We start from the raw sequence: 72,089 nt of genomic DNA, 5'->3' as shown, positions 1-72,089 counted from the left end.
GCTATTTGAACACCGTTTGACCAACAAACTCCAAACTTGGTAGTTATTGTCCCAGTAACAATGGAATATAAATATGTGAAAATGGTTGTGTTTTATCAAATAATATGGCCACCAGGTGTACGTTTACATATGAAATTTAAAACTGCCTCAGTTGACAAACAGTTTACTTGACTAACTTGAAACTTCACAAGCATCATCTTTGACACTGCAGTGGCAGATTGCTTTTATTTGAAAACCTTCTGACCAACAGACTCCAAACTTGGCAGGCATTGTTCCAGTGACATATATGTCTAAATGGTTATGCTTCATGAAACAATATGGCTGACACTCCTACATTTTCTTCTTACATTTAAAACAGCTTCAGTTTAAAAACAGTTCACTTGATTAACTCCAAACTTGAAAACCATCGTGCCTGTGTCTGTAAATTTACATTTTCAAAAATGGCATTTGTGCGTTAAACAAGATGGCCACCTGGCGCAAAAAAAAAAAAAAAAAACTTTCAAAATCTTCTTCTGTGGAACTGTTGAAGTTGCTGATTTTAAACTTTGCACATTGAGAACTAAACACGCTTAGACGGGTACTGATACTGTGGCTTGGGAGCTGTAAAACTGCCTGGCAGTTCTAGTTATTGTTATTATTATTATTAATTTCTTTCTTAGCAGATGTCCTTACCCAGGGCAACTTACAGTTTATACAAAAAATACATAAAGAATTACAGTACATTTAATAGCAAGATTCAAAATACAATGACTTCAGTCCTAATAAGAGCAAATACAAAACAATACAATTTGATATTGGGGCAGTTCAAGCTGCAGGTAACAGTGTTAATAGTTACATCAGGGTTAGATACGAGTGCAAGTGAAATACCAAATACTACAGATTGGGTCAAGTGCAGGATTAACTACAATAAAACAGGGAGCAGATAAGGTAAGTAAAAGTACATTAAGTGCAGAGTACTATATTGTCCAAAAGGGAAGAGAGTTTTGCAGATGTTGTGTCTTGAGGATGTGTCGGAATGTGGGCAGGGACTGGGCAGACAATACATTCATAGGAAGGTCATTCCACCACTGGGGGCCAGATTCTTCATATGTTGCACAAGAAGAATAGGTAGGTGCGTGCTAGAGTGGAGATGTGCTGGGAGTAGGAGAGGCAGCTGTCCAGAAGTACTGCAAGGTTCTTGTCTGAGGAGAAGGGAAAGAGTGTGGTAAATTCCAGAGGAATGATGTTAGAGAGATCAGAGGAGGGAAAAATGAGGAGGGGGGAAGGAGAAGATCTGAGCATTTGAAATGTGGTAGAAATTGTATGAGAAGCAATATGGAGGCCAGCGTTTACCACTGTTCATTGCCTCTTGCGTATGAGCTACTCTCTCAATGCTGAGCCCTTTTATTTATTTATTCATTTATAAAATTATGAACAGAATCCCCCCCCCCCGCAAGCCTAATGGAGGCACATTTACTGTATTGATTTTCATCGGATTTTAGCTTAAGTCTGAGTTGTTAATATAAAACGCTTAGAAGAATTATTATGCAATACAAAACTCACCCTCCTTACCTAATGTAAATGATCACATGGGAACCCATTTCCAGAATCCAGCTGTTTGTTTGCTTTGGTGGGGGGTGTCTATTGTCCCTGCACTGTTGACTTCCTCTAAAATTCTGTAACCTAAAAAAATACTTTGAGCTATTGTATGTCCAAATAAAGGAAACAATTTGTCACATGTAATCAGATATTTATACCTCTACTGTAATATCTTTAACCATTTCCAGCTGTTGTCATCATCATGTTTTTTGTGTTTTTTTTTTTTTTTTACATTTACATTTTGTTGCTTGCTTAACATTTACTAGATGAACTTACCATTTAATGTACATGGTGAGATTATATATATATATATATATAATATATATATATATAATATATATATATTATATATATATATATATATAATCATAATGTCGATGATTGTAATTAAGTCATAAGTTTCTCCAGATGCCCAGAATGTCGGGAAACTTTTAAGGCTGTTACAATTTTAGTTGATGGTAACTAGATGATGACCAGCAGTGTGTTTCCCAATTTAGTACATGTCGTGAAAAAGTAAAGCTTAAAGTTTGGGCCCACCTATAAAATTCTGTATTATGACTTTTTCTTATTTTAAAATAATTTGTACTTCCAATTAAAGTAAAACGGCAGTGCAAAAAAGATGTAAATACCGTAATGGCAGACAGACTGCAAGAACATTTAATATTTCACCAAGTGGTGTCAGCTGGTTCTGAGCAGAACAAGAAGGCTGTGTACAACAGCACACACTTTTTAGGACTGAAGTCATGTACCTGCCAGCAATTATTGCCATCAGAATTGGATCTTTCGTCTGAGTGCCTTCTGTTTTGCGTGCCTTCAATTCATGATTCTAATTACCTACAGGCAGCTAACATCAGTCCTGAAAAGTGTCTGTTGTCACCTCTTCTTTCTTTGTTTACTAATTTATATTAAAATTAGAAATGGGAGGAAGAGCATAATGTAAACTATTCCATTGAAATACTAAAAGTAGGTCTTTTGTGTGAAGGTTTTGAGAACAGGGATGACTTGCAGACATAAACTGTGCCATACAGTGTAGTGTTTTATTTTTTAAATATTTTTACATAGTAGCAGGCTGTAATATCAGCTGTAATAACGTCTTCTTGAAATATTATTACATATCTGAAGATAGGAGACAGGGCAATATCAAAGTACCATTATAGTCAAGTTTCATTAAAAAAGTTAACTAAAACAGTAAAAACAACTACTGTTTTCCAGAGTGTTCTGAAATGTAAAATACGTTGGGGAAATGTTGCATATACATTTATAGGGGACAAATATTGAGGTAAAGCAGCCACCTGAAATTTTTTTGCGTCAGTTTGTATTAGATGGCTTGTATCAGATGGAAATGATGTGACATAATAATTAAATAGCATAGCTTATTTTAATGATAGATAGATAGATAGATAGATAGATAGATAGATAGATAGATAGATAGATAGATAGATAATGTTGTGTATGATACACGCTGATTTTCATCTACTCAAACTCACAGTAGCAAAGGCACTTGCAGGTAGCCACTATTACCTCTTGTGGAGTAGATATCTATTAATCTGTTCTCATTGTTTAAAAAAAAAACAAAACAAAAGTAGTGCTTAAAGGTTCTAAGCGTTGTGAGAACCGATCAACACATTTTAAAATTATAATCTGCAAAACAGATCTGCAAAAATAGCTTCTTTTTTTTTTTTTTTTTAAGTTAATGTTGCAGAACTAGAAATCCAGAGCGCCCGTTGTATTGCAGAATTTAACGAAAACCTGAACCTATATTGTAATTTAAATTTATATTAAAGCCTCTGCACTAATTGAACTTTTGTTTTATTATCTGTTTTAAGGTTTCTACCATTAATATTTAATTAACTAGTTTCTAAGTTCAATGTATGGTTAAAAAAAAAAAAAAAAAAAAAAAAAAAAAAAAAAAAAAAACTTTTAAAACTTACGGAAGGACTATTGTTCTACATCAGTGGTTATCAAACTTTTTAGTCCCTGTACCCCCTTCCAAATAATCTAGTCTACCGCGTACCCCCATCTGATTTTAGGGTCATAATTAGGGGTCTACCTAATTCGGGATTTCGCAGCAATCCACAAATTGAGAGGTCACCGCGAAATTCGTCACTTTTAGGGATCAATGCACACCGGACTAGTATGGAGAGAAAGAAAAAAAAGAAACAAACGCACTGACTGTTCACTAAAATAACATTGTAAATTCACAACCAACACTACAGAACTCAGTGTGAGAGGGTACCGTGTTTGGGTATTTGCATTGGGATTATTGTTCTTGTTTCTAGTTCTAGATTACTGAACTGCACCTGCACGTACCACTTTGCCACAGTCTCCTATAAGTATGCTGAAACAAGTTCAAATTAAGAGTCCAAAAACAGGTTATGCTTCTGAAAAACAAAACGAAGGTTCCAAACAAAATCAAAAAGCAATTGTCAACAAAAGTCATGCATTTCTTCTAACAAAGGCGTAGGGTAATGCACTCACATGACAAAGGAGTTCTTCAATGAATTAAACATTAATGAAAAAAACACATAAAAGCATTGCAAGTAAAGATAAGTCGTGTTACTCCAGCGCAGAACGAGTGAGTGATTTCACTGTTTAAGTGCATTAAATAATTACGCCATTATCAATTAAGTGGAGGGCTATAAAAAGGCAGCTCCTTAGTACAACTCAAAGAGCCAGAGAGGAGGATCCCAGAAGCAGGAAGCAGCCTGGATTGAGGCAAGAGAAGACTGCCGGCAGCAGCAGGATGGGAGATGCAGGCAATTAGCTGCAGGGAGACAATAACATGCTACACACCAAGGACAAGAGAAGAGAACACACAACCAGAAAAATGTGTGGTGTGTGCCGCTGACGACCAGGAGGGAAAGACCAGCCTGAGGGAGATCAGAGCGGTTTGTTACACCTCAACGCTGGGCTATTAGCCCCATAAGTTAAGTACTCATTGTGGCTGGAAAAGCAACATTGTGTTTAACTGGGGCTATAGCCTAAAGGAGGTGTAACTATTATTATATAGATCAGTGTTGACCGCTGGGGAGGAACTGCATTAAGGTCTGTGTATTTCAGGATAAGTGGTGTCGTGAGGAGGACCAGGAGCAGCCAGGCCAGACTGCAACACGGGGAACCAGAGCCTGGCAATTGTGGGAGAACAGGAGTAGAGACAAGCCAGCCACGGAGGGCTGTGAAGGCAGAGCAACACATTGTGGAAGAGCTGGTGCTGGGATGGAGCCAGGAAAGGACAATCACTGATGGGAGCGGAGGGGGGGGGGGGAGGGTATATTTGTTTTTGTTGTTTTTAACTGATCACTGTTTTGTGATTGGTTTTAAGATATTCGGTGATACTTTTGCACTGCAATATTGAATTCTGTACATAATAAAATATTTTGAATTTGATGTAATGTGTGGTGTGTGACATACTGTACCTTCTTCTTAAGTTACTTTGGAATCCAAATGGCAGCGGAGTAACTGTCAACAATTGTCAACAAAAGTCATGCATTTCTTCAAACAAAGGTGTAGGGTAATGCACTCACATGACAAAGGAGTTCTTCAACAGGAGTAACATGTAGAAAACAGAAAGTACTAATTAGAGGAAAAACCTCAGAATGGAGTGTGGTAACCAGCGGTGTACCACAGGGATCAGTATTAGGTCCTCTGCTATTCCTAATCTACATTAATGGTTTTGATTCTGGTATAGTAAGCAAACTTGTTAAATTTGCAGACGACACAAAAGTAGCAGGAGTGGCAAACACTGTTGTAGCAGCAAAGGTCATTCAAAATGATCTAGACAAGATTCAGAACTGGGCAGACACATAGCAAATTACATTTAATAGAGAAAAGTGTAAGGTACTGCAAGCAGGAAATAAAAATGTACATTATAAATATCATATGGGAGATACTGAAATTGGAGAAGTAATCTATGAAAAAGACCTAGGAGTTTTTGTTGACTCAGAAATGTCTTCATCTAGACAATGTGGGGAAGCTATAAAAAAGGCTAGCAAGATGCTCGGATACATTGTGAAAAGTGTTGAATTTAAATCAAGGGAAGTAATGTTAAAACTGTACAATGCACTAGTAAGACCTCATCTTGAATATTGTGTGCAGTTCTGGTCACCTCGCTATAAAAAAGATATTGCTGCTCTAGAAAGAGTGCAAAGAAGAGCGACCAGAATTATTCCGGGCTTAAAAGGCATGTCATTTGCAGACAGGCTAAAAGAATTGAATCTGTTCAGTCTTGAACAAAGAAGACTACGTGGCAACCTAATTCAAGCATTCAAAATTCTAAAAGGTATTGACAGTGTCGACCCAAGGGACTTTTTCAGCCTGAAAAAAGAAACAAGGACCAGGGGTCACAGATGGAGTTTAGACAAAGGGGCATTCAGAACAGAAAATAGGAGGTACTTTTTTACACAGAGAATTATGAGGGTCTGGAATCAACTCCCCAGTAATGTTGTTGAAGCTGACACCCTAGGATCCTTCAAGAAGCTGCTTGATGAGATTCTGGGATCAATAAGCTACTAACAACCAAACGAGCAAGATGGGCCGAATGGCCTCCTCTCGTTTGTAAACTTTCTTATGTTCTTATGTTCTTAACTGCTGACCAGAGAGTATTACAATAACCTGTTACAGTTACTTAAAAAACACTAAACTGATTAAAACTACTAACACTGAACATTAAACTCCAGAAAGTAAACTTCCCTAGTAAATACTACACATTTTTAAAAGAAGCAACATCATACAATGACAATCTTTGAGTTTCTTTTTTGTTTTTTTAGCCCATAGATTGCAGTCACCACCGCTCTGCTATTTTAAATATGTAAGTTAGCCTTGTGTGCGTTCAACGTTCACTCACTTTCAGCAGCCAACTTGACAGAGTTAACATGGAGAAATCCTTTAACTCTGCATGTGAAACCCATAAACAGTTATGTGGATCAGTTATTGTAGTTCTTGTGGTCTACAGTATGTACAGTATACTGTAGCATCTACGGGTGTGTACCTATGGTATCATATGGATGCAGTGATTGTAGAAAGTGGGAGTAACAACCCGTGTTTATTTAGAATAGAGAGGGGAAAGAGCACAAGGTAGGCAGAAGGTTGGGGGAAGAATCAAGACACACACACATACACTCAGTCGCTCCCTTAGCTCCTAGCCTTTGTCTTCTGCCCAATCAGTACTCTGGCCACCTGTCCATCACAGAGGTCCTTGAATAATCTTAAAGGGGACCCGCCCCCTCTAAACAGTAAACTGTCACGGTCACTATCACACCTTACTCTCGGAACCTCCAAGGGGACTGGCACTCCTTCTTACCCCTCCGGGCCTCCTTCTCTGTATCTGCTGTGAACGGCAGCTGCCCAGGCGGCGGACTGCCTACTCTGCCTCGACCGTCCTTCCTGCCAGCCCCCTCAGCTCCTTTTAACACGGGGTCCTCCTACGGCAGGACCCAACTGACGTGGTGGGGCCCTGTGTGTCTGCTCACCGCACCTAGGTGGCCCAGTGCATTCACCCAACTCTCCTTCACAGGGCTCCCCTGACCCGGCCTCATCCTCCTCTGGGACCCTGGTTACCCCTAGTCGGTAGGGCGTCAACCGCTTCCAATGTAGGGCAACCCTTGGCCCCCTGTGTCGCATCTGGACCTGGTACACCACCATGCCAACATGTTACATGGCTCCTCCCAGTGTCGATCCACTTTGGGGCTCCTCTCCCTTTCTTTCTCTTAGGGCAGTGCACCCACACAAGCTCCCCTGCTCAAAGTCCCATCCCCGGCGCTGAATGTTGTACGTCTGCTTCTACCATGTGCCAGTCCCATCGAGGTGGTCCCTCATGAATCGGTGAACCCCGATGTACCTGCTGACCGTACTGTGGCCCTGCTGCTGATCACATTTCCTCTCTTGGGGGTCGTCCGAAGACGAGGTCCACAACTCCATTCCAAACGTGACCAAAGCTGGACACCTGCATCGCTGATCAGTATGGCAGGAGGGCCAAGGGTAGGTGCTGATCCCAGTCCTGCTGATCCCGACTGGTCTATAACACGAGCTGGACGGCTAGAGTCTGGTTGAACTGCTCAGCCATATCTTCATTCTATGGATGAAGGGGGGTGATGCAGGTCTTACAGATCCCCAGCCTTTTGCACAACTCCCTGAACACTTGTGACTCAAAATTGTGGCCTTGATCGCTATGCAGCTTTTCAGGCATCCCGAACCAGCAGAACATGCCCTCTAGCAAGGCAGTAGCAATGGTGGTTGCACACTGGTCTGACAAGGTATTAGCCTCAAGCCACTTGGAGAAGTAGTGCATGTCAACCAGAACAAACTTGTTTCCCGCTGTGGACTTGGGAAAAGGGCACAACACATCGATGACCATCCGTTCCAGTGGTGCACCCACTTGATAGCGCTGAAGGGGGGTGTTACTGTCCGGATGGGCCCTTCTGAGCAGTGCAGGCATCACACCTCCAGAAGTGTGTCTCTATGTCCCTCCGGCAGTGGACCCAGTAGTAGAAGGCCCTCAGCCACTGTAAGATCTTGGCCACCCCAAAGTGCCCAGCTGCTGGAGTCCCATGCACGGCCTGCAACACCCGCTCCCTCATTATGGTAGGAACTGCCACCTGCAAGCAGTCTAAAGCTGATGATGGGTGGTGCCACAGACGGCAGAGGGTCCTGTCATGCAGGCTCAGCTTGTCCCACAAGGCCCTTTACCTCTCATTCTCACTTCCCAGGAGGATAATCGCACCACGTGGATAAGGGCCTGTGTTGTGGTTGATAGTCGTAATGGCGGATGTTGGGTGGTCCTTCCTCCGAGTTGATCTTTAGTTCTCAATTCGCCGGACTATGCCACAACATAATTAAACCTGTACAAATTATTCTCTGACCAAAATAACCAATTTCTTAAGTGCACACATTTGAGTCTCATCTAGAAGGGAGCCAACACCACCGACCAACAACACACCCAGGAAAAGACAACACAAACAGAATTTTAGCAAATAATAGATATACTAAAAATAGGGTAATGCTCAAAATATTTACCAACATTTAAAATTAATGGACTGAGAATTACCGTGTGGATGACATAGGCAATTCAATGACAGTACACCCCGTTCCCACAATTTAAAACAAACAAAACTGGTTAATTTCAATCCTCCCCTCAGGGGACATCACTGGGCAAACCCCTGAGCCACCCAGCTCTAAATACTGCAAAGAATTAGCGAATAAATCAAATAAGCCTATGCTAGAGTGACCAATAGTTTCAACCTTTCACTGATTGAGAATTTTTTCCCCCTGGTGCCTGGATTCATCAGGTAACAAATAGTTGTGCTTGTGCTATTAGTTTGACATTATGAAATAAACAAGCAAATAACATTACATACCTGTTTTTTTTGTAGCATATGTAGCATTTATTAAACCTTAAATGTAAATACTGTTTTTTGGCTGTTTTAAAAAACACAATTTGGCTACTTTTTGGCAGGTTAAGTCCTAAATTTGGTCGGTATGGGGGGTTTAGATCGGTGAGAAGAAGGGGGGGTTAAACCCAATATCTCCTCAAATGACATTGAAATGCCAACTAAATCCTATATCTGTACTACAGTGTTGATTTTGATATCCCAGCTGCCTTAGCGGTCTGGTGGTTGCGCAGTAAGAAAAAGAGAAATATGTTCGTTGCTGCTTTGCATGCTTGCGCGAAAAAAATCGATCTTCTCGCATAAATATTTTTGTGTTGGTCAGAACAATTTCTTGTGAGGGTTTGGGCAATTTATTTTGGGGAGGCTTTGCTTCCCCAAGTCTCTTATATGCACTGTCTATGGTGGTAATAATAAATAAATAAATAAATAAATATATAATACTAAAAAAATGTGCTTAAGCTCTGGTTTTTCACACTAAAATAAACTCAAATATAAAAACATACATGCCATATTACAAGCTTTGGCAGAAACTGGGCTGTTAATGGTCTAATTAACCTGATTATATTTACTATTGTATGTGGTTCCTCTCCAACAGGACTGCCTTTTACCTAATTCCAGCTACATTCTCATAACTGAATTACCTTGTCCAGTTCCTAGTAGAGGATTGGTTCCAGAACTCCATTCAGATGGGTCTAAGAATCCCAATGAATCTGAGGCAATAAGATGACTTGCCAACCCATTCAATATACCCACCACTCTCTGTGAAAAAGTGCATTCTATCTGTCTTTGCTTTATTGCCAGTTTCTTTTATCTTCCTCTTAACCTAAGTTCAAAGCAGTGGTGGTTGTTGAATATGTTATAGCTTGCAACAAAGGCAAGACAGAATTGTTCTAATTTAGAGGAAATGGCTGGAGGTGGGATTTATCAGAAAGTTCAGTTTATTTATTTTTTTAACAGGAAAACAAATATTTTCCTTGGCATATAAATGAGACAGTTATTTTGGTTAAATTGTATGAGAACCCACATAACTGAAAAGGTCTTCCTTTGTAATAAATATAATTTATACATTCGGATGAGAAATAAACCTCTACTGGTGGGACTGATTTGTTTTATAGGAATATAAATGCTTTTTAAGAACAAGTTTGGAATGTCACTTGTCAAGGCTGGAACACTGGTTGTCATAAGAGAATGTCTTTCTTGTTACTCTAGTTTCATATGCTGAATGTATTTACACAGGGCCCTGATATCAAGGTTGATCTTCAATTTTTACTGGGTAATGTTAACTTCAAAAATAAACTGTAGAAAATCCAGAATTTAAAAACGCTCCAAACTTTCAAAACAACCCCCTCAAGTCGTAAAGATACAACTATAATATTCAAGTGGACAAACATTTTCTCTTGGCCTTCATCTGTGTTAATTACTGAAATGTTATCCTGTGCTTTGTGTTAACAGTCTTTATTTTAATTTCACAAAAACATGACATTAATTAAAATTTACTTTCATATTGTACCTTTAATTAATGTGTCTCATACTACTGCCTGTTTTTATACTTTGCTTAATTAAAACGTTGGTGTTTTAGTTTTCATAATTTGGGCACTAGTGGCAAAATAGCATTGAAGAAAATATAGCTGATCCATATCAATTTAGCACTGCTGCCTATTATGGTGCTAAAAGTTAACAAAAGCTCATTCCTTTCTTGCAGTGGTAGAAAGCAATCTCTCAATGAACTGTGCAGTGAAAGGAAATCTCTTTTAACTGCATGGAACACTAGATCAGTCAAAGTTCACACCAGAAATGATGTTCCAGAAAACATATAAACATATTTTAAGCTATTTTTAACTCAGTAATAGTAATAGCCTACCCCTGTAACTATTAAAAAATTTTTTTTTTAATTTTTTTTTTTTTTAATAATTTTTTTTTATTCAAAACCCTGACTTATTGTTTCTGGCAATTTCCAGGTAGATACAATTACATTGTAACACTCTGTGCATATTTTCTGATGCAGATCGATAACAAAAAGCCTTGTATGTAGTATTTACAATTAACAGTTGCATTTTTATAAATTAGATTTTACATCTCTACAGTGGAGTTAACAGTCCTGCTGAACAAAAAGATTACCTGTAGGTTTGTCTGGTGAGAAGTGGGGATAGACTGCAGGAACAGAGGTTTCCTATTGATCTTCAGTCTCTTTGTAGGCTGAAGCAATGAGGTAACATTACAATTGAGCATTTTAAAATGGTTGTTAGAAAAACACAATCAGGTACATTTAAAGTTTTTTTTTTGTTACTAGCAGTATACCATAAAATTCACCTGTGACTTTCCAATGGCATCAATAGGTGACAAAGAGAAAATCATCAGCCTAAACCTTTCTGGTACAGCTAAAACAGTACTACCTGTTACAAAACCACGTTATGTTATTTGTGGGGGATCTGATCTTTCAACGATGGTGTCCTTTACACTGTTCTGCTTTGCTAGTTGAGGAGGTCCCAGTCTCCTATATGAAACTGAATAAGCAGCACTGAATGGATCCTACTTCTTTGATGTTATCTTGCTCTTTTGGGATTACAGTCAAGACACTGAATTGCTTTCCTGTACAAAAGGATAGGCATCACTGCTCTGATTATGAAAGCAGATTGGATTTCCATTCATCATGAAAGGTAAATTCAGAGATATCGTAATTGCTTTATTCCACCCGAGTTCTTTAGAACATTTCCATCTAACCATTACCGTGGCAGTTCAAAGAAGCTTGACAGAGAGCAGAATAGTTAATCAAGCTTTGAACAATATAGCAATTTATATATATATATATATAGATATATATATATATATATATATATATATATATATATAGTGAACAAGCTAGCTGTTATTTGGTTCCATGCCCCTTTAAAAATGTGATCCAGAAATAAAAACTTAGATTTTAAAGTGCTTTCACGCACTTTTATTCAAATATAAATCAAACAAACAAAAACAAACAAACATTTATCTCCCTCAGAGCACTAACTAAACATACGCAGGTCCCTGACTAACACGCAGGACAGCTAAGCTGTTTACCTGACATATAACACAACAACAAAACTCTAACACTGATTTTAAAAAAAAAAAAAAAAAAACGTAGGTTTTAAACAGACTACATTCCACAGCAGCAACACCCTCACACAGACTGACTGCTTCCCTTTTATATCCTGCACCTGGCTCTAATTTTTAATAATTGCCAGGTGCAGGTGATAATTAAACAATTAACAAATACAATTAAACAAAAGCAATTAAATCAAACAAAACTTGCATTCTCACATGTTTTTAGGCAGGGAGGAATCTGACCCTCCCCCTGCCACCTTTCTTTCTTTCTATCTATCTATCTATCTCTATATCTATATATGTATTTTTTTTTCACACATTACTTAACAGGATATTAGCTAACAAAATGTGCACCGCCAGGCACATCCATTAAGTACTATGACTCATCTGTGCAGTTTTGAAATATATATTTTTTAATTTAAAGGCATTCTATCTGGTTAAATAAATCTAGGTTAAATAAAGATTTTCATGTTTTTATTCAAAAGTGCACATTTGAGACCTAAATGAAAGTGCATGACAGCTAGGATCAATGCAAATATTTTGTTAGCCACAACTTTTTAAGAGTAACTTGGATCGGGTATGAAATATTTCGGTTATATCTTTTCTCCATATCGTGTTGCCTAGATACATTTTGTTTCTATCTTTCTGTCATCAGTCCTGGTGATTTGTAAATCACATAAATTATCCTGTAATGAGCCGTTACTAATTAGTGATTGTACCATTAAGTAACATCTACAGGCTGTACCTTGTGAATTATCTTAGTTGCAAGGAGGGCTGAGAGCTGTGTAGATGGTGACTGAAAAGTATGTTAAAGAAGGAAACTGTTGAAGTAGGCTATGTGTGGTCTGTATTTGACTACTTAAAATAAATGTGCTCTGCTTGCACCCACAATCCATGTCTGGACTCTATACTGCCTTCTGCCTTGGATTAACAAACCAAATCTGCATTATACACCTCTTTGATATTTCTTACATCCACGAAGGGAAGAGTGTTGCAGGGAGCATGATAATGGTCACGTTCTGTTATACCAGATGCACATAGGGAGAAGGCATGATTTAGAGCTCTACTGTGAACAGAGGGTTGGTTTTAACAAGATGTGAAGACTGAAACACAAAACGATTTACAAAGTGATTCTAAAAAAGAAGACGTTGAGTAAATTATATTACTCAACGTGAACTGGATGTATGCGCTCCACAAAACATTATGGGGTTGAACCCTTAAACACAATTATCAGTATACACATCTTAAAACTTGAACACTGAACTTGTCAGTGCTCTCTATGTCATTGATCTTAAACCCAAGGCCATTACATGGCAAGTCTGCTGGTTATTGGCATTTTTTATGAATGAATTACTAAAACTATAAAGCAATTCACAGCATATTTATATACAGTATTTACTAAAATGGAACACAGCTAGACCTGCAGTAATATAATTGACTAACATTTTATTGGCTAGTGACGTGTTTTAATTTGTTTGACACAAACAGCCAAGAAACCAATAATAACTGGGGAAAAAAGTAACAAATAGAGAATTACATCAACACATAAAAAGCGACAAAACCAAAAAGAAAACATGTATAGAAAAATAATATTCAGTTTCAACTTTTATAAAGGTTGAGTAAAAGCCATTCAAAGTTAACAAAGCTAATAAAATCATTTTATACTGTACATTGCCATAGTCTCTGATTGCTATGTTACATCTTACAAATACTTTGTAAATTATGGAATGCTCTGCCTTTGTTTGTCAGGGAAGCTGGGACTGTTACAGTTTTCAAGTCAATTCTAAAAATGCACTTTTATAAAAATTATTTCTTATCTTAGTGGGTTTTAATGTTACTTAAAAATTTGATAATGTGTATACTTATTATAATATGTTATTTAAATGGTCTGATTATGGCAGTTGTACGTGTGACATACTATTCAGATGTATTGTGGTTTGTTCCTTTTTTCTGATATTTACTGTCCAATGCTTCGCGATACTTATGACAAATTACAAATAAATTGAACACGACACACCTGACAGGCTCTGAATAAATGGACTGCTAAGGGTAAAAGCCAGCACCAACCCCGACAACATTTCACAACTGTACACAAATAAATTGTATTTCACCACTTGCACATTAGCACTCACTTTGTGTGTATATGTGTGTTCTACTGTGTTTATTATTTCGAGACTTTAATCCATTATTTGCTGTGTACTGCCTGGGATTATTCTTTGCGGTCGCCAGACTGGGATTACAAAATAAACCATTGTTTGGATCGTGAACTTTGTTGTCTGTCTTCTGTTTCGTAATCACATCAACTGCGCAACCTGCGCACTGCAGGCCGCTTGTTTATGATGACTAACATGTTGCATGCTAAAAAAAAACAAAACAAGAAACACATTATCAGCTGGCATTACCTCCTGAAATACTGTACCAGTTTAGACTACAATGGAAATTATTTTCAAAAGGACAAAAAGCACAATGGTCAAGACAAAATGTGAACATTTTAAAATCAGAACAGAGTGGTTAATCACCACTTAAAATATGTTCAATCTCTTCCAGTCTCTTCAAGGCAGCAGCCCCTTTCTTCTCAATCTTCATTTCCTTGGTAGATTTGATTTTAGTCCTCTTATCAAGCTGACTTTCCTCTAGCAGTTTTTTTTATTGTTCTTTGCTCTCACTGGGATTTTTGGCAAGGAAGGTTTTTTGTGTATTCTTGTCATTCTTTACCTTTTCCAATTGAGTTTTTTTTCCCTCCACTGCTGGGCTTGAAGCACCATCTCCTGGAGATACAGACTGGCCTGCAGCACTCAGAGCTGCAATTTTCCCCCGGACTATACTCAAGTGCTTGCGGATGTACTCTTCATGGGGTGCCAGGGCCAGGGTCTCTACCAGGCACCTCTCTGCCTTCAGAAGGTCACGCTCTTCGAAATAAACCATACAGAGGTTGTTGAACGTTGTTAGGGTCCATTTGCAGAATCCTCTCAAAACATTCCTTGGCCCCCTTGGTGTCCTTTCTGTGATTCATCAGGATGTCACCTTTGAGGATCAGGCCTTTAACATGTTCAGGATAGTGTATTAACAACTCATTCAGAACAGGTAAGGCATCCAGCTCCCTACCGGTCTGAGAATAGAGAAGGGCCAGATTAAACAGTGCACTCCTAAAGCCCAGTTGCATCTTTATCATCCACCATTCTGCCTCTTCATTCTTATTGTCATCCATGGCAAGCATGCCAAGGTTAAGTACCCATTTGCGTCGTCGGGGTCTTGCTCGACATAGATTAGAAATCTTTGTTTGGCCTCTGGTCTGAGTCTAGCATCATCTACCAAAGAAACAAATAAGCAAACAAATCAATCCCTGTAAATTATCAATAATAGTTCATGCTACATCTGTAGGATTGGACTTTAAAAGACCCTCCTCCCAACAAGGTTATATTTAACATCAAGTTACTATAGTAATTTGTTATTTAGCAAATAGACTACACACACACAAACAGGACTTCTTAACTTTTTTCATTAACCACACATTACTGATGTTCTCTGTAAACACAGCTGTCTTTAAAGCAATTACAACACTAACCATGAAATGTTCATCTACATTTGCCAAACACAACAGCCAATATCTATCTGGGGGACGATAATTACAAATCCTGGCTGCGTACAAACACAACACTGGTTGTCTTCAATTGCTATTTATTCTATGATTTAAGACTAAGCTAATTAAATTAATCTCATTCTTTCTCCAATTGCGACAGAACTTTGTTGGTTGGTCCGAAAACGTATACCATGTGTTCAATATGTAGCACACATCTGTATAAATGAGCTTTACATGACAACTTAAAAATTGGCAAGGTGACTTCTACAACATTTTTTTTGCAGTATATGGGATGTTCTATGATACTATAGAATGTTAGTACTGACTTACCAGACTCCTGCATCAACAGAGCAGAATTGAAGAGTGCCAGTTTATGCTTGGTGTTCAGTTCTAAGGCCTGGTTAAAATTTTTCAGAGCTTCCGAGGGCTCCTTCATTTCAATGTTAACAATGGCCAGGTTATACCACAGGTCTGCGTTGGTTCTGTCCAACTCCAGTGCTCTCAGATAGGTATCTCTTGCTTCCAATGGCTTTTTCATCTTAAGTAGCAGTTCTCCTCTGATGACAAATGCAGATTTAATAGGGAAACACAGACAGCCACAAAATACTGAATTTAAAAACTGTGAAACGACCTAAAGATAGAATTAAAGACCATAAACCCACTAAGAATCTAGAGCCCATTCCACACTGGCATGCTCTACCCGGATCAGAACCTACCGGGTGAGGACACTGTGCCATGCGGGTCGGGTATGCGATTTTACACTGCTTTTGATAAAGCAGGTTTGACCTGGGTGACAAGTTCACAATACGAGTATCAATCCTCCGGAAACAGCTCATTACCGAAGCCTCCATCTATGCTTCTCTGGACTAAACCGTCAGCCCGGATGTGAAGTCTGGGTCATGCTGTGTCTCAATCAACAAAAATATGGCTAAACAGAAATGTACTCTGCGGAAGTGAAACTTTCATGCAGGTGTGGCTGTTTGTTATTGAGTCAGCTCACGAACAGCTGTCAAACATTTTATCTCACACAGCCCGGGTCAGAGTGTCAACCTACATCCTGAAGTAGGTCACTGGGACCCGGGTTAATCCAGGTACGTGGTTTCATACTATGCCGGATTGTGATCCAGTTAACCAGGACCCGGGTCCGGACCCATGTAGGAGTGTCAGTATGAAAGGGGCTTAGACAAATGCTCAGTCAGTCGTGCTAAAACTAGCCCAGGCATTATGTATCATTAGTTCCTGTTTTTTATATATAATAATGATATATATATATATTATCTAATATATATTATAATATATATATATATATATATATATATATATATTGCTGAGCATGATGGTCAAATTCTACCCAGCATAAAAATAAAACAAATAAACTCAACGTGAGCTCATTCACTTATTTGCCCGCTACTGACATTTCTATGTTGTTTCTCGAAAAAAACACTAAACATTGGGAGTTGATAAATCCTATTTTTGACTAATGGATACTACCTTGAAAAGTTTACCAAAAATATGTAGTCATTTTTATTAACACGAATTTGAAGGTACCAGCAAAAATTTTATATATATATATATATATATATATATATATATATATATATATATATATATATATATATATACGACCGTAAACCATGGTGCTTTCTGGTAATATGGTGTGTATTAATCAGGTGATAGCTAGGGTGCACATTGAGTGGAAGGCCCTGTCCACACTACATAACCAATCTTGAGAACGGTACTCAAAAATGTTTTAATTAATCCAGCTCAAAGCGTCCACACTAAAGTACTGTTTCATGTTTAGTCAGGTTTGGTGCGTACGCACACTATTAAATAGTTGTTTCAGTTCCTAGCAATGCAATGGAGTGTGAGTCTTAATATCACATTATCCCACCATGCACGGCATTTTAGGTTTACAACCACAAATATGCAACCTGTGTCTACGGAAGACATAGCTCTTCTTAGCATGAACATTATGGCTTTGTTTCTTAAACACAAAGTACATTTTATTGTAATGTGTGCCTTTCGGTTTGAACTCTGAAGGTCTTCTTCACTGATTTCATTGCTCCAGATGTACCTTGATTTCGGCATCTGAATACATCATTCCATGATGCGCCATTTTATACCAAGCCTCAGAAATTGCATATGGTACAGCAGTATTGATGGTCATTCTCAACTCCTTCAGGCGTCTGTTCCAAGTACTGTATTTGTACTGTCCATGTGCCAAAACATATCAGAAAGCTTTTTGGTATATTGGAGGATACACACAAAAATTTGTTTGGTATTACAGCGTCCACAATTGTGACAAAACACACTACCTGAAGTGATATCATTAAGAACCGGAGTCAGGAATACCCTGAGATGGTTTCGAGTGCGGTATTAAATACTGTGTAGTGTAGATGCTAAGTGTATTTAGCATTTTTAAGCCGGTTTAAAGGAAACTAATACGTTTTAAAGGCATAGTTTGGACAGGCCCTTAGATAACAGTCTTACAAGTGGATACATCCTGTGTTTGCCAGCTGCTATGACAATGTGATTTGGAATCTGAAAGAATGACACAGAAAATTCCACTTTTCCATAATAATAGGTGATTAACCAGGTAACAAACCACAATTAAAAAAAAAAAAAAAAAAATCCAGTGGCGTCAAAGATGCATTTTTATACTGAAGACTATATCTAATTATACACGATGAATGTTAAAAGAGGAAGCGGTTGCTGTTGTAGTCTATACAGGGAGCAGGTTTACCCCTATTTAATTGTCTGCTTACCTGCTGATGTAAGCCTGTTTGAAGTCTGGTCTCATACTGATAGCTTGTCGGTACAGCTGGTCAGCTTCTTCTAGGCATGATTCATTTGCATGAATTAAGTTTGCAAGGTTTATGTAGACATTTAGATGGTTGGGGGCAACACGGGTTGCATATTTCTTGCCTGGGATGATCTACAAAATACAACAGAATCTTACCATGGAGCTTGCAACTTACCAGAAACTGTTTTGTTTAAAGTCAACTAACTTAAGTGTTACTGCAGACCTTTACACAGATCAATAACTGATGTCCAAAATTAAAGAAATGCATGGGTCTATGAAACAAATCTGTCACTGCATCCTTTAAAACAAACTCCACCCGGTGATTTTTTTTAAACAAATGCTTAACGGGTTAAATTAATAAATGCATACCTGAACTGGAGCTTTCACTTAAAACTTCAGAATGATATTTTACCTTGAATCTACATTCTTTAAATTGTTCCGAAACTAATCTGTACATGCTGAAATAATTTTAAAAGGCATAAAATATTTGTTTTATAATGCTTGGAAGATAACATGTAAAATTGGGAGCACCTTTCAGCAGAACAACTAGAAAGCATACCTAAGAGTATAATGTAATCTGTAAACAAATGGTTTGTAAAAATGAAGTAAAAGCAGTATGTGTAGAAGCGTGTGATATGTATGATTAATGTGACCAGAGGGTAAAACAATGTGGCAGTAAAAAGGTTAGCTGCTACTTTGGACAACGTGTCAATCATAGGATTAGAGATGTGTAGTCACTGTTTAGATGCTGTAAAAACAACTCTCAAAGCATATGGTCTGTAGGATACAGACAAATATGAAAATAATCTGTTAGTGAAAAGTAGGGTTTAATGACATGTATTACACTTGATGGTCCTGATCAAATGCTAATTTAATGAAGAACTACTTTGTTAAGACAAAAATTAATGTAGTTAGGAAGAGTATCTATTCATACCAATTACAAAACACACTTCATTCAATGAACTGTGTGCTTTTGGTGTTGTATCACAATATGATACGATATACAGTGGTAGTCAAAACAAGTTAGTCATCTGTCGTGATACAGCCACCGTGTGATAACGTAAAAATATCACTGCTTTGCAATCGTGTTTTTTTTCTGACTACCATTGAATCAGCTACACTTCATTAGCCATTACACCAGATGGCAAGAGAGCAGAGCGGGCCAAGGACTTAAGACTAAGCTTTAAAGGCAATTGTGCATTTTGTCAGAGGGTTCCTTAACTGCACCTGGTTTGAAATTATGCTGTTATGTCAATTGATTGTTCATGCTCATTCAAATGGGAAAGTTAATTTAATTAAAATCGGGAACAGGCTGTATAAAAACTGCTTACAAGTATAAATACCCCACAAAACACTCACCATTTTTATGAGTAGAGGAGAAGATCAGTCTAGCAAGAATCTCAAATGAACTGCAGCATCCTTTTTATAATATGAATGTAAATATTATATTACCTGTACAGTACTTGTACACTTTCAACTATAATGATTCACAACTCTGTGAAGTTAGGCAAGAAATCAAAAGTCCTGAAGTGCGGCAAAGCCTCAGTTGTCGACATGATTCATGCAGATATGCTTAAAACTGACATTGACACAGCTACACAAGTACTGACAGATCTTTTCACCAACAACATAAAGACTGAACACAAGGTCTTATTGTTAGACTACTGAAAAAGGAGGACCTGGGAAAATGTGACAATTGTAGAGGTCTCACACTCCAGTCTGTTCCCAGCAAAGCATTCTGCAGCATCCTTCTAAACTGAACCGACAAAGCAATTGATTAAAAGCTTTGGCAAGAGCAAGCTGAATTCCATAAAGGCAAAGGATGCATTGGCCAGATTTTTGTCTTAAACATCATAGAACACTGCCTAGAATGGAATGCACAACTATATGTCAATTCCATCGACTTTAACAGCCTATGGAAAATACTAGGAGCATATGCATTAGCCAATTTTACAACCACTTTGAATAGTTATTCTAGATTGTGACATATCAGAATGGTTCCTAGTCAATACTGAAGTCTGTCAAAGAAATGATATCAATGCAACGCCAGCTCCCATATTCCCATAAATATCGAAGAAACAGATTTTACCTAGCTTTTGCCTTGTCAGCAATGACAATGGTACAAAGAATGACAAAATCAAGGCTTAAAGCATAGCTACACTTCAAAAACTACAGCCTACGTATATGGAAGTCAAAGATCAAACTCTACACCAGCAATGTGAAATCTGTGCTAATCTAGTTTGGAATATTGGCATGTAACCAAGACAATAAACTGTCTAGAACACATTTTACAAAACAGAATAAGATATCAAAACAAGGATTTGTACATTAAGACTAAATCAAGTGACATTAACAGAGATACGGCAGAGAAGACTAAAATGGCTAGGTCATGTACTTCGGATGCCACACGGCAACACCACCAAAATTGGAATTTGATGGACCCCACAGGGAAAATGCAAGTGAGGAGGACTGTTAAGGCACATCTAAAAGATATGCATGTGTGGTGGGAGGAGGCAGAGAAGGTTGCCACAAATAGATCATTGTAGAGCTCAAAGGTTGCAGCCTTATGTTCCAGAAGGAAGAGAAAGGGACTGTATCAAACAATTATACAGTCCTGTTAATTTTGTATTTGTTAATACATCCCTCCACTGCATGCTGTTGCCTTAAGGCAGTGGTCTCAAACCCTGGTCCTGGAGAGCCCCTGTCCAGCAGGTTTTACAACTGTCTTTACATCATCAATGGCTAAAGATCAGAAAAAAAAAACTGTTAATAATAACTAAGACAATAATTGGTGCAATTAAGTAACTGATAACTTGGTTGAAACGAAAACCAGCAGCCACAGTAGCTCTCCGGAACCAGGGTTGGAGATCCCTGCCTTAAGATAACAAAATATAACTATCAAATTCTCTCCCCTGGATGATAACATGATAACATTTAAAATTTCAATGCATGATGTTGCCAGTAAGCAACATATTTTACAAATGAGGACCAGAGGTCAATATGATGTGATGTGAGGTGAAGGTGGGACAGCCCTTCAGGAAGCTGGATTTGTAAATGGCATGGTATGTCAATGAGTTAAGAAACTTTCCTGTCTTTTTTATACAACTTGCTGACAGTTTGATCATTTAAAAAATATGTTTATGCCTAAAAATCACCAAAGGACACTTATGGGTGTGTTTAATAATTTGTAATCGCTCCTCTATTTTAATTAACAAAATTAGATTATGTTGTCTGAATAATACAAGAAAAGAGGCGAAGATACAAGAAATGATGTTGCAAAGACATTCCAAAAATGTATAATCCCGGAGTAATAATCCAGGTTACCAGTATTAAAAAAAAAAAAAAGAAATTTAAGGAATCTGCTTTTTATGCTAAGCACTGCTCCCATGATGTGTAGCACCATGGTAACTGGCATCGCACCAAAGAATCCTATCCAAACATGCTCTTTAGCATGGTATGGAGTGATCGACAGTAAATTGAGCTTGTTCTATCTACAGTGCTCCCTCGCTATAATGCAGGACATATAACACACATCTGACCAATACAAAATAAAATATCTCCCTCTATAATGCATGTATAGTGAAGCAAAAATGTAACTCTCCGTGAATTAACCATGCATAATGCAACATGTAATCAACACTATATTTTTTCAAAAAAAAAAAAAAAAAAAAATGTTTTCCCACTTTAATTAGAAGTTTTTAAACTATAAATAGCCTCGATAAACAGATGTCGGGAGTTCAGTTCAAAGCGACAGATAAGCAAACCAAGTGTGAGAAAGAAAGTGGGTTGGGCGAGGGGAAGAGGGAATGGGCTCGCCCCAGGAGCGGGGCTGAAGTGTCTCGTCTCCCGGAGAAATCCGCAGCTCCTCTCGCAGCAAAAAAGTAAACACATTAGGAAAGATAATAAATATTAGGCCTATTACATGGTTTAGTAACAAATGCTAAATAAGGTGTATGTGTTATAAAGTGCCAGCACAGCTTTTCTTCAGTTCACAGACAGTATCAAAAGGGAAAGAGTGAAACAGAAGTCAAACTGAGAAGTTGTTTACAGTGTGAACAACACTGGTACTATATTAACTGTAGAAATACTGCATGAATCACTAGTATAGGGAATTGGGGGACATACTGTAGGAGCGTTATATCTGAAGCACGTTATAAATCAAGCGCTATAGCGAGGGAGCATTGTATTATGGCGTTCTATAAAGAAAATTGCTTTATGACTGACCTATGTCATTCATAATGGAGGGACAAAGTTTCAAGAAGTAAGCCAATAAACAGGCATTGATTTTTGCCGACAGGACAATAATTTGGCAAGTCAATCACTTAAACATGGGAATTTATAGTACTTTGACAGTAAATACCATGTTAATAAAATGTGTTCAATTGCGATCTCGGAAGTTTGGAATTAAATTGATTAAAAAAAAAAAAAATGAAACTAAATTTTGCGTATCGCACTGACAATATTACTAACCTGTAAATAAACATGTACAGTAATACTATGATAAGTTTTCTACCAAAAACAAGATAAGTAATATGTTTAAATACTTATAACAAGAGAAACAAAATGTTTTTTAAATGGTGAAAAAATATTTGAAAACAACTTAGATATTATGAATTTTGTATGGCATTTGTTCACAAATGCCTGAAAAAAATGTGATTAAACCGGAAGTGACGTAGTGGTGCCAGCACTGATGTACACAGTCATGGCGAGGAATCAAGAAAGCACAGATTTTGACAGTGTATGATGAGTTGCCACTTTTTGGCAATGATTTGGGGCCACAGGGCTCCAGCCTTTCAACCTGGAACCTCCTGTGAGACAGAGGGATCCTGTCACGGTCGAGAGAAGAGCTAAGCTAAATAGCGATCGGCAGAAGATTGAGCTCTGGACCAGGCAAAAGACATGGAGGAGTGGGCACACTGCATGGTAGGTTTGATTCCATTTCTGCAGTGCGAGGCACATCTTTCAGTGTAATCAAAGTTCATGGAATATTACATGTTGTCAAATACAATTGCATATTGTTCACAATATACATAATGTGCCATATTTACTGGGCCTGGGGATGTAGCGTTAGGTAGTGGTCAACCAAAATAATAATAAGCAGCAATGAAAAACGAGCCAAACATTATTAAAAGCTAAAATAAATTTTATTGTTTCACACGTTTAAAAAAAAAAAAAAAGTGATAATCAAGAGAAAAATAAAAAGTTTGATGTTTTGATCCTAAGCGGGACATTCCTCGAGAGAAAGTGCTATAAGCAGGACTTTAGACCTCAGGTAGGCCGAGGACTCCAACACGAGCTGGGACTTTTGAGGAAGCTAAGCTTGTAAAACATCATAACCAGGAACTGAAGTGTGATTTCATACTGTACTGTCAGGGCATTTAGTACGTGTGTACAGTCTTTGTGTGTGTGCAGTGTAGGTATACATATACATATACAGTTGTCATCAAAAGCTTATATGCCTAATGTATGGAAATGTCCCTACATTGGGGTATGTAAACTTTTGATGAGAACTGTACACACACACACCTTGAACCACTGTCCCTCACTTTTTCTTAAATTTTTAGCATGTGAAACAATAAAGTACATTTTAGCTTTTAATAACAACTGTGGCACCTTTTTCATTGCTAAGCATCATGATTATGTTATACCACTGAATTCCTTGCATTCACAGACATGGCTGAGAAATCCTGCCATTTTACTTGCACAAACAGCACCCACGAGCGAAACACAGGCCTTTTCTTGTTCGGAAACCTGTGGATATGATGACCAGGCAAGTTGGATTTGCTACAACCCCCCCAAACGTGCTTGTTTACCATCACAGACCGTTTTTCAAACTATGTCCGTCTGTCAGTACAGCGTGTGGCGTGTTGTGGCCTCCCACTACATCACAGGTGAGGTAGGCACAAATGGAAAGTTTTCAGTGGACGTGGCTTAGGATCTGCTTTTACCACAAAATATGGGCACATAAACCATTTTTTTACACTTTAATTTTGCAGTTTTATAACAAATGCATACAGCTGATTTCATTGAATGGGACCTGGACATGCGCTTGTTTTATTACCATCACATTCAAACCTTCCTGCTTACCCATATAAGTAGTTATTAACAGGGTGACGAGACTGCTCCTTGTTCACCGGCACAGGCTGAGGTAGTTCAGGGTTACAGACTCCCATCATCACAAATCCATTTAACAGGCAAGTGTGTAGGGTTTCTGGTTTTCCCTTTTACTTTTTTACTCTAATAAGAAATATTCAATTTATCCCTGATAAGCCATTCATCTAAATAATAATAATAATAATAATAATAATAATAATAATAATAATAATAATAATAATAATAACTTGTGTGTATGTATATTTTCATGTTTAATAACACATGATTACCCTTCAGAAAAAAGGGGGAAAAAGGCATGCACTGGGATTTGTGCAAATATTCTAAAAGCATGAAGTTCAGTTAATTGTAGTGCTGTGTGTATTTTAACTGACAGCATTGAGGAAAGTAGTAGCTGTGACAAGGTCTGTGTTGCCCTTTCTATATCATATATACCAGGGCTTGAATTTCATTTTTGTGTGCTGGGGGGATTGCCCCCTATGCTGTAGCCAATGGGAGGGGGGGGTGGTGGTGGATTCCAACATTTTAGGGGGGGATGACAAAAGGCACTTTTGCATATAAAAAACTATATTCACACTGGTGTTGCTTTAAAATAAGCTGCTTTCAGGAGACCCAACAGCTGTTCATCACTGTGAGACAGAGCACCCTCCATTGCTTTTGCCATTGCCTGACGTGAAGCTTTTTGCACGCAACAGAAGAAAAATGTGCTTCTTTTTAACCAGTGATCCATTTCTAACTCTTTACACTCAGCCCTATGCTTAACTACTGGGTAGTTTCTACTTCATGCATGTAAAATATCAAATGAAAGGCCACAAAATTTCCTTTCATTGTATGTAAGTTGCAACCGGATCAGGCATACTACATGTGGTAGAGATGAGAATATATGTATTTAAAACAAACAAAAAAAACCAATCCTTTTTCCAAAATAAATCATGTTTGGTCACGGCTCAAAAAAAATAAATAAAACAAATTTAAAAAAATAAAAAATGGCTGCACCATTGAAACTCAATATGAAATGAACATTGGGGAGGGGGGGAGCTCAGCTTCCAAGCTTTCCAACGATACCGCCCCTTGCAGTCTAGCTGCTACAATGACCCAGCAATAGACTCAAAACAAAACCTTTGAAGCACTGAAGACATTTTAAAAGAAATCGTAAAGAACCTTATCTTTTATTTAACCCAATAGCTAGAAAAAGATAAAAACACTTTCACATGCTTGTCATGAAGTGTTATATTGTCTAAAAAAAATGCAAAAGACAAGCTTTCCATACAGTATCTCTGGAAACAATTTAGATAAGGAAAACCACTCACTCAGTACGCTTTTAAAATAAATCATTTTTTTAATAGGGAGGCGGGGTCAATGTTAGTTCTGTGTAATCAGCAAAATGAATTTCAAACAAGAGTTAAAGTAGATAAACAACATAATAGATAACATATACAGTACAATATACAAATTAAATTTTGCTCAATGTAGGCTTGGCGCTTTTGGTATTCCCACACTTCAGTGAGTGACACCCGCTGGTGAAACACTATTTCAGTCGTAATCTGTAACAAACCAGTTTAGTCAGATAATGCCCTCTAGCGTGCAGAAGATGCAGGGCAGGTTAACAAAATGCATATAGCACTGATTTCAGAGTACTGTGACATTTTTATATCTGGTTTTGGCTGCCACTAACAGTATCACGTAAAGAAATGAATTGGTATACCCTTAGTGGAAAGGGACATTTTTACTGTACAAAACAGAAAAACTTAACTTTGAAAATCATGCAGACAATAACTAAATTTGAAGACAATAATTCAAAATGTATTGTCTCTATACAGCAGAAACCTTAAAGTCACACAACCTCGATATGACAGCCATATCAAGTCAGCTGGTGCCAATGTCATGAGTGCCAACACAGTTAAAATGTATGCTTTTACAGCCTTGTAAAATTACTTCCACAAAGTCATAATTTTTATGAGAATAATAAAATACAGCAATGTACCAAATATGTTTGGGCTTCATTAAATGCCTGAATATCAAAGACACATGAACTATGGCAGCTATCTTAGGTCGCATATCAAAATGAAGTGTTCCCTTTGATTCTGCTTGAGCAGTTTGCTCCTATCTCCAGGGTATTATTTCTCCCTACACCCCCTCTCACTCGCTCCACTTCCACCACTGGCAGATTAGCTGTACCCCCCCACCACTCCCCCTCTTCCAGAGACCGCTCCTTCTCCTCCCTTGCCCCTCAGTGGTAGAACGACCTAACCACAGATATCAGGACTGCTAAGTCCCTGAACCTTCCAGCGCCTCCTCAAGACACATCTGTTCAGACAACCTCTGTAAACTTCACAACTCTCAACTATACTGGACTATATGGCATCCTATAGTACCAGTACTTGCATCAGCTTGTATTCATACTGGACTGCTACATACCTTGCCGTATTCTACTACTGCTCTTAAGTATAACTATTCACTGTATCTTGCACTTGATTTTACTCAGATATCTATATTCCCGTTTTTGGTAGCTGCTCTTGTTTGAAATCGTTCTTCTCCATTTATCATACTTTATGTGCTCTTAATGAAATTTACTTGTATAAGCAAATACTTTTTACCATAAGTTAACTGTTCTTGTCAAACTCGCTCTTAAATGTAATTATTTACTGTATTCTTTACTTTGCTCTTATTTGAATTTGATCTTATTTTCTACTGATTTTATTGTACTTTATAACTGCTCTTAAATGTAATGTGATTTTCTGTACTGTGATATTTTGTAAGGTGATACTTTTTATTGTGATATTTTGCAATAACTATAAGGCACCCTGGATAAGGATGTCTGCTAATAAATAATAAAGTCAGCAACTCAAATAGTTTATATGAGAGTTGAGGAGTCGAAATAGCAGAGGCTGATTCACACAAAAATATCCACCATCATTTTGATTAACTGAAGTGACTCCAAGGAATATATTTTCGTTTGTTAACTTTCAATTATGCCTGCCTATTGGTAGGTATTCACTGATCTTTTTATAGCAGAGCTGCTGATAGGCCCCTTCCTGGTGTGACGTCCTCGGTCCCGCCCACCGAGAGATTAAACAGTCAACCCACAGAAGCCATATTCTCTTTTGCCTCTCACAGACGGTAAGGTAAGATCTCTGTGTTGCTAAACGGAGTAAGTTTTTAAAGAGCTTTTGAAACAGTTCACTTTCATTCGTACTGAAAGCTGGCTTATCGCTTTTGTGGAATCGGCGGCTCTAAAACGTAGCTTTTTTCTGCTCCTTTCTTCAACAGCCTGCCTCGCTTGCGTTGCAGGCTGTCTGCATTTTAACCTGCCCCACTGTAGAGTGGGCCTCACCGGCTGCCTAGGCTCTCCCACCCTCTGTGTCGGGCATTTAAAAAAAAAAAGTGTGTTCTCCCTCTGTTGTTTTTTAATTCGCTGTGCGGGGCTCGGTTTGCCCACCACGGCTTTAGCCTGTGTGTCTCCCTGGTGCATGCTGCTCGCTGACCAGGTGTGTGACTACACGTGTCCAGGGTAGGCACCACATGTTGAAGCTAATGTGAGACACACATGTCACAATCCACGTGGTTCCAAACCTCAATCATGGAACCGGTGTGTATCAGTGCACGGGTTAGTACACAACGAATGTATGTGAGACACGTGTCACGAGCCACGTGTTCTAGCGAGCCACAACTAACCACGTGTAGCGTCAACCCTCACCGCGGACTCTCCTCCAATCTGTGTCGGGCGTTCCGTCATAATCTCTTCACTGCCGTTCATGGTTCCCCCAAGGTACGAACGTGTAGTACATCCTGTTTGTACGGGGTCCTCCTACCCGTATGGCATACGTGCCACGAACTCACAGGTAGTGCGGTTGAATACCGGGAGTCCCTACTCCGAAACAACACTGTGCAGACGCGCTCGGCTGAAAAGTCTGGGCCCACGAATCGTTATCCGACCGATCCCCGTGTCCCTATTAGAGAAGTGACGGCAGGTACGAGGTAGGGTACACCGACACATTGTGTAGGGACAAACAGTCCGCCGGGTATGCCGGTGGGGTCAGGGAGGCAGGACGCTGACAGGGTGTCGGGGAATGTTCTATAAGGGACGCGTGTCCGACTTTTCAGACCAGTTGTGCTTAGCAATCGGCGACGGGTCGGGATGTGCGTCCATCTCTGGCAAAACGTCAGCGAGCTTTGCCCCAGTCCCTCCGCTCTGTATTGTCCCACAGGAGTTCCGTCTCTACGGGTCCCAGGATGTCGAGAACTACACCGTCGTCCGTGGACGCCGAGACCGGCATCGGGGCCGAAAACGGTAGGGGACGGACGGGGTTATGGTCGGACAGAGGGGGTTACCTCGAGTACCACTCGTCTCTGGCTTCGCCCGGCTCCGCCATCGCCTGGCTACCGTCTCCTCCTGTGCGATAGCTATCGCCGGAGGAAGCGCCGCCTGGCCACCGCGAGGAAGCTCCGAGGGACACATACGTGACTCCCTCCTTCCTCTCCTCGAACACGTGAGCTTGTGGTCGGCACAAACGGGGTGAAAGGGATTCGAGATACAGCAGGAATACCCTACACAGACAGTTGAGACAAAACGGTCCGTGTTCCGACCTGGTGGCCCGTGACTCTGTGGGGCACAGGCCTTCAAGGCTTGCGTCCGGCACAGTGTGCTACTCTTGGGATCGGTGTCGGGAAGGTTCGAAAGTGTGCTGAAGGTACCTCCTCCCACGAGGAGAACTTTGTTAGGACGGAGCCACGGTTCACACCTAGCTTAGGCAGTAGTGTCGAACGAAGAAACAATCCGCCCCAACCTCAACCCGGATCGGGATCCGTCATCAAAGGCGTACGCCTCAGGCGGGGTTGGAGTTGTCGGAGTCGTGCAATACTGACGCACTATGGAGTCTGGGTAGGAAAAAGTGTGTGGTCTACGTTATAAACTGCACGTACGTGGAGCCTGTGGACCCACAAGTCGTGACCACATTGGGTCAAATGTGCCTTGTCCAGGCGAACCCTGGTACTCAGGGAAGGTTCCCAGTGCTTCTGGAAAGGTCCAGAACCATGAAGTCGTTCTTCACGGACGGAACGACGCGTTCGCTCCTGTAAGCAAGAACAGCTGGGGTAGAGGGGGTCTCTCGCCAAGATTGAGGACCATGGGTTCTACCTATGGTCGAAAACGCGGTAGGATCTGGACTCTGAGGAGGTTGTTCAAAAACTTCCTTTCCAAGCAAATGAGTCGTTCCATTTACAGTCGGAAGTGCGACCCGAACGTCAACGTATGCTGACATTGTCTCGCTCATTTTCGACAGCCCTGTGCTGGTGGAGACGTGACTGTCTCACCGCACTGCATGAGCGCGAGTGTGGTCGGGACACGGGCCCTCCTCTGTCTGGAGAGTGGACGTGTCTTGGTTGGGGTTGTGTGGATGGGAGTAGTGGTGAACGGTCAGGTGGTGATGACGGACGCCTCCAACTTGGGTTGGGGTGCAGTCTGGGAAGGCAGAGGAGTCTGCGGCAAATGGTCGGTCCGTTGGACATCGCTGCACATAAACATGCTGGAGTTGCAGGCTGTTTTCCTTGCCCTCCAGCACTTTCTTCCAGTGCTGCAAGTTGCAAATGTGTTGGTCCGGATTTACAACACATCAGTGGTGGCATATGTCAACCACGAGGGTAGCCTTCGGTCCCTGGGGTTGCATCGCATTGCCTTCCGGCTCTTGATTTGGGATCAACGGAATCTGCTGTCCCTATGGGCGACACATCTTCCTCGATTGGCAAACTACACATCCGTTGGAGTGGCGGCTCCACCCTCAGGTGGTGGAGCGCATTTGGGAATGGTTCAGGAAGGCACAGGCCGATCTCTTTGCCTCATGGAGACGACACACTGCCCCCTGTGGTATTCCCGCCACCAGTTGGGCGGTCCACTCAGTGCACAAGTGGCCCAGGATGCTCCTTTACGTGTTCCCACCGATACAGCTGCTTCCGGCCTTCCTAGAGAAGGTCCGGTTAGAGAAGGCGACAGTTCTCCTAGTGCCCCGCCCAGTGGCCCAGAAGAATCTATTTTTTGACCCTGTGTCAGCTCTTACAAGGCCAGCCCTGGGAGATCCCACTTCGCCTGGATCTCCTCAGTCAGGCAAAAGGCACTCTAGGGCATCTGGAACCAGGCAGGTTCCCTGAACGGGACCACTGGTCAGCCCTAAGGCTAGCTGACGTGGTCGTGGGCACGATGAGGTGTGGATAGGAAAAGAACTGCATCATACTGACCAGCTCTTTGTATGTCACGGTATACGGACCCTAGGACAGCCCCTCTCGATGGTATTGGATTGTGGACATAGTCTCGACTACGTATGACAATCCTGGCTTGCCCCCACCTGGGCGGGTAGCTGTGCACTCTACCAGAGGGTTGGTTACATCTTATGCCCTCTTCAGATGGGCCTCGCTGTCTGATATTTCTACTGTGGCTAGCTGGGCTATGGCGCATACTTTTTCCAGGTTCTAGTGCCTTAATCTGACAGATCCTTCCTTCCCTGCATTAGGCACAAGGGTCCTTGAGGTCGCAAGCTCACACCACTAACTTTGGGTTAAGCAGTCGTGATGCGTCCCTCATATGCTGCCGTTCCTTCTCCCTCGCGACAGCTCTGTTATACATTATCCCATACATAATGTTTGTTGGTGGTCGTCTTCAAATTGAAAGGGAACATTTGGTTACTTACCGTAACCCTGGTTCCCTGAAAGAGAAGACGACCACCAACCAGCTAGGTCGCATCAGTGCAAAAGAGAACATGGCTTCCATTGGTTGACTGTTTAATCCCTCGTTAGGCAGGACCGAGAACGTCACCCCAGGAAGGGGCCTATCGGCAGCTCCGATATAAAGAGCTCAGTGAATACCTACCTAAGGCAGGCATATCCCAGAAGTATGATTTGGTGGTCAATACTTTCTAGGAACCAGGGTTATGGTAAGTAACCTAACGTTTGTTTGGGTTATGGGACTATCAGATATGTAAGTATTTGAACAAATTGGTCAATCGGTTTCGTTATTAATTCCTATCACTCTTGGTTGCTACACTGCATGTTTTTATTTTCACCTAAACAAAGTGTTGTTGCACAGTAAACAGGAATTACTCTAGTTTTGAGTCTCTGCATTTTCAACAAATCATACAGTTAGTCATCCTGTTGGCAGCCACTTTTTGAATTCACAATAACGTACCTGTGGCATGAGTGATTTTGCAATCATGTAGGTGTCCTTGGCTTCTTTTGTTTGATTTAGGTTTTTATATGTTCTTCCTACATTCATATGGGCACCTATGTCATCTAAAATCAAAAGATAAAATGATAATTCATTATTTTCTTTGTCAGTTTTATAATGATGATCTATATGCAATGGGAATGGAATGTGCTTCCATGTAAGTTGATGACAGTGATGCTCCATCAAAAGCCTTTTCCAAACACCAATTTCTGCCTATTCTACTAAAAATACCTTGATGCAAATAACTTTTAAAGAAAATTCATACAATAAACCATCAAGAATTTGCCAAGAAATATGAATATGAATCTGAAGCTTTCTATAACAAAATCAATCCTTGGATCAAATGAGACAAAAGTATAACTTTCCCCAGAAAATGGGCCACAGAATGTTGAGAAAAAAAGGGAAAGCCTTCAATGAAGAAAACCTTGAACCTACAGTGGAGGAGGATCTATCGTGATTTTGGGGAGTTTTAGCGGTTCAGGGGCTAGAGACATTCATGGGATTGAAGACTGAATGAATACAGCCATGTATCAAAACATTCTGCAAAGTACATGGATACCATTTACTCGTGGGCTGATTTGGCAGACATTTCACGACAACAACCCAAAGCATACAACCAAGTCAACTCGGAATGCTTTTAGAAAATGAAGATACAAATTCGAGAATGGCCTTTGCAATCACTTGATCTCAATCCAATAGAAATTCTTTAAACTGATCTGAAAGCTGTAGCGAAGCATTGTGTATCCAATCTGTCTGAGCTAAAGGAAATATACAAAGACAGAGTGGGCCCAGATTTCAACAACAAGGTATAACATATTAAGAATTAATAAACGCCTGAAAGCCATAATAAAAGCAAATGGAGGACTGACAAAATACTAAAACAATAATGCTAATACTTTCGTCATGAACAAATACTTTAAATGAAATAAGTCTGTTAGTTTTTTTTATTTATTTTTTTATTAAGATTTGTTAAATTACTGGAAAAAAGTAAGGGTTAGAAAGTGTTTAAAGTTTACAAATTTGTGTCCTTAATCTGTTAACTTGAAGTTTGGTATAATAAGCGTGGAGTGCCAATACTTTTGTCTCTGACTGTATATACACCTCAAGTGTTTTTTTTTGCCTTCCGCTATGTGATTTTCTATTAAACCATGGTGGTGTTCCTGGTCCTCTAGCTATCTGTGCTAAACACTTTAAGCTTGAGGATGAACGACATCCCTTTATCCACTGTGGTAAACGTAACCACAAAACATCAATGGAGATCAGTGGTCATCTCACTGTTGAGACTTTGAAATATAACTGATTTAATGCAGACCAGGTTAACAAGAAAAAGGTTACAAATGTGCATGTCTGGAATAAGGTGCACTCATGAGTTTTCTGTACCACATTTTCTTGTAAATCATGCTTTCTGGTATACCAGAAAAAACGTTAAATAGGGTTAATTTGTAATTTATAGTTTTGCAAGGAAATTCATTAAAATGTCACCAAAATAAGCAATTTATTTATTTATCACTGCAGATGTGTTATTCATAAGTTGAATATGAATTATTTAAATATATTAAAACTTGTGGATTTTAACAGTGTATGAAATAATTAGGGTATTATTACATTAATATTACAATAGAGCAAATACATCTGTTTCAAACGCTCCTCAGTTTGCTTTTGTTCTGGAAGGAACTTTGCCAATAACTTCTTGGATTTTCCTGTAATACACAAGCCTTAATAAAAACATCCCTGCCCATCACTGTGACCACCATGCAAGCTGTTTTCAGCAAGTCTTTTAATAAATGTCAAACCTTTAGATTTGTGTCCTTTGTGTGCGTCACTGCACAAGTGAAGACCGATTTCTTTTTAGTTCTTTAAAATTGCCAATAAGCTGCTGAACTGTAGCAGACACCAGGTTGCCTGTAGGCATTTACGCATGAGCTCTGTACTGAACACTTCTTAAACAAGTCAGACAAGACCAACAGGAATTCTGAAATTGTTGCTTTTGATGTTTATGTATCAATCAATGATGTTTATATACGCTTTTGATGTTTACGTATCAATATCCCTTGGAGCACAATCAAGACGATTATTAAAAAGTGGAAGATTTATGGCACCACCAAGACCCTGCCTAGATCAGGCCGTCCCTCCAAACTGGATGACCGAGCAAGAAGGAGACTGATCAGAGAGGCTACCAAGAGGCCAATGGCAACTTTGCAAGAGCTACAAGCCAAGACTGGTCAAAGTGAACATGTGACAACAATATCCCACGCACTCCAGGGTGGCAAGAAGGAAGCCATTACTCAAGAAAGCCCACCTTTAATCCTGTTTTAAGTAAGCCAAAATACAGTCAGAAGATTCTATCGCCATGTGACAAAAAGTTTTGTGGTCTGACAAAACTAAAATAAAACTTTTTGCCTAAATGCAAAGCGTTATGTTTGACACAAACTCAACACAGCACATCACCCAAAGAACACAATCCCTACTGTGAAGCATGGTGGTGGCAGCATCATGTTATGGGGATGTTTCTCATCGATGGGGACTGGGGCACTTGTCAGGATAGAAGAGAAAATTAATGGAGCAAAGTACAGAGAAGTCCTTGAGGAAAACCTGCTGCCCTCTGCAAGAAAGCTGAAACTGGGACGGAAGTTCACCTTTCAGCATGACAACGACCCAAAGCACACAGTCAAAGCTACACTGGAATGGCTAAGGAACAAAAAGGTAAATGTCCTTGAGTGGCCCAGTCAGAGCCCTGACCTAAATCAAATCGAAAATTTGTGGCATGTCTTGAAGATTGCAGTCCATCAACACTCCCCAAGGAACTTGACAGAGCTTGAAAAGTTTCGTAAAGAAGAATGGTCAAATACTGCCAAATCTAGAGGGGCAAAGTTGGTAGAGAACTATCTAAACAGACTCACAGCTGTAATTGCTGCCAAAGGTGCTTAACTCAAGGGGGTGAAGACTTATCCAATTATGATCTTTCAATTTTGTATTTTTAATATATAATGTTTCTCTCAATAAAAACTTTTTTCCCCTTAACAGTGTGGAGTATGGTGTGTAGATAAGTGGAAAAAAATCCTCATTTAAATACATAAAACACTGACACAACAAAATGTGAAAAAAGTTGAAGGGGGTGTAGACTTTCTGTAGGCACTGTATGTTTGGTTTCCAATTTAGTTCCTGAGAAGAATAGTCGCCACAGTTATTATTATTGAGGTGTACTTGCTGCTTGCTGTGTGTTACTGTTTTCTGTAAAACACTGATATCCTGTCAGTTAAGAAAAGGCTTAATGCAAAAGCTTGTTTTAACATTCATGAGGATTCCATGCAAGTATTTTTTTTTTTTTAACGTGTTACATTTACGAGAAAAATTTCATTGTGTAAAATGCTTTTTTGGGTTTCCTTTCATTCAGTTTATTTTACATGAGGAAACCAGGCTTTTCAACAGAAGTCATGGAAATGAATGGGAAAGGTGGGGTTTAATATGTAAATTAGCAATGCGTAAATTATTCATGCTGTTTTTGAAGATTACTAGTGAAATTTTGTGAAAAAGTGGTTTCCATGTGCACAGAACTTGTACACAAGTGAATCTAAGCTGCTGTAATAAAGCAAAATAGCTCTTGCCTGGCTGGTTAACAATGTGTTTTACTGCTCTTGCCCAAATTGTTTTTCAAATGTCACCAGTAGTGAATACTGTTTCAACCAACTTATCTTACAACTTATTAATTAAAAATAAACTCTGCGGTATAAAATGAAACTGACCAACATGTATTGCAGATCACCATGGCTGAAAACTGAAGGAGTATATATACCTTTCATTCAGGCAATACAGCATATAATGGATCAGCTGCTTATACTACCCTGGCTTAGAAGCCCTACCTGTCCAAGTGGCTGACAGCTGCTGAGAAAGCATTCAACACCACGCTTGGGCAAATACGGGTAGTGGGCACTTGAAAGGGAGGTGGCAGATGCAGATGAAATGGACTGAAGTGCATTACTTTGTTCCCAAAATTGCCACTGCTTGCTATATCCTGAACAAACTCTTGTCAACAACAAAATTAGGTGTTCAGGAATCAGTGGCTGCCTGTGGAGACAGAAGGGGAAGGTTACAATTCACAACAAGCGCAACCCATGTTAGAGTGGGTGTTTATGCAAATTACAACCAGAGACTCTCAAAAACAAGCCAATTCCGCTTGTTATAAGCGGACTTGGCAACTGTGAAAGTTACCTCAGCCGCCAGTTTCAATTGGGCAGCAGCAATCTGAGGAGGCTCATGCTGTCTGAAATTCTCTCCTTTCTTTTTAGCTGTGTTGGATTTACTGTTGTTACATGTTAATGATGCAAACAAATAAAACGCAATCAATACACTCATTTGTGGTTTTATTTGGTCAGTTCTGAGAGGGCATAGACAACTTGTTGGTATATCTGTTGTTGCACTGTTTTAGGCGATCAAGCTGGCTCATGACATCCAGTTCACCAACTATATTTATTAACGTGGAGGACAGACATGCGTTGTCTTTGGACATAGCTGGGATCAAAAAAAAAAAAAAAAAACTGTAAACCCACAAGAGATATACAACATGACAGTCCAGACACAGCAAATAACAAAATTTTAAAAAGCCACTCGCATTATCATCAAGGTGAACTACACCACTGCTAATGATAAAATTGCCCTTCAGCCACTATTCAGCCACTACTTATGCTGCCGGGAACGTTATAAATGTCAATTCCTATTTGGATGGAAAACACACTTTAACCTTGCAATATTTACAGTTAAGGATAAACACACTCAAACATTTACATTTGAAACAGGGCGTGGATTTTCCTGTGTTTCGTCATTTACACGAGTAAATGAGATTTACTCTAATCCTCTCTTTGGCCGTTTATTTCAGCAACAAAGTCGTGATTTGGACCCAAACGTTTTAGCGAAAAAAGCACGCGCACATTTCAAGGACGTACGACCTGGGGTTGGGGTACTAACAGTGCTTTGTAGCCCGCCTTCCACTAGCACTTACAACTGTATTGTCATATTTTCTAAATTTTCTTTAAATTCTCAGTAAATCAAAACCCAGGTAGTAAAGACAGACCCCAGATATTGTTGGGTAATTCAAAACCCAGGTTTTTGGGTACTACAGTGATAAGTTGTTTTCTTTTTTTCATCTAAGCACTTACTGTATGTTAACACTTTATACTTCAGGGCAACAATGCTTTATCAAGTTACCGTCTCTGGCTCTTTTCCATTTATAACTTTCCAGGTACAAGAAAAACAAACCAAAAAAAATCTTATTAAAATCAGCGAAGACTTGACAACTGTGTTATAGAATTGCTGTGGTTTTATTCTTGCAACAGTACTGCCTAGATGATAATGATGCCAATATTTACAGCAAGACTAAGGTCACTAACATAGCAGTGTCATGTTTTTTGTCTTCATGGAATGATTTAATGCGATTTAAAATACTGATGCAAAAATAGCCTTCTGTGGTTCCACTTGCATGAACACATTGCGCTGAGCTAAGGTTTTAAGGTTTTAAGAATCCCATCACATGTAGTGAGAAACAGACATTTTCGTGAATAGAAACAAAGCACCCATGGTATAATCTTAAGGGAATGTCATACGAGATTGAGTCGTTTGTAAACATAATGTAATGGAAATGGAAAAATGACCTGTATCATTGATGTCCGATATCCAATGGTTAAAACAAGTGAAAAAGTATATTTCTACTGGACACCACCTGAAATATGTCATTAAACAGAGAAGAAAGTACATAGTATTGAGTCAAAATATTACATCTTTGAAATATACACCTACTTGACAGTTAATGAAGAGACTGTTCATCCTTACCTGGCTGAACCCTTGTAGCCTGTAGAAAATAATTTAAAGCTCTTTCGTAATTGTTCTGGTTCTCCAAAGCATGTCCTGCATTATTCCAAAGCTTGGCATTGTTTTTACTGACCTGGAATACAGAAATTGTGCAATATCTTAAGAATGTGTTGCACTTTGAAGTTATGCAAGTAATCTCACTCATGTGGACAATTAGCAAAATAATAATGACAAGCCAAAGATGTTAAAGGAAGATAAGTTTTTTTTTTATTGTTTTACCCTGAGCAAGCAATCAAAGAATAAGCATCCAAAAACATTTTACACTGTAAGAATGTGTTTAGTTTTGCACATTGCAGCATAATGGGTTCCTGTAAGAAACCAAAAGGATCCTCAGTTTAACAAATAGAAAAAAAAAAGTATGAAACCCTCCATTTTTCAATGCAAATGCTCTAACTCACATACTGATAGTCCCACTTAATTATAGTAGATATGTATGTACTTCTCAGCACTAAAATTTGCAATTATGTAGACTGTATCCAAAATAAAGTTAAAAAAAAAAAAAAAAAAAAAAACCTTTAGAATTTCTTTATTTTATTATAAACCATTTTCTTAATTTCATGCTATATTTTTTTTTTTTTTTTTTTGTTTTAGCAAAAAAATATATATTTTTTAAATTTAAAAATACTAGTATCAAAATTTCCCAAGTATAATAATATCAGCCGGTTTGCTACCCTAGATCTTAACTGCAGTGCTTGCATTGGCCATAATAGGGAGGATTCCACTTTTTTGGGGGAGATTTCACAAAATAATTCAGTCCCAATTTAAGAGGTACAGCAAAACATATAAATTAAAGCAAATAGACCTACTTGTTTATACAGAACATACCTTTAATGCAGACATGAACAGTGTGTATTCAGACTCCCAGTCCCAATTCCTGTTAACTGTTTTGACTGCATGAGTAGCAAGTATAATAGCCATACCAATCCATGAGAGATTTTTCAGATTACTACAGAAAACAAATTTGTAAAATTTCTTGTGGGGTGTGGCTAAATTCCATATACTGTCTAGATTACAGCAATTGTGTGGAACATGATAGTTGTTTTTTTAGATTCTAATATTTAAGCGATAGCGCCCGTCGATGAAAGCTCTACCATGTGGAAGCTGACCACGACTGCAGTGAAGTGTCCTGAGTCAGAAGCTTCATCAAAAGGGCACTATCGCTATTAGCAAAAGTTTTTTTTTTTTCAGATTATTTTCTTTTAACCCCTTGTGGTCCTATGTCAGACCAGGTCCAACATTACAATTTTCCCTTTCCAGTCCGACATCATGAAAAGCACAGGTCTCTAGTCATTTTTTTTCTCCACAGAAAAACTTTCAATGGGCGAATGAGACCGATAGGAGCCGAAATAAGCCGAAAAAAGTGCATCTCTCATAGCCCAATGTACTACAGCGATAACACAGACATAAACAATGGAAATAGCTGCTTCTGCATCCAGCGCTCAAAGAATATCACAAACATTTGCAGAGCTTTTTCACATGTTATTAGTAATAAAATAATGACTTGGACCGCATTATTGAGGAGTAATAAAACGAGTGATCAGGAGAGGATTTATCAGTATGCACGTCTATAAAGAGGTATGTGAAAAACACAGCGAACAAGGGGTGAGGCTTGGCTGGAGATGCAGTACTGTGTCCTTTTGCGATTCAGTGCCTGTTTTACTCTGAAAAAGAATATTTTAAACAGTGCATGTAAAATAAACAGTGCATGTGAAAATAAACTTGACCCAACCCTCCTGACAAGCGCTGAATAAATGGACTGCAAAGGGTTAAATGACACTTTAAAATGTAGATTTACTGTGAAGTTGTAATGGTGTCGGTTACCCTCCCGCTGACTAATTCTTTAGGAAAATAGTAAGGAAAATGTTCATAAAGGATCACATACAATAAAACAAACAACGTTTTACTTGCCAGTTGCTTATAGTTTACCTGGACAGTGCAAGATATCTGAATGGAGCAATATTACCAAATTGTTCACGTCTTGGTTTGTTGTAGAGGAAAGATGCTGAGCTCCAGTTGAGCTGAAAGGCTTACTGGGTAGTTGCAGGTTCAGGACTGGTTGCTTTTGTCAGCGCAAATAATTGATTTTGATGGATAATAAAACACATTTGTACCAATTCTGTCTGTTTAGTATTTGCTGTCCAATAATGTGAACTGAGCTTTCATTAAAATGCAAGTCAAAATGCACATGCAGATTTTAAGTTTGATTCGTAGCTCATGCTGTGACATTTTATGCCACTAGATTTGGAAGTTGATTGGTTGATGTACGGAATTGTTTTCTATTCCTGAAGGATCACATGATTTGACAGTGCTCTGATTTGTCCAGTACCATATCTGTCATGTGACATTCACAAAAAACAGCATTCAATCCTATTTATTTTGATTTGTTCCAGTGTCGTGCCTGTGCTGTACTCTGTGGTGTGGAATGTTCTTATCCGATTCCAATAGTTTTGACAGCCAGCAGCCACACCTTGTCACACTGCAGTGTAGCAGCATGAACACTTAAGATCTAAATGTACAATTGTTATTTAAATTTAAATGATGTTGCATTGATGTGTGTTTTCATATCTTGTTTAACACAAGTAATGTACAGCTCACTTCCTTAAAAGTTCAAAATATATATTATGCACTCAGGTATGTCAGTACATTTCATTTTAATCTAAGACCATAACACAATATAATGAACTCGCAATAGAACCATGACAAAAACACAGAATTTGAATTTGGCATTTCTGCTGGGTATTTCTGTTTCACTCATCAATTCTACCCAATACTTTAATGCCTCAACATTACACTCACCAGCTCTTAGTGGTTTTCCTCCATCCATGTGCCACTAAAATGCAGAAGCCCATGCTGGGAACATAGAGCACTCTTTCCGCAATCACAAAACCCACAGGGAAGAACAGATTTGATGCAGGAATAAATGGCAACATAATTAAAGACAGTGCCTAGAAAAAAGAAATAGATATGTGTTTAAAAAAAAAAAAAAAAAAAGATTCAAAACAAAAAGCACTGCATAACAGTGACACTTGCTGGCAAATCTGGGTTCACGTACAGCTGCTACAGATTCATATCCGTTCCAAGTACACACAGTGCCGTGAAAAAATATTTGCTCCCTGTCTGATTTTCTGCATTTTTGTACATTTTTCACATTGAATTTGGTCAGATCTTTTTGTGGGTTGTAGTAGTGTATATAGGGAGTTTGAAAGAAAAAAATGACACCAAAGTTTGGTGCTTCTTTCGTTTGTTTGGTGTACAAGGTAATCAAACATGCAATCTTCAGGTGTGAAAAGTTATTGCCCCCCTAGTTAACTCAACCCAATTAAAGGGATAATTAGGGTCAGCTGTTTGAATACTTTGGTTAACAATCAGGCCTGATTTGGGCCATAACTTTGGCCCTTACCATCATAATGAAGTTGTCAGCACACAGGTTCTAGAGACACATCATGCCACGATTAAAAGCAATTCCTGAAGACCTCCGGAAAAAAAAAGTTGTTGCTGCCTATCACTCTAGAAAGGGTTACAAAGCCATTTTTAAAAGGCTCTGGGGCTCCACCAAACCAGTCAGACCCACATTGTCTAAATGGAAAAAGTTTGGGACAGAAGTGAATCTTCCCAGCAGTTTTGCTGCATCAGGACCTGGATGACTTGCCATCATTGAAGGAACCATGAATTCTGCTCTGTATCAGAGAATTCTACAGGAGAATGTCAGGCCATCCTTCCGAGAGCTGAAGATGAAGCACAGCTGGGTCATGCAGCAAGATAATGATCCGAAACACACAAGCAAGTCCACTTCAGAATGGTTGAAGAACAAGAAATTTAAAGTTTTGGAATGGCCTAGTCAAAGTCCAGACCTAAACCCCACTGAGATGTTGTAGCAGGACCTAAAACGAGCAGTTTATGCTCGAAAACCCACAAACAGAGTTGAAGTAGTTCTGTATGAAGGAGTGGGCCAAAATTCCTCTATGACGCTGTGAGGGATTGATCAATAACTACAGGAAACGTTTGTTTGCAGTTATTGCTGCTAAAGGTGGCGTAACCAGTTATTGAGTCTAAGGGGGCAATTACTTTTTAACACAGGGGCATTGGGTGTTGCATAACTTTCGTTAATAAATAAATGAAATAAGTGTATTTGTTCACTCAGGGTCCCTTTTATCAAATATTAGATTTTGTTTGAAGATCTGACATTCAGTGTCAGAAATATACAAAAATGCAGACATATACAACAATGCAGAAAATCAGACAGGGGGCAAACACTTTTTCATGGCACTATACTATATACCGTGGGCTTCTGATTTTCTGTTTTATAGTGCTTCTGTGCTTTGTGTGCTACAGTTAAAGGAATTCTCAAATTTGGACAACTCATGATTAGGCAAAATAAAGTATATGTATCCCAGTGGTGGAAGGAGAGCCTCTTTTTGCAGCAAATATTTCTAAATAAGAAATATATGATGATGATGATGATGATGATGATGATGATGATGATGATGATGATGATGGTAATAAATGCATTATCTACCTGGTAAAAGTTTAAGTAATAGATTACTGCAATTAATATTTTTTGTTTATCATCGTTTAAAATTAAGTTATAGTGACACTCAGCTCATAAGTTGTTTTTTTAGCCAAATAAAACAAATTTTGACTGATACTAGTTTGGAACCTGTTTACTGGGTTCATATAACAGTTCGCACAAATGCCTTGTTTTAACTATGTGACATAAAAGAAACACTAATTATGATTAATTACTTCTCCCTGTAGCAACTCAGAAGAGTATAAACATTATCTGTCCAGAAGTTCATAAACTTATGTTAGCTTACAAAGGAAACAATCTACTATTGCAGTATTAATGTTAAGTCCAAAGGGACATTTTTAAGCACATTTGAACTTTCCACGCACCACTGCTAATTACAGGAACTATAATGTGATCTTGTAGGGTCCTGTTCATAAGATAAATGTAAGAATAAAGTGCAATATGTACAGTATACTAATTCCTAGTAGAAGTATCTATCCACAAGCTACAGAAACTACTGCACTCTACTAAATACACCTAGCTTGCACTGGAATAAGTTTAGCAAATTCATATGCTTAGTATGCTAGTAATGTTTTCTTACAGTTTTAAACAAGAGTTAGGGTAATACAACAATTTGCCAACACTTTGTATGCCTAAAAAAACTGAAGACGACAGAGATATAGTGGAGACCCCAGGTGTTAGATGCATAGAGCATACAGTAATCTAAATTGGCAACAAAAAGGGCAAGGCCAAAAAGGCCTTCAATATATTTATAGAGGGCACCAAGACTACTAAACTTAAATCAAGGACAACGTGTAGGATGTTGTGCAATTTTGCTTAGGATTCATATATCAGGCTTTGACATTAACCATGGCCCGGCGGCCCGGCGGCCCGGGGCCGGTAGATAGCGCAGTTTGGCTGGTAGTTATGAAGCACTACAGGCCCAACTGGGCCGGTAAAATTTTTTAACTGTATAATGTATATAATATAGTCCACATGGCTTCTGTTTTATGAACGCAGGAAAATGGGTCAGTGTGCCAAAAAGCTGAAAAAAACGAATTTGCAAACCCATTTTTAAAAACACACCCAACCCCCGCACCCCCGATAACAGCGTATTTGAACTCGTCCGAACCTTCCCCCCACGTCGTATTTGTTTTAGTCTGAAGCTAAAAATATCAGTATATAAAATAATACAATAATAGTTTAAAAATTAAACATCGGGTGAATTTATTGCATACGATAACTAATTATTTTATTTTTATATTGTCAAATCATGTTAAATGTACAAAAAGCCTGACTTAAAAAAATAGATCCGCTATTACCATTTAAAACATATTGTATACACATAATCAGAATAGTTAAACAAATAATCCATGAGACTGTTTATTTTATTTTTGAATGGCGCTAACACACATCCTAATATATTACTTGCTGAGCACGGCGATACAGTGGACGCGTTATTTTATTCACTATAAATGCTCCACCGGTGAGCCTATGTGCTCACTGAACTGTTGTTAAAGTCAGCCACCAGACTCACGCTGGTGAGATTCACCGTAAACAATGTATACACAACATACACACCCCCCATGGAATCTGTCAATGTGGACTGTGGGCAGACTAAATTAAATGTAGTAAATACTGTAAATTGCAAAGTAATAAAAGTCCTACCAAATCCCACTTATTTAGGAACTTTTCAACCTTTAAATTAAGTATTCAAATTATAAAGCAAACATTTTAAGTTGATGCAATTTTCTTTTTTATTTGATTTTTTTTTATTTAGTGGTCAACAATTGTTTGTATCATTTTTTTCTTCCAATTTGGAATAGCCAATTATTTTTAGGCTCAGCTCACCTGTACCACCCCCGCGCTGACTCAGGAGTGGTGAAGACGAACGCACGCTGTCCTCCAAAGAGTGTGCCATCAGCTTCTTTTCACCCATGCAGCCACCTCAGAGCTACAGTGTCAGAGGAAAACACAGCACTGGGCAGCTTACAGGCAAGCCCGCAGGCGTCGGGCCAGACTACAGGGGTACGTGGTGATCCAAGGACACCCTGGCTGACATGCGTTTGAACAATTCTAGTACTAGTTGCCATATTTAATGTGACCAAACTGTTGTTTTAATCCAGTCACCGGTAGATGTACTTCAGACTCACCAATACATTTGCACCCAGTTTTGTACTTATTTTGGGCTAGTTAAAATTGTATCCGGGCCAGTAAAAACCCAGTGGCCCAAGGGACCAGTAGTATAAAATCTAAATGTACAGCCTGTAATATGAAGCTAATTACTGGCCACAGAAAGAAAGTCAGTTAATAATAAATATATATATTCAGAAAATGCAGGGGGTGGGTTTGTCAACCAGTTGGTTGCTACCATATTCAACTGCTTAAAATACAACAGCTTGTTAAGACACTAAAGAGACACTAAAACAGTAACTTATGTTAGTACTCACTTGTTTGTTGCCTCATTCAGTTGAATGGGTAATCTATGCAGCTGATGACTGCAAATAACCTCAGCATTTTATATTTTGCTTGTGTTGTGTATGGAATTGGTGACAGCACTTCTAATTGTGTACAGTTGTACTATGGAAAATAGCATGCTGCAGCTCACATGCTCAGTGTTAATTAGTGGAGCCCTGGTCTGAGCAGGTAACACAGTCAGTTCTTTTGTTTTTTTCTGTATATGTAACCATTTATTGTTTCAGTGATTTTGTTCTGTTATTTACGATATTAGAAATAGATATTTCCAAAGCATTCTTTTTTTATTACCACAATCTGAAAGCTCTTAATTACCGTACCTGTTTCTTTGGTTGAAGGCAAGAGATATTATCAGCTCGTCGTGTAACTAGGCAAGTTATTGCACAAGTAAATCATCCTCAGATTCCTGAAGATAAACAATGTAACCGAATATATCTGCTAAAGAAGACGCAATAAATGATAAAAATCTGTTTGTGCTAACTCAAAACTTTCATTTTGTTAATGGCAACTCACAAACCTTAAGTGTATTTTGGTTTTTCGTTCTTGTTTTAAATTTCTTGAATGCAACGTTTCATTTTAAGCAAAATTTCTACACAACAGTACTTGCACATGTTTGGTCTACTGCATGAACCTGGGGTTACCGTATTTTGCTGATGTTAATACAGCACCTCTTGGAGTTCCAGGCACTTGTGTTCGATCAGATTATTATCGTACCTCGCACTTCAGTTTAAAACATGTGATATGCCGCCTTTTTTTTTTTCCTTACCGACTTACCACGCAAATCATGTTATTGTTAGGACTCAAACACTTCCTAATACAGGCGTCTCAGTTGCTGTAGCTGAAAGGGTGCATTTTGAGGGGCACTGCGGCAATATGGGCACCCACAGCAATTGTCCCATGGCTGCCGTTAATTTTGAGCCCTGGAGCACATGTCATGAATGATAACAAATGAGCCTTTGGGCAAGTTTGTTCTTCTTCCTCCACTTACAATCCACGACATAAAACGTGTTTATACCACAGGTGTTTTGATACCAATAAAAACATGCTGCTGCACTATTTACTTTGTGAAGGATGATATTAAAATAAACAGCATTTTCTCTTGTAATGTAGCTTATGATGTCACTGACATTAATAAATAAATGCATTTAATAGAATGTGTCCTATTTTATTTTAATGCTATATGCTATGTTTTATGTTTAAGCCAGAGTAAGAATACTGTCGCTACCCAATCTCTTTTGAAGGTGGTGCATAGTAATTATTACTTTTTACAAGACAATACAGAGTTGGCAGTATGGGGCTTCCGACAGGTGTGCTGGGTGTAGAAAAGTGCATTCCTCATACCTAATGTTTTGTAGTCTTTTTCAAAATTCTTCATGAAAGAAATGTAGATCAAAGTTTACTTCTGTCTTAAAAGATGCTGTATATTGTGAATATCAGCTTTTTGTAAACAGTGTTTGTTTTTAAATGCTACGCAGTATGCTTTGCAATACAATGCGTTTTCTGTGCTGTATGTTATAAAAATAAAATAAAATCCGGTCACTCACTTTTCATGACATATTTATGGAAAGTTTGCCATATGAGTGATATAACATTTGATTTTAAATAATTCAATTAAAACTAATATTGGCTTCCATTGTACGATTGCATAGTAAAGCATGTGCATTAGTATGTTTGCTAATACTTCTGGCAGCCATGACCTAACATTATTGACTTTATATCCGAATAGGATATAATATACAATATATCTGAATTGGCAGTATAGCGAGGGACAAAATAACGAGGGGTGGGTGTATAGAGACATAAAAAAATATATATGCAAACAAAAAACAATCTTGGTTACTAGAATGTAGTTAGGAAAGAATCTGTAGGCAACTGTAAAGATATAAAAGATTCATTCTGCAAGTGCATTTTTTAATTGACTGTTTTTATAGAGACATGTCTCAATTAAAATACAGCCCAAAACAGACAAACCTGACCCTGGACATTTTTTTTTTGTGTGTGTGAAACTCAATAAACAGGTATTTAAACTTGGGAATGCAAGTTTCTGAACCAAGTTTCAATCTCCATTTTTGGAAGTGAATAAACTAATGCTTTTTAGAAACAATATTGCAAACACTTAAGTAGGGACTTTAGTCAAAGGCACACAGGGTTCCATTTGTGTACATTGGACTTTAATTTCCATTCAATCTTGTTTTCTTTATTCATTCTTTCGGCTTGCTGTTGTCAACTACTTGTAAGTATTTTGATTACATTTGAGAATACATTTAAAAATTACACAGTTGGAAAATTATTTCAATTATGGTGGTTCATTTATCATTGTAGTATACTGTAGCCTTACCATAATGACAGTTTTGGAAGAGTCCACAGAATATCGGACACCGTGATGCACCATCAGTCCCAAGACAGAGTAGAAGGCGACTATGGCAAGGTTTCTTATAGCCAATAAAGACTCCACCAGTGAAATAGTTCCCATTGTCCAATCATAACACAGCTCTGAAGGGTTCAGAAGTAGCCAAGCATTCACGGGCAGCAGGTAGTTAAACGTGAGCTGCCTTGCAGGAGTCTGGCTAACTGCTGCAGGATTATCAAATCTAAAATAAGAGAATGATTATTAATAAATCTGCGAGGAAGGGAGAAAGGAACCAACCTACTACAATACAATCTATCAAACATTCAAAGCTATTTTATTGAGAAATACTGCAAAAGCAATACTCAGTTCTGGTTTAACTAATGTTTTCTGTATAGCGCATATGCTTAAGTTAATGAAGGGGTGTTATCCCAGTGTACTGCCGGAAAATAGCTGGGCATTTCAAGCATTCACCATTGGCCTATCAGTAACTGCAGGAACTACACTCAGATGGGAATTCCAGTCAAGACACAACAGCCTATTTTAAGCTAGAAAGCTTTATTGAACAGAAACATCCTCTTGGTATATACAACAGACTTTGAGCTTCATGCAACATTATATGTATCAGTGTGGATTGGAAGAAAAGGTGATACTAGTACTTGCCAGCAACAGCAACAGAATCTAATGTGATTCTGTGCATCATAGCTTTGGAATGACTTCTAGGAAAGGTATCTGACATGGACAGTGGTTTAACACTTAAATGCATTTAAGAAACCACGATTTACAATTTTGTTACTACTACTAATAATAACAAAAAACACAAACAATGGTATCTGCCTATTATTGACATTGAACCTCTACTTGCAAATCCCCAGATTTTATTAAATTACAACAACATTTTTCTTTTCTTACTGTAGCTTCAATTTAAAAAGATTTAACTCATTTTTATTTAGATAACACAAGTTTAGGAAATGTTTTTGGAAATATACACAATCTGTTTGAGGGAGGAATGTTCAGTAATACTGCTAAAGTGCTCTGTCAATGGTTGATATGAACTAGCAACATATTGTTTTAATAAACCGTTCACAATTGAATATAGACATATTGAATAGTTTCCAAGGTAACCTTTAAAGCTTCCCACCAGAGGCATTTTGCTAATTTCAGTTTTCCCACCTAATTGTTCATGATTTGACATATACTGCCCAATTAAATTTTATAATGTATAATGACTTCCAATTAAAGGAAAACTTTATATCATCTGACTTGGAATCATAATTTATCAATGTAGTACATATCTGTTCATTATCTCATGATGTCTGTTCTTAATCATTATTATTGTTTCTACTAGGTGAGTGCCAAGAGTGTCCTAGCATAACAAACATAAAAACAAAAAACAATGTTTTTCACACAGATCTTTTTTTTGTACCTTTTAAGTTGAAATTGGTTTATCTGGGGATCTCTAGACAGTTTAAAGAACACTGTGATTAACACGTACCTGGTGAAGACGGGTAGCTGTGACTGAATAACCTGTACCCTAACAATGACCAAGAGTAAAGTGCTACACATAAGAACAATGAGCTTCAGTAAAGGCTGCAGCAATGAATATGGAAGACCATCTTTTCCTCGAAGAATCCCCAACACTGTGTCCCACAGATGCGGCAAGGTAAACTATATAAAAATAAAAAAAATATACATTGTTATCAAGGAGAGTTTGGAGAACATTTTAAAGAAGAAAAAGCGGGCCATAAAATCACCTGTAGAAATTTGACCTTTCAACAATAATATTCACCTATAACTATACAACCATTAACGGTTAAATAGATACTAATACTAAAAGGCAAAATTATTTGACAAACATTTAGAAACTTTTCAATTGAGGATGGATTAAACCAAGCTCAATGATGTTTAACACACAGTAGTGAAGAAATGGCACCACTTTTAAAGTACGGTTTGTCAAGTCATACAACATTCTTTTCATAAAACTAACAAAAAAAAAACAAAAAAAAAAAAAAAAAACTAGACTATGTAAGATATCCTTACCCCTTGTACTACAAATACTTCATAGACACAGCATATTCCAATGACAGTTATCCCCTGCTCCTTGCACAATGTTGCAACAGCAACTAAAATCACACTTAATGCAATGGGAGTCCAAACTGCAAAACATCAAATTCATATTTAATTATTTGTGGTCCAACTGGTTTTATATTGTTGTCGACTTCTATTAAAATGTCATAATTTTGTGAAAATTTACTAAATTCATGGTAGTAATGTCATTTAAGTAATTTCTGTCATTGTATCAAGTGAATACATCAAGGTCTTTACATTGAAACCTGCAGAGGTGAGGCAACTTAAGTGTCACAGTTTGCATGTGGCAAAACATCTGAAGGACCTGAGGCTGAAAGATTAACGATATCATATCTATCTCCCCCCCCCCCCCCCCCCAAAAAAAAAAAGAAAAAATGCAAGCTAATGTTAATTTACTTGTCCTTGACAGAGATTGCTAAAGCATTATGACAGAGACACCAAAGCAATGACTACAGAGTGCACAGCGTGTGAGGAGAGAAGAGTCTCCTGAGTGGATAAAGCGTTCTACTGGTGTGTAAACTACATGCACCCTGTAGCTATAGCTATTATATGGCAATAGTTGACAGTTCTATTAAGGTTTTGCATTTAAATAAGCAAATGGCATTTGGCATTTATGCTTGTTTTTATTACAAATACAGTCTGCATATAAGTGCTTTTCTTGGAAATGTTTGTTTTTAAGCTTTTTTTTTTCCTACAAGTCTTTATAGACATAAACAAAACTGCAACTTCACCAACTGATTACGGAAAATTAACCAAGTATATCTAAATGTTGCATTACAACTTATTTAAACAAATACAAAATATTGAAAAGCAATATTATACATGTTTAAACTTTTTTGTTGTTTGAGGTTTTTTTGTAATAAACTGAAACAGACCTATACAATTCTATTTTAAAATTAAAAGTACACAAAAAAGAAACAATTACTTCTTGCACAAACACATTCTACTTCCAGGCAAACCAAACACCACTACACAAGCTCAAATAACACATTAGAAATGTTAGTACTAATGAACTGTTATCACCATTGGTATAGGACAGGAATGCAGCTAATAAAAACATAGATGATAAAAGTTCAGCTATACCGACCACACCAGTAACCTAAAAGAAAAAAAAATCCCAATTACTCTAAACATTCAGTTTGACTGGACTCTCTTCTCCTTCACATTGTGATAAATAGATAAAGCTCTGTTAAAGAAAAACATCAGTATTAGACGACAGTTATATAATCTTTGTGATAAAGCTTATGTCATCTGTTTCTCTGCACAACAATACCAGTCTGTGAAACTCAATCTCATCTAGTTTAATAATAAACTCAATGCTACTAAGATAATGCTATTACAGTATGTGCAGTAAATGTACAACATACACATTTATCAACTGTTCACAATCAATGCAACGGATCCAGTATAATTAACATACACATCCAAACAGTTTTTCAAGGGATTACTGAATTTATCGTGGGTATAGACATGCAATCAAACTATCAGATGTGGGAATCACTAAAGACAGACTCAGATAGTGTGTGATGCCTGTACATCAACAACTGCCATGTCATTGATGAAAAGGACAATCAAGACATGCATGCAATATTCCAGCAAGTAACTTTGGACACTTTCAGAGCATCTGTGATGAAGAGCAGGAGTGCCACCTTGTGGTTGATAGACTTCTCATACATACAATTACTTGACAATGGAAGTTCATTTAAAACTAATACTAATTATGTATTTAAAAAAAAAAAAAAAAGACACAGTACTACCCTATGTATGACCAACCAACTACAATAAAAAATACCTCCAACCTTACGCCACATGCAATTTTGATTAGTGTTTCCCAAAAACTGCATACAGTGCTCTCCCTTTATTTATAATGCTGCAGTTGTAAACCATTGGCTAGTGCAATTTCTATTCCACCCTATAACGAGAATACCAGTTCTAATGTTATTAGTATTATAGAACAAATCGTGACCTTAAAACATGTAATTATTTTGTTGACGGATGGGTTTTCTGACAGTTAAATATTTTAAATATATAAATGTAAAAAACATTATCTGGCTACAAGTTATTACATTATGGCAAATTATTGTGTCCTAAACTAATTCGATTGATTTTATTTTCTTCTCTTCACAACATGTACAACATTATTGAGGGAAAACATCAACATGCTTTTTTGGCAGGTTGCAATATTAAACTCCTTTTGTACATAATACTGTTTCCACTGGCACACAAGTAACGGGGGGGGGGGGTTAACTGGTGTAACTATCCCAGCTACCCTTAATGTACTGGCTTGGGAATATTGCTCAGGCTTGTTACATGAACTAGACAATTTCATCTGACATGTAATCGTACAGAGAAGACCCCCACACGCAACATAAATTTGCATGTAGATAACATGTTTGAAACAAATAAAAACAACAATAGGCTGCAAATACGTTCTGCAATGTGCGTACTGCACATGGGGAACATATTGTACAGCAGGGGTCTCCAACCCTGGTCCTGGAGTGTCCCTATCCAGCAGGTTTTTTAGCTGTCTTTATATCATCAATGGAAAATCTGGAACACCCGTTAATCTTACCTAATTAAGCCAATGACTGGTGCAATTAAGCAATTGAGAACTCGGTTGAAACGAAAACCAGAAGACCCAGTAGGTCTCCAGGACCAGGGTTGGAAATCCCTGCTGTACAGTAAGACAACCTTAACAAGGATGTTTTCAAAAGATGTAAATGCACTTTGCAAGGTAACCTACACAGAAGCTAAAATAAACATTCAATGCAAATTTTGCTGTTACTAAACTAAAAAACTACCTTGACTGTCTACAGTTGAGTTGCCCCCTAAAAAAGAGGTTTAAAGCTGGCTTCCATAAACTTTTGATAGAAGTCCACAGCGCCCCCAAATGTTTTCTTAATTCATTTTACATTTTCCTCTACCATCTGTCAGTGGAAAAGGAGTATTGCATCTACTGACTTTACAACTGTTTTTAGGAGCATTGGAGTTTAAGTTGTAGACAATTTATTTGTTGGACTAAAAAAAAATGAAATTCCTTAAGTCAACGAGCACTTTGAAAACTTACTGCTTCTGTGTGTACTGGATGAACAGCAAAAAGCAAGGCTGCTACCAAGCTTGACTTCTGGTCCAAAAAAAGCCTGCACACCCTCAGGAATATTAAACAGACCACTGCATGAAGAACCACGTTTAGGAGATGGTATGACTTTGCACTGAGCTCATTGAATACGTAGTTTATTTGAAACATGAGGACTGTCAGAGATCGATAAGACTTGTGGCTCCTTTCCTTCAAATGAAAATGATAAACCAACATGTTAGTACTGGAGTACAATGCAATTCAATCTTTTTTTTTTTTTCAATAAAAATGTGAAACTTTTTTATTATGAACTGCTTGAGGCGCCAACTATATATCGTTCGTGTCATACCTATACATTGGACATACATAGGTCTATACATCAACATACATCTGATAATACAGTTTTGTACTATTCTTATTTACATTCACAGCGAGTTAGCTAGTCGCAGCCAAGACTTTATAAAAATGTATGTTTGAGTAAAAGTACAGAATATTCCACTGAAGGCTACAGTAAACAGACACGTCGGAATTATTTTTAATTGTGCTGTATAATTTAACTTCTAAGCACTGTGCCAGTACTATTTAGTCTATGTGCTCATGCTAACTAGGGACATTTGACAGCTTTTCAAAGTAAGGTTGCCAGCACTCTCATAGTTTAGGAACATGAACAAGCAAGAACAATAATGGGATTTATCATTATTTAAGAGACTCAGTACTGCAGCAACCTAGATGCAAAATCTAGCACAGACAAGAAAAAGTGTACATGGCACAAAGATTAATATGGGAGTGGTTGTTCAATAAATATAGTGCATGGGAATATCTTTTCCTGATTCACAGACTGTTCCCATCCTCAACAATGTAATCTCAATGTTTGTTCTTCTTAAATCTCAAATGGGTTAGGAAGCACGTGTTATTTTCACCCATAACTATAAAACACTCAATAGTGCTACATTTAGAAATGCAAAAAAAAACTTTGTAAACTGAATCTCTTCTGAATTGAAAAATGTTTGTCACTGACTTTATTAAGTTTATTTTTGTATTTCTATATCTAGTACTGTCTTGGTTAGCTGCCAATTTACACAAATTGGAAAGATCATCAAAATGTTCTGTTTAATGTGACATTGTAGGTGTCTTATCTTTGCAGCAGTCTTTTCCTCATTTAGATATAATATGACTGTGAGAAAAAGATAATGTATCTCAGTCATAGGGGTCCCCCAGAAATCATTGCAGAACAGGCTGTTCGGTGGCGTAGAGGGTTGCAGGTCTGAATAGCGAAGCCGCAGAACAAGCTGTTCCAGTAACAGGCCACAACCACACCAATCAACAGGACTACCTCCTTCCAGGTAATTTCTGCAATCCTCCGCCAGAGATGTCATAGGTTGTTTGACCTAATTTAAAAAAGCAAGACACCATTATAAAAAAATATATATATATATATATATATATATATATATATATATATATATATATATATATATATATATATTGTAACAATACTGAGCCTCTTGGTACCACCTAGCCTGTAGGTTTTAGAATGGTAAGCCTTGGCAGTGCAAATACAGTACCTTTAGTTGATCAAACAAAATATTGCATGGGCTTATTATTAGGTTGACTATTTCTCTAAAAAAACGTAACTATCTTAACCTATGCTATAAGCCATTTTGACTGCTTCCTGCTTTATCAAAGATTGTGGATAAATTGGTAAGTGCTCAAATATATAATTTATTTGGAAGTCAACATCTTCAATAACTGTCAATGTGGTTTCCACCATTCACCAACTTCTGCTCTTGTAAAGGTCACTGATGATTTGTATGGTGCCATGGTTAAGGCCTTTATCTAGATGCAATTCTTTTTACAGATCTGACCAAGGCATTTGATATCACTGATTGTGAACTTCTCTTGAAGTGTTTTTAATTAAGGTTTACAATGTTTTTTCTATGCCACTTCATCATGCCAATAACTTACATTAAGCAGGGACTCACGTATTAAAACTAAATTGTATTTCAGAAATGTACCACCTGTCACAGTTCACCTCTCCCTCTACAAGACTTGATTGCTGGTTTTTAAAACAAAACAAAACAGTCTATACTGAACTTGGTACATTTTCTAGATTTCACTCATAAACATGCAATCATAAGAGCTGAAAAACAGTATACGGTATTGGTATGCTGTTGGTAGTGTTTACTAATTTGGAAAATGAGAAAACATGCAAAAAAAGGACCATATATATATATATATATATATATATATATATATATATATATATATATATATATATATATATACTTATATTTATATATAACACTCAACTGTTACAATGTTAATGATCGAATCATTAATAATTTTTCCTGACTTAAGCAGCAACAACAATATTCCTTATTTTCTGTCAAAAAAAAAGCATAAGTTTAGTGTCATAAGTTTTCATATGACACTAAACTACTATGTTTGTGATGCGTGCCTAGTCCTAGAAGTATCCAAATAAACTGGAAATCATGGGATAACAACACATGCTGTAACTGGGCTGAGGCTGAATCTTACCCGCATAATCGAATTCTTCAACCACACAATTCAGAAACCAATTCTCAACCCCTAGTACACCATTTCACTAACACTTTAGCCTTTTGAATCAATTAAATCCTTACATTTTAAGCATGTTTTGCTGATACAGTACTGCAGAAAAAAAACAAAAAAAAACACATCACTCCAGCGTATGCATTTCAGTGTCTCTCGGTCAGGATTCAGGTAACTGGGGCTGGGACTGGGACTACTGGCAAATGCAATTTTTCCCAATGGGATATAGCAGCAGTAAACCGCCCACATCGGAATAGTAAAAGAAGCAGTTCTGTTTCACATCCGCACTCAGTGAAAGTATCGGTATTCTATGCTACACGTTATTTGTCACTCTGGTAGTTGCGGAAACATTTCTTTACCTAATTAGACCATGTCATAAGGGAGAGCTTAGTTAGATCAACTACTGCATGCACAGACAGGCCAAATATTCGCTATATTCTACCGATGCGCATGAGCAGATAACTAAAATTACTTACTGTCCCTCTGATATTTTTTTGCACTACACCGGTAGTTGTCTGTAGACAGGCTTTGAGTCATAGATGCAGAAAGGACGGGCATTCATTGGTACCTAGTAACACCGCGAGAGTGGGGTTTTATTTCTGTCGTAAAGTACTTTCTTTTTTCATTCCTCGACTGTTTGAACGGCGCGCTGCGCAGCTGCGCCTACAAAGGTTCACGAAGTTTTCATTTGGAATGTTTCTGACAGGAGCAGCAGCCTGTTCTTTCAGATTGGCTGACTGGAAAATAGCTAGTCTTCTTTAATTGGCCTAAATCTATTAACTCCTAGCTGCAATCTTGCTTCACACATATTGTTTTATTTATTTATTTATTTATTTATTTCTCCCATTTATTTACTTTAATATAGTAAGGTACAGTGATATTAGAACAAAAAAAAACAACAACAAACAAACAACAAAATTGCACAATGAACAACAATGAGGCGTATACATTCCATAATCAATGAATAATAATAATAAAAAGAAAATAAATTAAAAAAAAGATAATAATAATAATAATAATAATAATAATAATAATAATAATAATAATAATAATAATAAAAATACATAAACAGGGCTTTTCGATATCTAAAGGCTGTTGAAATCGATAATTCAAAGAAAATAATATGTTCAAAAGTCAGTACCACTGAAGGCATCCAATGTTCTGATAGCTCTCTTGTCTTTACACATCTTCAAAGAATTGAGATATATTTTACAATCAGAGCGAAAATGAGAAAAAAATTGGTTTGGTTTTCATCCATGTGTATTTATGTATGTAATATTTTCCAAATAAAATAATAAAATGTATTAGGAAGACAAGAGAACGATCAAGATCAGAGTCCTCAAAATAACAAATTATATCTTTTATCGAGAAATAAATGAGGATACTGCAAGAATCAAGAAACCAGTAAGTAACTCTTCTCCAAAATACATTAGAATATGTACAACTGAAAAACAAGTGAGGGATTGTTTCAGTATGAGAGCTGCAAAAGGTGCAATTTGGGTGAATGTTTGAATGTATTTTGTTAGTATAATAATTAACTGGATAAACCCTATGTATGAATTTTTGGCAAAAGGAAATACTTATGAGAAATTGTCCATGTTTTGTTCCAGTTATCTTTGCAGTTCAGTAATTAGTTCCAGGACACCCAAGCTAGGTCTTGTATAATCTAAGTCTGAGAAGTGCTGTCTTACAAATCTATCTATTATTGCACTTGGAATCAAATAAACTAACATTACGAATATGCAAATCTAGAAAGGTACGGTGTAGATGACTGTATTCAAATGATGATTTACAGAGGTGAAAAAGGCTACTAGGAATGGCATGAAATACTATTGCATATTCTTTTGGAGTCACTGGAACTTTAAATTTATCCAAAAATTCTAAGTAATTTAGAGGGTCACCATTGGCTTTTAAAAGATCATAAACAAATATAATATTATTAATGTGTTTAAATATAAATTTCCTTTTATACAAAATGCATTTATTGTTCCAGATAGGAAGTCTGTGAGGAGAGAAGTTGTGACAGAAGGCCAATCTTGCTGCTTTCAGTACCTCAGGATAGAATCCAGTGAGTTTACCTGGCAATTTCTGATTATCAAAGTCACACTTAAGCAAGAAGCTAAGACCCACATAATTTCTAAAGCTTAATTTTAGACTATGAAACCACATTGAGTCATCCCCTGACAAGGCCTTCCTGATCCATTTTACTCGAAAAGTATTCACTGAATTGGTGAAATTTATAACGTTTAATCCACCTTTACAATATTCATTGTACATGACTTTTTTTTTTTAATTTTATGATTTTTATTTCTCCATATGAAGTTAAAAAATGACTTTATTTACCTTATCTGACTATACATAGGGTGTAGAAAGCGCTAAAGCCAGATAAACCGATCTGGATATCCATTCCGCTTTGGAGAGCAAAACCCTCCCTTGTAAAGTGAGATCTCTCTGAAGGCAGATATTAAATATCTGAGAGGCCCTTTTTATCCTGGGAGAGAAGTTATGCTCAATTCTATGGGTTATAGTTTTACACACATATACCCCTAAATATTTCACTTTATCACACACCTTTATATTGATAACCAAGGGAACACCAGAATTTTTGATAGAGAGCAGTTCACATTTATTTAAATTTAGACAAAGACCAGAGGCATTGGTAAAATTGCGTAGGGTATTTAGAGCTCCAGCAACCTGTTCTTGAGCTTTCAGGAAAAGAGTTGTGTCATCAGCAATTTGGCTAATAAGAAATTAACGATCACCAATATTAATTCCCTCAAATGAAGGAATGACCATGGGCATGGACTTCCAGTGGTGATCATTGTTACCAGTAGAGAAAAACAGGAAGATCTTACAAAAATGCTGGAGGAATTAAAAATATGTAACCAAACCTTTTCAGTAAGGTATTTGTACTATAATTCTAATGTTTGAATTTGAAACTTTTTTTTGTTTCTTTAAGTTTTTTCTTTAACTTTTCTTTACTGGATGTTTTAAATAGGAACATTTGGAAAATGATAACCCTTCCCTATATATATATATTATATATATATATATATATATATAATTAGTATATATATATATAATATATATATATATATATATATATATATTACATTTTATTAAAAAAAAACCAAAAAGAAAAACAAAAAAAAAAAAAAAAAAATGATTCCATGAATTTCAAAGTGAATTTTGCAATATAAGAAAAAAACTCAACAATTCAGTAATTTTGACAATGGTAACTGAGGTGGTTTCACAGACCCTGATTAGCTCTAGTCCTAGATGTGCTCACCTAAGTTAACTTTAGGTTGTCCAAGATTAGCGTTAATTATGGAACGCAAAACTACAGACAAGTGTGTTTAAATAAATCCTCTTGTTTATTGTTAGAGGGTTTATGGTGGACAAGGACATCAGCCTAATTCAGGCACTACAGCAAGTGTTTCCAAACACCAGTTTTCTCCTTTGCTGGTTTCATGTGTTACAGGTATTGTTTTTCCACCTATTTTTATGTTTTTAATACAGGTAAACTGACTAAGAGATGCAGTACATGTTTAAATATAATATTATCTCATCAGATCTAAAAATGATTGAACTACGACCTCTTTATTCAGAACAAATAATACTAAGAAAAAAAGTTGCAAAATTAGAAGCTGATGTCAAAATATTGCATTTCAACATGTTTAAAAGATGCAGTTTCCATACTGTAACACTGTGTAATTATTTAATTTTTTTTTTTTTCCTCATCTTTCAAATTAGTCTGTTCAGAGATGGCTCCAAAAGAAACAATCAACTGTGCGTGGACCCCAAAACAAAGACCTCCGCCAAGAAGTAATGCAAACCATGTATGCATTGAGGAGCTGCCTTACTGTAAGTGTAGTAAAAGAGCATTGCATAGTTTATATGCTGTGGAAGAGCAAAGCTCTGCCCTTTTTAAATTGGCAGGGATTGGGTTAATTTCCCCTACCTGCCTGGGTTTATTATGTTTAGGTGGCTGGGGTTGATTAGTTGATTAAATGATTAACTTAACGATCAATCAGCGCCCAGCCACCTGACATAAAAGGAGGCCTCTGCTTCCCATTAGGGGGAGGGAATTGAGGAAGTAGGTTGGTGTTTGTGATTTGCTAACTCCAGGGAAGGCATTGCCCAGCCTGGAAACCTTTATTTTTGTGAGTTTTGTTTTTGCTTTATTTGTATTTGAATATCTGTTATTTTGCCCTTGTGCACCTTTATTTTTGTTTATTTATAATAAAATTAGTATTTTTTTGAACTGCAGTCTGTCTCTGGGTCTCTATCTACTCGCCAGGCTGCCACATTTGCATTTTCTGTATTGTGAAGGTTTTTGTATGGCTTATTATCCCAAACTACAAATAAATAATACAAACAAACAAAAACCTTTCATTAATAAGTAACTCGGCTGCATTTAGAAACCCTCCCAATTGCTTCAGCTCACCCACTCACCTTACTACACCTGTGACAACATTAATTTCTGCTCTATTATGGTCTTTAAATAGCTGTTGCCATATAACTATTCCTATAGTCAATCTCAAACAAGAATAATGGTTTATATTTTATATCATTTTGACATATAAATGACATGGATATAAAGGTTTTGTATCCTAGACTTTTTTGTTTTCTAATAAGCAGATTGCTAGAGCCACACAGCTGTTCTGCTTTATCTGCTTCTCAAGGCCTATGTAATGATTTTCTGCATTTATTTTATTGCTAAGATTGACAATATTGGTTGTCAATTCCAAGTCCTTGCCCCATATATTTTGTTTTATCGTGAACATGACATCTTTACTGGCATTCCACTGGTTAATTTCACTCCTGTCACTCTCAGTAGGCTTACTGAAATGGTCCATCAATTTTTTGTAGTGTTGAAACATCATTGGCCCCATACTGTGAGTGAAAAGTTGATACCAAATTATCTCTTGCCACAGTGGTGATTTCAGCCAATATTTTCCTAAAAAAAAAAAAAAAAAAAAAAGAGAAGATTCTTATTAAGACACTTATTGTATAAAAGGTATTGAACTGAATGGTGTAAATCAGGTGTCCCCAATCCTGGGCTTGGAGGTGCATTTTCCAAAATGGGAAGACAAGTTAAACTGGCCCAATTAACACAATAATTACTTGAATTAGGTAAGCACACCTGGAAAAAACCCACGCAAACACATGGAAAACATAATTTGGAACATATTTGAGTAAAATTTAACCTACTTGCAGATTTGGTCTTAAGCAACAGTGTTCAAATGTTTTTGGGCAGTTAAAGAAAAAGGAAAGTATTTGGTACTATCCTCTTCTAATGACCTGCACAATGTGCTTACTGATAAATATATTACATGAGCAAATTCTTTATGAATTAAGAATGAACAATGCAGGTGAGTATTAAAAAAAAACACAACTGCATTTTAATCTTCAGCTGTCTTTTTTTTTTAATACACCTTGCAGCAATAGAGGTGACAGAATTTAACAGTTACATTTATTTTAGCCTACGATTCCACAGTAAATCATCCTGGATAATTCCATATCATATCACCCAGCATCTACAAGATGTTACACTACCCCTATCAACATATTATTAAGTGCTAGACCCACTTGAATAATGCAAATGAAATGTTACAACTTTCCAAATTACCCTTCATGAACTTTCACACTAAGCTAATACATATAAGGCAATGTTTTTTTGTGAATGACATTTGAAGAGGCAGTGTTTGATTTATTTCATGGAATGACACCCCAATCATAAAGGTGTTTATACCTTCACAGTCTACTGATTCTACTCTTCCTCGCATTTGAAACGTTTGCTAGCAATCCTGCCTCCACAAACCTGTCTTTAAATGCAGCATTCTTGTTTTTGTCTTGTATAAGCCATTAAAATACATGTTCTAGGCTACTGCACCTTCTTCTAATTTCATCTACAGATACGCAAAGCCTCTCTGTGGCTTGTTAGACAAGTTCAGCAAGCTCCGAACCTGACAAAACTCTGAAATGAGACCAATAGAAATTAATACTTCTAAACCAAAATTAACAGAATCATCTAAAAGCTGTATCACTCCTGACCCAGGCCCAAGCCATGTCCAGCTTGCAGTCATTTAGTGAGACACTGTAAGATTCTGTTTGAATGTAACAATTCCGAGGGAATCTTTTTCTCTCATCTGAATGCGAATCCACGGGATGTAAAAAGAGTTGAATGCATGGGTTGTGAGGAAAAAGGTCACTTAGTGAAGTGGGCGCATCTGGGAAAATTAGAATGTGAGGAAGGTGTCCCTGCTAAGTGTCTACAAGTGTCTTGTAGGTACAAAGTCAAGGCCATGGTGACTCACACCTGTGATGCAAGACGATGGATTCGAGGGCCCATTGTCGTGTTCGCTGAACCAACCCAAGCTGAACCTGAGACCGAAGTGGAGTCCTGCTGGGAGCGAGCTGAAATCCTGGACATGGATTGGATGATTTAAAATGAAACGTATTAATGCAATAATATGTATTATAACCCTTTGTAGTGTTTGTATAATCTTTAGTTTGGAAAAAGTAGTGTTTGTATAATCTTTAGTTTGGAAAATTATGTAAGTGTGTAATCAAAAGTAACGCTTAATGCTGTTTTAGTCAATGATTGTGAAAGCTGGTACAGTTTGATACGAGTGGCTAGTTTTGGGCAGTTTCTTATCAAGATGGGCTTGATTCCCAGAATTGAATGCTAAGTTTCTACAGCACCCTTTTTAGCCTAAGAAAATGTTGTTAAATGTTGAAATAAGGTCTAATATGCTTTCTTTTTATTAAAAAAAAAACTATCTGTGTGTGTAAGACCATATGCTTAACACTGCCTGTTATAAAAATATACATGACATTGTTTCTCATCAAGATAAGTTTACATTTAAAATAGTTAGTAATCGTGTGCCATAGGGAATAAACTGTTTAGTTTGACTCTGAGTTAAAAGATGATGCACCATAAAGAGATGTTGTTTGAAATATAAAATAAGAAGCTTAAACAAATAATAACATTTTAAAAGTAGAGGATGGGTTTTGAAAAAGGTAAACCTTATGTGAACTTTCTTTCCGAATTTTCTGTGAGCCTGTTTCTTAAGAAAAAAACATGCCTGGCAAAGGGAGGCATAGTTGGCATGGAGAGCGAGAATTCTTTTATCAAAAAGATTATAGTGTCAAGGTTAGAATTTAACAAGGGAGTTTATTTTCTCATCCTAGAAGAAGGGGGAGCATTGCTAAAAGATATTAATTGTCGCTGGAAATTAGGAGGATTGGTGTACCACCAGCGAACCGGTTTTAGCTGGCTTGTGTGCTACTGAAAAAATAGGAGGTCGGCCATAGTTCAGCTAAGTTCATGCTGTCAAGAAACTCATAGGACAGAGACATTACAATCTTACACTTAAATAAAAAACAAATAGATTATCCATGAAGAGAAACTCTATATTAGAAAAACATAAGATGGAAGTGCCCTATAATATCTATTAAGCACACGCCTGTAAAGAGAGAAGGAAAACTAATCTGAAGAATAGAATGGCATGAGGGAATATATACTTAGACATTAATACATATAATCAATATAATCATAACTAATAGTGTTGGATATATTTTAAACAACACTCATATACTCAAAGTAACATTATTCTTTTTGTATACATATATAAAATAAAGGAATAGCAAGGGTCTTGTGAACTATTTTTCACTTAACTTTTTAGATAGAGGAGGGGTCGAGAAATGAGTGGATGAGATCATGGTCAAGTGTTTGGAACAGGTGTCATAGCTTGAAAAGTTGTTGGCATATGGCTCTAAATTTTTAGGCTGATGCGTGCCAAAGAAAGATAAGAAGTGTCTAAACAAATTAATAATTGGATTTGATAAAGTCTCTCCATGTATTTCAATGGAGACAAAAATCTATAAAATGACATGTCTTTTACAATGAGGTACCGCAATCAAGATTCAGCTTGGCAGAGTGAAGTGGTCCATCATTTGCAGACCTCCACAAGACAATTCTGATTCCTTTGTTCACGCTACTTTTCCTTATAATAGGAGGTAAACATATTATCTACAATATTATATCTCACATGTATTGGTTGCATTGCTATAAGGTATTGAAACTATGTTTTAGTTTTTGAGAGAGTGTTATATTGAATGAACTGAAATATAGAAGTGGGTGCTTTTTTAGACCGCGTCTATAGCTGGCCCGGTGGCTGCACTGATGCACGGAGATGTATCATGCCAATTGAAGTGTTAATGCTGAACTTGCAACTAACTTAGAAACGTTAATTGTTATTGCATGTTTATGGATTTTGGTGGTGTGCGCAAACTGCCTTTCCAATATTAAAAGCATTTTAATAAAGCGAAGGAGCATTGCTCTGATTCGTAAAACTTCAAATGAACAAGTCTTGAGTGTTTTTCTTGATTAAAATATGGGTTATATGGACATACATACAAGCTCGTCCAGTGCTCGAACATAAACCACTAGGAGTTTATATCATCTCAATCCTCCTAACGTCTCCCCTGAGTTAAGAGTGTGTGCAGAGTAAATAAAAAAGAGTACGTGAAAATCTGTGAACGCAGCAGACGTGACAGACTTCCAGTCTTATCTATTTTACAATCTTATCTACCTTTGTACAATGCTTATTTTCGTCCTTGGTTTTTACCTTTAAACTGTTTTTGGGTATGCATTACATAGGTATTTCATAATTAAAATTATGTTTTTTTGTTTTGTTTTTAAATACTGTGGACGTTGTACTACTTATGTAGAGCACTTTGTGATGGTGATCCACTCCATAAAATTGATTGATTGTAGAATAAGAAAAATATTATTTAATTTTTTGCATAAGTACATCACAATGTATTAAATTGCTAACCTTTGTCTTCTTCAGAAAGGTTTGTTGAAGAGTTCGTATTTGCAGAAGCCAATATAGAAGGGGCAGATGTTACTGCTAAGTTGTCTGATGGGTCTAGGGATGCTGAACCTACTTATTCCAATTCCAGCAGAAATAAATGACAGTGTGTCACAAAGACGGCCGGAGTGGCATTTAATGGGTGAACAGAACAGACAGAAAATAAACGGTTGTATTAAACGAAAAACACAGGACATGGCACTGGTAGCCAAAATAAACAGACAAACAAAACGGACCAAACAGACAAAACACGGTGAGCTTCTTTTAACGATTATTACTATTATTATTCTTCTCTTTACCTCCGTCTCCAATCCCATTTCCACTCACCGAACACACAACCCCGAGTATGTGAAAACATGCTGCTTTTATGCAGCTGTACTGAAACTCGACTGATAACACTATGTAACACAATTTTTGTTCCCGGGTAGTAAGTGTTATTTCCTAATTGCTTATGCCTCAAAAGTATAGAAAATTGCTATTATTCTCCACAAACTTTGCTTTTGTGACCAGGACAGTGATATTTCAAAATATCACTATTTCCAATGGGAAAATGGGCAAATGTGTGTCTTTTCGTTCACATAAAGTCAGAAAAAAACAACATATGAATCCAAATTAACATATATGTATACTAAAGTAATACAAAAATGACTACAAAAGATTTAGAAGTGAGTAGTTTTGAGATTTACGATTATACTGTAAATTTACAGTATAATTGTAAATCTCGAAAAACTACTCACTAAAACTCAGAGAATGAAGAGCTCAAAAAGTGAATACCTAACCTTAATCCCAGCACAAGGGTACTATTTTTATTACAACTATGAACCCATAGTAGTTTATAAGTCTTTGTTTCAGATCAAGTCAGATAGTGAAAGCAAGCAGTCCACAGTAGATGAACTTCAGAAGAAGATAAGAAGGTTAGAAACTAATCTGGAAAGGAAGGCTACATCAAAACACGTGGCAAGACAAATAATAAAAGATTTTTCTTCTAAATTTTATTACAAAAACAACTGTACAAGGTCAACTGTTCTTCCCACAGTTCTTGTGCAGAATGTATTGAACCCTCAAGTGGCTGGCTTTTCAGGCAGACCTTAAAAGCCACATTATAGTGTTGAATAAATCAGCTTTTTTGTTATGTACCTTAGCAACTCTTCAACTCTTTGAAGCTGTAGACCAGTGGAGTCAAGGCAGAGTGTTGTCCTTGTATAATCTATTTCCTTTTTAAATGATCTATTCTTAAACAGGGATACATATAAAAAGAGTGTGTGGTTCTCGTTACGTAACTGGGTTGTTTTGGAGATACGTACTGTAAGAATGTGCAAACATAATGCAGCGCCCTTTTTCCTGCATTTACCTATAAATCATGTAAAAGATTGCTCTGACTATTTATCTTGCAGGTATGAAAGATTACATTTTTGTAATATATTTTTTACGTTTATTTATGTAGCCATCAAAAGAAGAAATAGTAAGGTGAGAAGAAAGTTAAAAATGGCAAGCTAGAGTTGAAGGCATGCACAACAAACTCAAAGAAAAAGAGGTTGAGAGCTTAGCAAAGCAACGGAGTACCCTAAAAAACCTCTATACACGGTCAGTGCTTGTACATTATTCCCTCTTGAGTGTCTGGGAGTCATTCTGTAATTTGTTTTGTCTAATGATCATCTTCATTTTACTTCTGAAAACCACAGTAGTAGAATCGGTCTCTGCTGAAAAAAAAAGACAGAATTACAACCTTCTAACAAGACTGCATGTAGTTGTCAACCACTAGATGTCACTGTATTACTGTACTGTCGTGTTTTAATTGTCATGTGTCCTTAATAAAAGAACAATGGCATTGGTTGCATGAGCATCTCCAGCAATAATTACCTTACTTTTTTACTGGCAAAATGTAATGTCACAGTAAGAAACTTTTATATTTATATTTGTTTTTTTAATTTTGTTTTATATATATATATGTAGTGTGTGTGTGTGTGTGTGTGTGTGTGTGTGTGTGTGTGTGTGTGTGTGTGTGTGTGTGTATATGTATATATATATATATATATATATATATATATATATATATATATATATATATATATATGCATGCTCGTTAGTGGCAACATAACGGTGCCCTTTGCTATGTTGCTGTTATGGGGAATGACATCTGAACAAAGGTAGCCTGCTTTTTCTGATACTCAGCTCCAGTACACACTACATTCTTTTCAAGTATATTTGTAAATACACTTTCTAAAACATTTCTAAAAAAATGTATAATCAAACTCATCCTTACCGGTACATTTATTTTCTTTACTTTTTTAAATGTAGGTTACATGTCTACAGATAAAATATTATTGTCATTATGAAGGAAACAATGCCCAACTGCGCAAATAGATAATATATAATATCATACAATAAGCAAGCTTTGTACAGTACTTACATTCACTTCCCTTGCTCTTTTGATATCTATTCTTTTGTATGATCCTTATACAGCTATATTTTCCTCTAGTTGCGGTCACGTCAAAGCAAACATTTTATTTTATTTTTTTTACACGGGAAATAAAAGCTGTAATGATCAAGCTGAGAATGAATCTGCCTTGTTAAACAAACTGATAAGCGCATAAACTAAAGAGGAATTCAGAGCTAGAGAATCACACTGTTACTATAAAGTGAACAGATACATTTTATTAACAGATGTTAACCCAAATACAATTTAACTAGAACTGTTTTAATTGATATAGCATAATGAGGTATTCACCAGTTCTTGTACCTATTCATAGCAACATAGATATAGTGGAGGCAACTGTACGTACCCATGTCCCACTTTTGAGTTTTACATATATCCAGAAAACACTGGCTTGTCCAATTGTGATGATACTAGGTTGCAATATTCTTCAGCACACGTTACGAGTATCAGAATCTAAATATATGAGTAGATGTTCGTATGCCTGTGTTTTAAGTACTTCTGTATGTCACACTTATATGCTTACTTGTATCTAGAGAGCTGCTTATGTAATTGTGATAGCACATGGTTCCAACAAACTTTAAAAAATAAATAAATAAGGAAATAACAAGCTTTACCACGGGATTCTGGATGAAAGATTTGAACTTAAAAAATCAATACCTTGAGGAAAAACGTCATACCTTAGAAAGACAACTTTCAAAAGGTACTCTTTCCATGCCTTCAGTAAGCATCTAATTATTTGTAATCACTGCATGTTGGCGTTAAGAAATGTTTTGTTATACACCCATGGTGCTATGTTTATATGAGATATATCTGTATATATTGGTCGTGTAGAACATGATTGCATATGTGATTTATTTAATACAGACTATTTTAACTCTAAAATCCAGTTTTGTTTTCAATTTTTTTTGTTAATCATTAGGAATGCTTTATAGAATAGGTTGTGTCTTGGCTAAGGGTATAACTTCAATTTGAAATGCTTATTTATCCTGTTTCATCACAATGAATATTAAAGAGAACCTAAGTATCAATTGTTTGTTTTGAACAGTCGTATTAAAGCAGCAATAATGCAGAGGCTGCAGTGATGCATGTGATCCATCCAGGGCAAGGCTCTGTATTTTGCTTTGTAGATGAATAATGAGGCTCTGTCTCTAGTGTTGTCAATTTGGCAACCTTCACAATCAAGATAATTAATTAAGAATGTATAATTTCTCATCTCTCTGTCTTCTTCCTTTCATGCTACATTTCTGACTCATTACCGACTCAGTGCAATTCTGTATTTCTTGAAAAACAGCAGATTTTAAACCGGACAAAGTTAATATTAAAAGCTATGAGTGTGAAGACAAAAGCAAAAACTTAAGTAATGTAAATCGGGACGAAGGTGATGGAATGTGATAGAGACAGAATGATTCCCTCTCTTGACCTGTGAGGGAGCTATGTAAAGGGAACAGAGTACCCTGGACCAGATGACCAGACAATTAATTCCCAGGGTTAGAAGGAAGTCGGTCACCTAGAAAGGGGGCAGAGCTGTAATACACTAAATCATCGACCCGGAAGGAAAACAACATAGCAGCCGCGAATTGGGTCACGTTTGATGGTACAAAAGGGGGCGTAGCGAAGTGATCTGTTCCTTTGTACGGTTTTGCTGAACCGGAAGGAGAACCTGTGTTGTTACCGTGAGTGTTTTGTTTGTTTTTGACGTGTCTAAATACTGCTTGTTGTTGTTAGACGGCTGAAACACGATCTGGAGCTGTCATCAAAGGCTAGCACGTACCCAGACATCAATGCACATTGTTTCACGAATAACTGTATTTACACCACAAGAACTTTAACACTCACTGTGGACTTGTGTTTGTGTTTTGAGTTATGTGTAGGTGTTTAGGAACGGGACTATTAACAACAACAATACACACCGCTGTATTGCCTGTTTTCATTGTTATTGTTTACTGCCGTTTTTATCATCAAACATTTACAAATAAAATATAATTGCATCTGGATTATTGTTGTCTGTCTGTTCATTGATCACTGCTGCATTCCTGCACCTGCACACTGTTAACCACTTTGCCACAGGAGTAATCTTGTCTTACTGAAAAAGTTGAAAGTGCATTGAAAGAGTACTGCAATTGCTTTAAAAAGGAAACTGGAAACCAAGGTTGCTGAAAATAGTGACAGATTTGCCACTGCAGAGGACAGTATTGCTGAAAGTGAAACTGACAGGGTCAGTGCCTGTCCGTGAAGAACAATCTGAAGTTGTAGAATTGAACCACCAGGGAGTGGACCCCTTTGGAGACTCTGGGAGTAAGATTGAGAGCCCTTGTGGGGAAGAACTAGATAGGAATCTATCAAATTATTTGGAGCACGCAGGGACATCTACAAGCAAAACTGGTAAAGGAGATAATAAACTTACAAATGAGCAAAATGGAAACAACACAGAGGATACTAATATAGCACAGGAGCAGGATTAAAAGGAAGAACCAACTGTATCCCCGGTTAGTGAAGGCCAGAATCAAAACTTTGCCTGTGAAATTGGAGAAGTGGAGGAAAAAATGAACATAGTGGACATAATGCAAAAGAAAGTGTTGATGCTATAGATGAAACTCAGGAAAAGTCAGAGAAGGAAGCCAACATAGGGTGAAATTAAAGAAAGGCCAGAACTGAAACCAGATGATGTTAATGAGGTTCAGGCACTACCTGAAAGTACTTTTTGTGCTTTCCTGCTTTGATGCTTCAAAAAAAAAAAAAAAAAAAAAATCCCTGTTAGAAAAAGGTTAGTACAGTATCAAATGATACAGAGTCCATTATGTGTGGCCTACCAAAAGGTAAAATTTTCGTAGACCACATTTTTCAGTAGATAAACAGTTCCATTTAATGCTACACACCTTAAAAAAATGTAGACAGATACAATCGTAAGATGGTAAGGTTCAAAAAAGAAATAAGACATCACTTCTGAGGGCCACTAATAAAATGTTTTTTTTTTTTTTTTTTTTTTTTTTTACCATATATAACCAGACACTGCCAAATGTTGCTAACAATCTAGTTTCTGTTAATATTTCTACCAAAAAATAACAAGCTAAAAATAGTTTCCTTATATAAAATGTAGGGAATTACGTTTGTCAGCATCATTTGCATTATTTTCCCAGACTTTATCCAGGCCAGACGTTATGGGCAGGCTTTATTTTAAAGTTGCTTCTGGTGTTTGGAAACCCCTTCCTAGGACCGCCTTGTCGGATTGTTTACAACAGCCTATGATTTTTATATTTAGTATTGAATAGTCAGTTGAAAGTAAGCATTATGTACATTCGTTACTTTAAAGTAATTTGGTGTGTGTGGGAATCTGTTTATTGGAACCTCGGTAGAGGGCCTGCTCACTGTATGATTGTATTCGTTTCAAGTAATGTTGTTCAGACATCATGACGTTGCTAATGCGGTAATAATAATAACTTAAAATAGGGGTGGGCATTATTACCGATATTGAACAATATTGATAGCGTCAAAATATCGAGATTGTTCTATATTGATAACTATTTTGCGATTTAAGAAAAAATGTGCATATGCTGGCAGAGACACACTCGGTTTAATCAAGTTTATTTTGTAAGCTACAACAAACCCTATGCATACCTTGTTAGTCTCGTAGACAAACACCACACATTCAACTATTATTTAACCATTTTATTCCATTGATTGGTGATTTTCTTTTTCTAAGAACCTAATTAGCAAATGTATTTCAAACATCAATAGCTATAAATCAAGAAAAACAACACATCCAAAAACTGTGCCCTCTGTTCCATGCTGTACTCCCGTTTCTTCACCTGTTTCCTCTCCCCTTCCAATCCATTACCAGAAGATATATCCTGTTTTCATCAGACCTTAAACGGGAGGATGTTGCCCATTCACTGTTTGTAAGACTTGGTAAGACCTTTTCTATTACTGTATATTCATACCTGTTTAATTTATAGTCTGGATGTAGTAGCAAGACAGTCCTCGAACTGGAGAATACTATAGGTCTCATGAAGAGGGTGGTGGAGAGGGTGCAGAGGGAGAATGAAGAACTGAAGAAAGCTCCTGGAGTGGTATCCAGGAAGAAGCTTGCTGGCCTGGAAAGGGAGAATGAAAAGCTCAAGGTAATCTTTTGAGGATACACTGTAGAGGCTTTGTGACTGATCCACACTGTCAGCAAAGTTAGGATAAAGTTTCAAGGGAATATACCAGTAGTTTTAAAAATGAGTTGTCTACAAATGTTTGAGTGCATGCATCTACTTGGTTCAGGTATTTTTTTTACTGCCGGGTTTGTTATATATTTAGCAGGCAGTTTTACAAAATGTATGCTTTTAAGCTGATTCATTTCATCAGTTAAGCTCGTTATCAAAACATTTATGTTCATGGCAAATTTGAAGCTCGCTAGCATGCTAGCTGCTTTAGTATCCCCTCGGGTTATTTCATAGGCATGCTTTAAATTGAACAAATTTGAGGCAGTGAAGCACACAAAATGATGGACTCAGTTATTCTCTTTCATAAAGATTACATTTTGTAGTCTGAAGAACAACATTATTTCCAATTGACCAGAAACTGAAATATCTATAAAGTATCATTCTTGCCTAATTTACTACAAATTGCAACCAGGTCCTACCACATCAGTCCCATGATGCAATTGTTTTAAGCTATTTAGGTTATATCTCATCAGTTTTTAAATGGATTATCCTCAAGTTAATAATGCACACTTAATTGAATTTTACTTTACAATTAGATTATTTCTTTTATAGAAGCAGTCTGCTTGAGGAGCATTTAAAAACACATTTTTTTAAAGGATCAGTTGACACAAATTCCCTGAATTTTGCATGTTAAAGGGTTACTTTTACTTTTATCACTATAGTTTTTTTTATCACAATAGTTGTTTGTGCTTAGGTCATTTATAAAATAGAATAATTTTTATATATATATATATATATATATATATATATATATATATATATATATATATATATATATATATACAGTGGCTCTCAAACGTATTCACCCCCCTTGGACTTTTCCACATTTTATTGTGTTACAACATGGAACCAAAATAGATCTAATTAGGAGATTTTGCCACTGATCAACACAAAAAAGTCCATAATGTCAAAGTGAAAAATAAAATCTACAAATTGTTCTAAATTAATTACAAATATAAAACAGGAAATAATTGATTGCATAAGTAGTCACCCCCTTTGCTATGAAACACCTAAATAAGCTCTGGTGCAAGCAATTGTCTTTAGAAGTCACATAATTAGTTGAATGGAGTCCACCTGTGTGCAATTAAGGTGTTTCACATGATTTCAGGTAAAATACACCTGTCTCTGGGAGGTCCCACTGTTGGTTAGTACATTTCCTAACAAAAACTACATCATGAAGACGACGGAACATTCAAAGCAAATCCAGAATAAGGTTATTCAAAAGCACCAATCAGGGGTAGGATATAAGAACATTTCCAAGGCACTGAATATCCCCCGGAGCATAGTAAAGTACATTATTAAGAAATGGAGAGAATAAGGCACAACTGTGATTTTGTCTAGCAGGCCATCCTCAAAACCTGACTATACGGGCGAGAAGGGCACTAGTCAGGGAGGCCGCCAAGAGGCCTATGGTAAAGGAGTTACAGTCTTCCACGGCTGAGCTGGGAGACACTGTGCATATGGCAACAATAGCCCAGGTGCTTCACAAAACTGGCCTTTATGGGAGAGTGGCAAAAAGAAAGAAAAAAACTCACATCAAATCTCGGCTGGAGTTTGTCAGAAAGCATGTGGGAGACTGAGACCAAGTGGAAGAAGATTCTATGGTCTGATGAGACCAAAATACAGCTTTTTGGCCTCAACACTAAGCGCTATGTTTAGCGCAAGCCTAACACCGCACATCATCCTGAGAACACTATCCCTACCGTGAAGCATGGTGGTGGCAGCATCATGCTATGGGGATGCTTCTCTGCGTCAGGTCCTGGAAAGCTTGTGAAGATAGAGGGGAAAATGGATGCAGCAAAGTACAGAGAAATCCTGGAGGAAAACCTGCTGAAGTCTGCAAGAGACCTGGGACTTGGGAGAAGATTCATCTTCCAGCAGGACAATGACC

At 37.4% G+C, this 72,089-nt stretch overlaps 1 pseudogene; it reads right to left on the bottom strand.

Moving 5' to 3' along the window:
* Nucleotides 1–14,199: 14,199 nt before the first annotated feature.
* Nucleotides 14,200–53,069, bottom strand: LOC121319603 (annotated as a pseudogene).
* Nucleotides 53,070–72,089: the final 19,020 nt, after the last annotated feature.

This window comes from Polyodon spathula, chromosome 8, assembly GCF_017654505.1.
Source record: "Polyodon spathula isolate WHYD16114869_AA chromosome 8, ASM1765450v1, whole genome shotgun sequence".
Classification (NCBI taxonomy): Eukaryota; Metazoa; Chordata; class Actinopteri; order Acipenseriformes; family Polyodontidae; genus Polyodon; species Polyodon spathula.
The sequence above is the reverse complement of the archived record's forward strand: the minus strand, read 5'-3'. Positions and strand labels throughout refer to the sequence as shown.